The 66,007-nt window shown below is 38.6% G+C and overlaps 1 protein-coding gene and 1 pseudogene across 1 annotated transcript; one reads left to right on the forward strand and one right to left on the reverse strand.

Annotated features, from left to right (window-relative positions):
- Positions 1 to 4,596: 4,596 nt before the first annotated feature.
- LOC127429507 (cyclin-dependent kinase-like 1) lies at positions 4,597 to 34,062 on the forward strand. Its single transcript, XM_051678552.1, has 10 exons — positions 4,597 to 4,983; positions 8,549 to 8,743; positions 8,837 to 8,958; positions 13,116 to 13,188; positions 16,557 to 16,647; positions 27,946 to 28,146; positions 29,011 to 29,093; positions 29,180 to 29,236; positions 32,971 to 33,123; positions 33,597 to 34,062. Exons 2-10 carry the CDS (start codon positions 8,576 to 8,578, stop codon positions 33,696 to 33,698), a joined length of 1,050 nt encoding a protein of 349 aa, XP_051534512.1. The 5' UTR covers positions 4,597 to 4,983; positions 8,549 to 8,575; the 3' UTR covers positions 33,699 to 34,062.
- Positions 34,063 to 35,707: 1,645 nt separating this feature from the next.
- Positions 35,708 to 46,340, reverse strand: LOC127429990 (cytochrome P450 2C5-like; annotated as a pseudogene).
- Between the last annotated feature and the right edge of the window lie 19,667 nt (positions 46,341 to 66,007).

Raw genomic sequence — 66,007 nt, forward strand, 5'->3', positions numbered from 1 at the left:
CATGCATCCATCAGGTTACTGTGGTACACAAGTTTAACCGTCCAACAATCCAACACCATTTGTGTTTGTGGGTACAATCAGCACTGATCTGTGATCTCTCTCACAAACTGAAGCCAAGGACACCAGGCTCCTAAACTACAGAGCACTGACAGCAGCACCACAAACTTGTTGACTGTCAGGAAAGCTGGGGTCTGTAGATGTCACAGCATGCATTCTCAGAAGAGTGCATGAAAAACAAACTGAAAATCAAATGTGCCACTTGTGTGTGTATGGACTTCGACCACAGATACTCTGAGAAAATAACAAACATACTGACAGTTTGTGAACTACATGGTGAATGGTTTCATATACTACTGACAACATTTTTGTTTAGGTATTAAAACATTTGAAAGGGGAATTTTACATTTAGCTTGTTCTCATGAGAGAACCAATCTTTAATGCATTATTTTGCACTTTCCATGCACAAGTAGGCTACAAACTGATGCAAAAAGTTGAGCAATAAAGGCACAAATACCATGTTTTTTTTTTGTTTTTTTTTGAGAGAGAGATCAATTAGTTATCCTACTAGATATTTGCACATCCCTGTTACCTCATGATATTTAAAGTTAAACATTTCATAACATTTTAAGACCATTTCTACAGCGTGGAGGGAAAACAAGCAAAGAATCTCACTCCATTTCAATTTCACACAAACTGTAGTGTTGACTGCATTCATCAAGCTCAACAATTCATTTTGAGGATTATAACACACACACACACACACACACACACACACACACACACACACACATATATATATATATATATATATATATATATATATATACAGGTGCATCTCAATAAATTAAAGTTCATTTATTTCAGTAATTCAACTCAAATTGTGAAACTCGTGTATTAAATAAATTCAATGCACACAGACTGAAGTAGTTTAAGTCTTTGGTTCTTTTAATTGTGATGATTTTGGCTCACATTTAACAAAAACCCACCAATTCACTATCTCAAAAAATTAGAGTACATCATAAGACCAATAAAAAAAAAAACATTTTTAGTGAATTGTTGGCCTTCTGGAAAGTATGTTCATTTACTGTATATGTACTCAATACTTGGTAGGGGCTCCTTTTGCTTTAATTACTGCCTCAATTCGGCGTGGCATGGAAGTGATCAGTTTGTGGCACTGCTGAGGTGGTATGGAAGCCCAGGTTTCTTTGACAGTGGCCTTCAGCTCATCTGCATTTTTTGGTCTCTTGTTTCTCATTTTCCTCTTGACAATAGGTCAGGTCTGGTGAGTTTGCTGGCCAGTCAAGCACACCAACACCATGGTCATTTAACCAACTTTTGGTGCTTTTGGCAGTGTGGGCAGGTGCCAAATCCTGCTGGAAAATGAAATCAGCATCTTTAAAAAGCTGGTCAGCAGAAGGAAGCATGAAGTGCTCCAAAATTTCTTGTTAAACGGGTGCAGTGACTTTGGTTTTCAAAAAACACAATGGACCAACACCAGCAGATGACATTGCACCCCAAATCATCACAGACTGTGGAAACTTAACACTGGACTTCAAGCAACTTGGGCTATGAGCTTCTCCACCCTTCCTCCAGACTCTAGGACCTTGGTTTCCAAATGAAATGCAAAACTTGCTCTCATCTGAAAAGAGGACTTTGGACCACTGGGCAACAGTCCAGTTCTTCTTCTCCTTAGCCCAGGTAAGACGCCTCTGACATTGTCTGTGGTTCAGGAGTGGCTTAACAAGAGGAATACGACAACTGTAGCCAAATTCCTGTGTGTGGTGGCTCTTGATGCCTTGACCCCAGCCTCAGTCCATTCCTTGTGAAGTTCACCCAAATTCTTGAATCGATTTTGCTTGACAATCCTCATAAGGCTGCGGTTCTCTTGGTTGGTTGTGCATCTTTTTCTTCCACACTTTTTCCTTCCACTCAACTTTCTGTTAACATGCTTGGATACAGCACTCTGTGAACAGCCAGCTTCTTTGGCAATGAATGTTTGTGGCTTACCCTCCTTGTGAAGGGTGTCAATGATTGTCTTCTGGACAACTGTCAGATCAGCAGTCTTCCCCATGATTGTGTAGCCTAGTGAACCAAACTGAGAGACCATTTTGAAGGCTCAGGAAACCTTTGCAGGTGTTTTGAGTTGATTAGCTGATTGGCATGTCACCATATTCTAATTTTTTGAGATTGGTGGGTTTTTGTTAAATGTGAGCCAAAATCATCACAATTAAAAGAACCAAAGACTTAAACTACTTCAGTCTGTGTGCATTGAATTTATTTAATACACAAGTTTCACAATTTGAGTTGAATTACTGAAATAAATGAACTTTTCCACGACATTCTAATTTATTGAGATGCACCTGTATATATATATATATATATATGGCCCATTCGGACTCAATGTCCCCAGCCTCCCATGGCCTGCAAGAGAAGTTCTTCCGGAGGTGCGAGTTGAAGATCTCCCGGACAGGGGCTTCTGCCAAACATTCCCAGCAAACCCTAACGATACATTTGGGCTTCCCAGCTCTGCTTGGCATCTTCCCCCGCCATCTAATCAAACTCACCACCAGGTGGTGATCAGTTGACAGCTCAGCTCCTCTCTTCACCCGAGTGTCCAAGACATACGGTTGCAGGTCCAATGATATGATTACAAAGTCAATCATCGACCTGCGGCCTAGGGTGTCCTGGCGACAAATGCACATATGGGCACCCTTATGCTCAAACATGGTGTTCATTATGGACAAACTTTGATTAGCACAGAAGTCCAAAAACAAAACACCACTCTGGTTCAGATCGGACGGGCCGTTCCACCCAATCACACCCTTCCAGGTTTCACTGTCATTGCCTACATGGGCATTGAAGTCCCCCAGAAGAACAAGCGGTATGCTTGCTTAAGCAAAAACTCAACTGGGGATATAGTTGGGTGGTGGAATGAACACTTCGAGGACCTCCTAAACCCCACTGACACACCTTCTGGGGAGGAAGCAGAGTCAGAGGACTCTGAGGAGGACTCGCCCATCATGGTTGCTGAGGTCTCTGAGGTAGTCAATAAACTCCTCAGTGGCAGGGCTCCGGGGGTGGATGAGATTCACCCAGAATATCTGAAGGCTCTGGATTTTGTTGGGCTGTCTTGGTTGACATGCCATTTCAACATAGCGTAGAAGGGGGGTACGGTACCCTTGGATTGGCAGATGTTCTCGGTGGGGCGCATGGTGAGTTGAGCGTGGTTGCCGCGGTGGATGGCGTGAAGCCTCCATATGCACTATGTCTCTGTGGTAACGCGCTCAACAAGCCACGTGATAAGATGCACGGGTTGATGGTCTCAGACGCAACTGGGATTCGTCCTCCACCACCCGGACTGAGGCAAATCACTACACAACCACGAGGACTTAAAAAAAAAGCACTATGCGCCCAACCGTGAACAAACCACATTATAGTGACCACAAGGAGTTTACCTCATGTGACTCTATCCTCCCTAGCAACCGGGCCAATTTGGTTGCTTAGGAGACCTGGATGGAGTCACTCAGCACACCCTGGGATTCAAACTAGCATGCTAGCGAACTCCAGGGGTGGTAGCCAGTGTATTTTACCACTGAGCTACCCAGGCCCCTGAAAGTTTTTTTATAAATATTTCTTTAAAAAAAAAAAAAAATGTATCACTCAAATCAGGATTTTAAAGTGTATTCAGAGTTTTTAAGTAACAGGGTTGCAGAAACTGTGTCCTATAAAATAAATGTAAAATAAAACACCACATAATATTTAATTTGACCTTCCGAGATGTACAAACAACATTTTCATAAGGTTTTATTGGGATAAGTACCCCCTGCGAAAAAACACTTTCTTACCGTTTATCAAGCGCTGAAACTTTACTTTGCCGAAAAATGTTGGGCAAAAGTTTGCAGCTCTTCAATAGTGGTGAACCTGCAGCAAACCTTTGGCAACAGTGAAGCAAAACTCATTTGCATGTGAAAATAATGAGTGGTGAATTTGCAGCAAGTATGCAGTAACTCAAGATTTTTTGTAAGGGAGTGTACTGTATATTGTAAGTGTATAGTGTATTGTGCATCATTTGGGACACAGCTTATAACTGATAGAGTAATGGAGAATAAATAGCATGTGGTAGATTTGTCAAGCCAACATAATAAAAACACTATTTAGTGAAATTACATTTTAGCTGAAATTTGAAACCTACACTATTATTTATTATTTCTCTTGTTCTCCTGATAGAGCAAGTTTCTAACACACATGCAAATCTATCTGCCTTTGTATGTCATGTGAAATCATAACATTATGTTTGAATTAGACTTTATTTCCCTTTCATATCTACCTTGCAGTTGGACTGTTACACTCAGCCTCTTATACTTGGACCAGCACTAGAGTGTAGGATTCTCAGCTCTGTTTTATATAGTTGTCAATAGCTATTGCAATTTTTCCCATTTCCACACCACACAATCAGAGTAGAAAATGCAAAATAAATGAATGAATAAACAAAACGTGTAGGTTCTGTATGGGCCTCAAAGACGATATGTGGGTCGTGTTGAATTGCTTTTAGAGGTAACTTACACGTCCACCAGCTCCATTGCGCTTCGTGTTGTGGATACATTGAAGTACACTAAAGAAAGTGCTGCGCTGGTCACCATCTCACCACCTTTGCGTACAAGAAGACTTCTGAAAGGAGCCGCTGGAGCGAACAAATCGATGAATATCCTGTAACATTTCCAGATATTGTGATTGATCGAGTGGAATTACGGCTTGTGGTTACTATGGCAAAGCTCTCTGGAAGACAATGAACGAGGAAAGAGCAAACATTACAGCAGACAGACTGCGGGATTGCCGCTCATGAGGAATATTTACATTTGCTACTGTCATAAAAACTGGAATGATATTCGGATTAAATCCAGCAATGAAGGACTGTTATTCTTTAACATAGAGCAGAAGAGAAACGCTTTGGAAATGTAATTTACACGAGAAGACTTTCTCCAGGTAAGGTGACCATGCATGTTTATGCTATAACTGTATATCTGTAATAACTGTACATCTACATTTTATCTCATTTGAATGCAAATTATTCAGATTATTGTTTGTGTCACGGCCAGTCATTTAAATGAAAATACACGTTTCCATAAATGTTTTAATAAAAAAAAAAAAAATAATGTTTAAACAGTGATCACGTTGTTATGCATCTACATAGCAGTATAAAGTGGAAAGTTGATTTTAAGCAGTTTTTATTTAATTTGTTTGCAGTCAAACACGATGTAATCTAAAACTAATCTATATATAATTCTCTTATAATTAGTATATGCCTGCATAGCGTTTATGATCATATTAATAAATATAGTACGTGGAATATTCATTTATCACACAACAGAACCATTTAAAATGAATTAGAGAATATATATATATATATATATATATATATATATATATATATATATATATATATATATATATATAAGACATTGTTATACAACAGCATCTTTTGTACTGTAATACAGTAAAAAAATGACTCTGTTACAGTAATGAGAATTATCATTGACAACATTGGAAATAGTAATAGTAAAACTTCTGGACGCATTATAGTAATGATAATTGTTTTGAAAATGTGTTTTAGTGTGCTGAAAATAATGTCTCAATGCAAAACAAATAAAATAAATCATAATGGTCCTTAATGTACTTCATATATATATATATATATATATATATATATATATATATATATATATATATGGTGTGTGTGTGTGTGTGTGTGTGTGTGTGTGTGTGTGTGTATACACAGTGCATTCAGAAAGTATCCAGCATTTTTTAAATGCTTTAAAAATAAATTTCACATCAATCTACACTCTATACCCCATAATGACAAAGCAAAATAAACCCAGATATTTTATAACTTTTTAAAGTTTATTAAAGTTTATTAAAAAGAAAAACTGATATATCACATTGACATAAGTATTCAGAACCTTAACTCAGTACTTAGTTGAAGCACCTTTGGCAGCGATTACAGCCTCAAGTCTTTTTGCGTATGAAGCGAAAATCTTGCACACCTGGATTTGGGGATTTTCTGACATTCTTCTCTGCAGATCCTCTCAAGGTCTGTCAGGTTGGATGTGGACCGTCAGTGGACAGCCATTTTCAGGTCTCTCCAGAGATGTTCGATTGGGATCAACTCTGGGCTCTGGCTGAGCCACTCAAGGACATTCACAGAGTTATCCCCAAGCCACTCTTGCGTAGAGGTCTGCAACCTGACCCTATTATGGTATTGCACAGGTGATGAGCAGTGCCTGGTTTGCTCCAGACATGATGCTTTGAATTGAGGCCAATCGGTTCAACCTTCGTTTCATCAGACCAGAGAATCTTGTTTCTCACAGTCTGAGAGTTCTTTAGGTGCTTTTTTGTGTCATGTACTGAGGAGAGGCTTCCGTCTGGCCACTCTGCCATAAAGCACAGATTGGTGGAGTGTTGCAGTGGTGGTTGTCCTTCTGCACGTTTTTCCCATCTCCACACATGATCTCTGGAGCTCAACCAGAGTGACCATGGGGTTCTTGGTCACCTCTCTTACCAAGACCCTTCTCCCCCAATTGCTCAGTCTGGCCAGGCAGCCAGCTCTAGGAAGAGTCCTGGTTGTTCCAAACTTCTTCCATTTAAGAACTATGGAGGCCAATGTTCTCTTGGGAACATTCAATGCAGACAAATGTTTTCTTTTTCTTTTTCTTTTTTTTTTCCATGCCTCAACAGAATCCTGTCTCTGAGCTCTGCAGGCAGTTCCTTTGACCTCATGGCTTGGTTTTTCGTCTGATATTCATTTTCAGCTGTGAGACCTTATATAGACAGGTGTGTGCCTTCCCAAATCATGTTCAATCAATTTAATTTTCCACAGGTGAACACCAGTGTAGAAACATCTCAAAGATGAAACAGAGAAATCTGGTTTTTGCTTTGTCATTATGGGGTATGGAGTTTAGATTGATGTGAAAAAAGTAAAAATAATAATTTAAAGCATTTTAGAATAAGGCTGCAATGTAACAAAATGTGAAAAAAATGAAGGGGTCTGAATACTTTCTGAGTGAACTGTATATATATATATATATGTGTGTGCGTGTGTGTGTGTGTGTGTGTGTGTGTGTGCTTATATATATATATATATATATATATACACACACATACACAGTATAAATATAGATATAAATGTGGGGTTATTTACTGTATACACTGGTGGCCAAAAGTTTGGAATAATGTACAGATTTTGCTGTTTCGGAAGGAAATTGGTACTTTAATTCACCAAAGTGGTCAAAGTATAGTCAGGACATTACTGATGTAAAAAAAAAAAAAAACAGCACCATCACTATTTGAAAAAAGTCATTTTTGATCAAATCTAGACAGCAGCCATCACTCCAACACCTTATCCTTGAGTAATCATGATAAATTGCTAATTTTGTACTAGAAAATCACATGTCATTATATCAAACACTGCTGAAAGCTATTTGGTTAGTTAAATTAATCTTAACATTGTCTTTGTGTTTGTTTTTGAGTTGCCACAGTATGCAATAGACTGGCATGTCTTAAGGTCAATATTAGGTCAAAAATGGCAAAAAAGAAACTTTTTTGCCAAAAGAAGCTTTCTCTAGAAACTCATCAGTCAATCATTGTTTTGAGGAATGAAGTCTATACAATGCTTGAAACTGCCAAAAAACTGAAGATTTCATTCAAAGGTGTACACTACAGTCTTCAAAGACAAAGAACAACTGGCTCTAACAAGGACAGAAAGAGATGTGGAAGGCCAGATGTACAACTAAACAAGAGGATAAGTACATCAGAGTCTCTAGTTTGAGAAATAGACGCCTCACATGTCTTCAGCTGACAGCTTCATTGAATTCTACCCGCTCAACACCAGTTTCATGTACAACAGTAAAGAGAAGACTCAGGGGTGCAGGCCTTATGGGAAGAATTGCAAAGAAAAAGCCACTTTTGAAACAGAAAAACAAAAAGAAAAGGTTAGAGTGGGCAAAGAAACACAGACATTGGACAACAGATAATTGGAAAAGAGTGTTATGGATCTTAACCCCATTGAGCTTTTGTGGGATCAGCTAGACTGTAAGGTGCGTGAGAAGTGCCCGACAAGACAGCCACATCTATGGCAAGTGCTACAGGAAGTGTGGGGTGAAATGTCACCTGAGTATCTGGACAAACTGACAGCTAGAATGTCAAGGATCTGCAAAGCTGTCATTGCTGCACGTGGAGGATTTTTTGTTTAGAACTCTTTGAAGTAGTTTTTATTTTTTATTTATTTATTTATTTTTTTTAAATTGTAATTATAATTTTTCACGTTATTAATGTCCTGACTATACATTGTGATCAATTGAATGCCACTTTGGTGAATAAAAGTACCAATTTCTGTCCAGAAGAGCAAAATCTGTACATTATTCCAGACTTTTGGCCACCAATGTGTGTGTGTTATATATATATATATGGGGTTATATGTCATTTAAGGAGATTTTTTTTACAGGTTTTGTAAATGTGTTTTATTATTTTTTTCCCCCCACTTGCTTGTTTGCAGTATGTAATCCTTCATGTTCTCTCTGAGATGGATAAGTATGAGAAGGTGGCGAAGATTGGTGAGGGCTCATATGGGGTGGTGTTCAAATGCAGACACAGAGACACGGGTCAGATTGTGGCCATTAAAAAGTTTGTGGAGTCTGAAGATGACCCGGTCATCAAGAAAATAGCACTGAGAGAAATCCGCATGCTGAAGGTACATAGACATTCTCTTTCTGTATTTTAACAAAGACATGCAAAAACATACTGCAAATCCTACTCATACACTTTTCATTTTGTATCCGTGTAGCAGCTGAAGCATGTGAATTTGGTGAACTTGCTGGAGGTGTTTAGGAGAAAGAGACGTCTTCACCTGGTGTTTGAGTTCTGTGAGCAAACTGTTTTGAACGAACTGGACAGACACCCTAGAGGGTCAGTCACACGGTCCCCTTGTCTTTTCCCCCAATCTTCCATTACCTTCTGCCTGTTTACAATCTATAGGTGAGAGCAGGGCTAGCTGTCACACGGGGAAGTTGCCCAATATAGTATGTCAACATGCCCCACTATTGGGTAAAAAGGTCAACACAGGTTCAATTAACTGTCTATTTTCCTGGAAAATAATGTTCTATAGTATTCTTGTAGCCAAGACTTTAAGGTCTGCGTTTATGCAGAAATTGACCTACCCTGAGAAATAGTAACTATAGTAAAATTGTGACAACTAGCCCCAGTCTCCCCTGTATATTTCACATAATTCACCATATGTTTGCTCTTAAAATTGTTAAATGCCACAGACATCACTTCTGCAACCCTTCCACTCTTATCTTTTATTTCCTGTTTTCTTTCCTCTATTTTCAACATTACCTTAACTCTCTCTTCTCTAAATCCATATAATAATAATAATAAGTTAATATTCTCAGCTGTACAGTTATATGGTGTTTTTACAGTCATAAACTGTTATGTTATTCTGTATTAATAACCGAAAGACACTGAAAACATTTTAATAACAAGAGACAATAATTACGTACAAGTTGCGTACTTGTGTGCAAACATTTTTTTTTACTTCAATTCTGATGTGGAAAAATCCTTAGTATTCTAAATGAGGGAGAGCAAGCCCACAGTTAAATATATTTGAATACACATACAAATCATCTCCATTTAAGGGCTTTCCACGCAACCTCCCCTGTACAATCATTCGTTATTCTCCGCAAACAGATCCTTATGCTCTCTAAAGACGGTCAGCAAGAACTCTTAAGGGTCAGTCTCAAAACCAGTTGAAACACAGTAAACATCTTTTATATAGGCCTGTGCTACATGACATTGGTTGTATTTTTATGCAGAACCAATCCCAGATTGAGCTACAATGTGCATAATGTTTGAGACTCTGAAAAAAAGATTTAATGTAGGGGCAGTTTGTTACAACATTCCTGATACATACTGTATTTCTGGGTGCTCTGCGGGAAATAAACAACAAACAAGTATTTATTGTGAAAATGATTTGTATACATTTTTCAAAAATGATGACTGACCCCACAGTTCTGACGTCATTTCCACCACTCCCAACCATTTTGCCCCTAATAAAAATTTATTGTTTTCAAAAGTAGTTGTACTTGTTAACCAAGTCGACAAAAGTGTCAGAGAAGACACAATTTTGCCTAGAGTATGCAAATATGTATGTTTGTGTGTATTTAGGATTCATAAAATGCAAGAAGACATTAAATGAAAGAGATTAGCCGTTTTCTTTTAAAAATGATAAAAATGTCATTTCCATCAGCGTCATGGAAATGACACTGTGGTGGGAATATTTGGTTACATTTAACACATAGTTAGGCAACTTAAATGTGAAGTCTGCTATTTTTTTTTTTTTTTTTTTTTTTTTTTGCAGGAAAAAGATCCATTTTTATTTGATTTCTCCTAAATTAAGTCAGTAGCATTAACATTGTCTGCCATTTTGCTCCCAAAAGCAGCTATGTTGCCAACTCACACAACTCACAAACTCACTTATGAAAATAAAATACCAAAAATACAGAACCTTATATTTACAATTTTATTTACAGCATATACATGTGCCAATGGTAAACATGAAGATTTTATAATCACTATTTAATTGTGTTAAATAAACCGCAACCAATTTCTTCGGCACCGCCAATAACTTTTGCACCTACTGAATGACAGCGATTGTGTTTTCATTCGAAACGCTGTCACTCACGTACATCACCGTTTCAATGATTGGCCGTTTTTGTTACATGGTTCAGCCCGTTTGAGAGCTCGACCAATCATCAGCTAGAGAAGCCGGGCTTCCGGTGGGATAGAAATCCACTGATTGAAAGCCCACTGTCCAATCAGCAATCAGATAATTTCCCTCATGTAAATAGTGCTCATGAAGCTCCCATAGACCCCCAAAGACACACGGTGTCCGTGATTGACCCAAAAGGACGTGTTTAGAGCCTCTTTTCCAGTGAACATTGATCTACATACAACATCAATGGAAAAAACATCGCAAAAATGTTGTGTACTATTGCACACTTTTGTTAACTTAAATATTGATTTGGGACAGTAATTATCTGAATTATAGAGAGGTTATATGCAGTTTGATAAACAATTCATTGTGCAATTTTAATGACATTTTAAGGGAAACCGTGCTTCCCATGTTGCCTTAAAGCAATCGCCACTGACACATACAGTATATATAGTCCATGTTTCTAAGGCCTCTGGGAGTCTGTGATTTATCCTAAAATTAGAATAAATGAGTCAACTTATTGATGAATTATGATTTCTGCATGAAAATGTTTGCACGCAGGTACGGACAAATAGTGAGACTGTGATGGAGAGCCTGAGAGTCAGTCTCCATCATGGGATTTTAATGTATATAAAGGACTTATTTATTGATTTACTCACCATTTTGCAGTATTTATTGGGGTTTTATTGTGCAAATGTTTTATCTGTCCTATTTATTTATTTTTTAACTCTCATGCATCTCTTGTTCTAATGTATTTATTCAATGATATTTTATTTAAGAATGGGGAAGTGAGGGTTAATGGTACGGTCCAAATAGAAAAGGCAGGAAATGTCTCTATTTAACCTAGCCACCACTAGGGGGAAGAACAAGATGGACGACCAGTGTTTGGAGCACATGGACAAGGTTGTTAGTGCTGCTTGAGCACAACCAAAGTCTTTCTAGGAAGTCAATCCACTGTCAGCCATCTTTGAAATGCTCTCAGGAGGCTATTTCTAGTCATGCCACTGCAGCTCCCATCTACTTGAATGGGGGAACACTGAAATCTCAAAAACAGTTGGTCAAGATTATAATCAAAAACATACAGTATTTCAAATCATCAATAAAATGTGATAATATTATAATCATTAATTGTGCTTCTTTACATCAGATTACATTAAAACATAGTTAATGCTAATGCGCATGTACGAGTTGATTGACAGGCAATATCTGTATCTAAAAGGTGATTGACTCTTTTACCTGTAAGGCGAGACTTCCTTTCTACATCCATTGACCGTTGGGCGCTAGAGCTTCTTGGTTGGGCATTCCAATATCTCCCATTCATTTAAATAGTAGTGGCCAGTCTCTGCTAAAGAGTCTCTTGCGCAACATACTCCAGCCTCCATTGTTGAGGGAGGGGAGTTAATAATGCTTTAGTACCTAAAACTGTTTTTTTTTTTTAAGGTAACCATGGTTATATGCTCTCTTTTAAACACAATTTATTTGCACATTTTTGCACCTCCAGCAAAATAAACATCTTTTTGGAATGCCATTCCTTCTCTTCTGTGTGATTCTCCTTGTGACCGCTTGGGCCCTATCACAGAGACCCAATGTTTCTAAAGGCGAAAGTATACTTTGGTTGTCCGAGTTACTGAACGCTCCTCTCACAGTATGCGTCACGCAAATTTCGTCATCAGCACAGTCCATGCGTGGCCTAGATTTTCTCAACATGTGCACTGTCCTCGTCTGTGTGCATAATCAGTGCATGTGCCTGCAGTTAACTGTACCAAGAGTATCACAAAGCAATAGTAGTGCGTATGAGTCGAACGCATTCGTATTCACTCATGGTCAGAAGAGTATACTTTCAAAGGCAACGTGATTGATCGGACGCGATCCGATTCGGAATGCACAAAACGAAGTATACCCATGCCTTAAGACATACAGAAATTTGATAGTGCTGTTGGCTAAGCAGGTGTAACACAAAGATTTGACTTAAGGAACAAAACCAAGAGAGCAAAAGGCTTTGGTCCAAGTCAGCAATCTGCTAATGTATCTGACTCAGGACAGTAGACAGAGTTGTATCCAGCTCGTTCTTCAGAGCTGCTGAGCTGGTCAGGCCACAAAAACTGGTGGCCGCCCAACACTCTCTCTCTTTCCCAGAAGGTCTTTCAGTTGTAACCGTAGCTGCTCCTGAAAACAAAGGCGCTGGTTGCCAGGCACTGCAGGCCCATGGTTACAGCAGATACAAGGGAGCTTTCAAATAGGTGGTTTGCTCTTTAGCGAACAAGAGAATTGAACTGCAAACCTGTATTGTAGCTGTCAGTATCTCAGCCAGCAGTCTTGGTCTTCATGTTAACATTTTTCCTTTTTTCCTCAGGGTTCCTGAAGCTCAACTTAAGAGCATTGTGTGGCAAACTCTACAGGCTGTGAACTTCTGCCACAAACACAACGTCAGTGTGCACAACCTCTCTTTTTCTAGCTATCAATGTCTGTCTCATGACTGCTACATTGAAAGGCAAAATGTGTTCCATTGTGTTGTGTGTTACTCCCATTGTTTGTGCAACACCAGTAGGGTTATCAATAGATTATAATATATTACTCAATAGATTATAATATATAATATTATATTACTATATTATTAATGATTTTCTGTAGTCATTAACACAGTACATTTTTAATTGGCCTAAATTTGCCTCTTAATATATATATATATACACACACACACACACACACATTTTAAAATACAGTATATTACTTTCAGTTTTAAAGGATTCATGGGCAAATTCACTAAACTTTTGCACACGGTATTTAAGCGCAAAACCCTGCATCTTATTTACTAACCACCCACAATAGAGCGCAACAGAAACATCTTGATTCCAAAAGTATTTTTCTTATTTTTTTTTAAATGGGGATTTCATAAAATCCTTCATTAATGAGTTGTAAACCATGAACCAAACCAACCAGCCCCGAGGTGAATCACAACATTGCAAACTTTTATTTGGATGAAAAAAGTATTTGAAAATTTGACAAAGACAAAAGGTACAAGACTGTGTACTTAACGTTTTTAATGAGGGAATTAAATACAATCCCATAAAGTGTTGCAAATGATAATCAAATGAAAAACAATGGAAAAATATAAAACTATTGATTTAAAGTTATTTATTTTAAATATAGAAACAATATATTTTGATTTTATAGCTAAATATTCAGATATACACACACAAATAAATGCAACCCCTATTCCAAAAAATTTAGGACAGTATAAAAAATGCTAATAAAAACAATAAGGAGTGATTTGTAAATTATATTCACCCTTTGCGATATTGAAAGCACTACAACTACACATAATGATGTTTTACTTTGTGAATTTTTTTATTTTATTTTTATGTACAGTAATTGTACATTTCAAATCAGATGATTGCAACATGCTCCAAAAAGGTTGAGACAAGGGCAATTTAAGACAACAATTTGATGAGTTTAAATAACAAGGCGATGTGAAACAGGTGAGGCAATTGTGTCATAGTATATAAGGAGTGTCCGAAAACAGCCTAGTCCTACAAGAGCAAGGATCATTCAAGACTTGTCAATTTTCCAACAGATGCTTCAGCAAATAATCCAGAACTTTGAGAACAATGTTCCCCAATGACAAATTGGAAGGATTTTGGGCATTTCACCATCTTCAGTGCACAATATAGTTAAGATTCAAGGAATCTGGTCAAAACTTGGTGGGTAAAGGGCAAGACGAAAACCACTTCTGAATGCGTGTGATCTCCGATCCCTCAGATGTCACGGTCTTAAAAAACCTCATTCATCTGTAATAGATATCATGAACATGGGCTTGGGATTACTTTAGTAAACCTTTGTTAGTCAACACCACTCGCCACTGCATCCACAGATGCAAGTTAAGACTTTACTATGCAAAGCAGAAGCTATACATCAACACTGTCCAGAAGCACTGCCAACTTCTCTGGGCTCGGTCTCATCTTAGATGGAAAGTAGAACAGTGGAAATGTGTGTTTTGGTCCGAATCACATTTCAAAACATTTTTGAAAAACACAGCCGTCGTGTTCTCTGGGCCGAAGAGGAAAAAGACCATCCAAGTTGTCATTAGCGTCAGGTCCAAAAGTCAGTGTCTGTATGGGCCCAGGGGTGTGTCAGTGCCCATGGCATGGGTAACTCGCACATCTGTAAGGGCACCATGAATGCAGACAGATATGTACAAATTTTGGAGCAACTTATACTGCCATCCAGCACCGTCTTTTCCAGGAACGTCCCTGCATTTTCAAACAGGACAACTTCAAACCACATACTTCCCGGATTATAAGTGCATGGCTGTGTGAGCAGAGAGTGTGGGTGCTAGACTGGCCTGCCTGCAGTCCTGACCTGTCTCCAATTGAGAATGTGTGGTGCATTATGAAGCGCACCATCCGGCAACGAAGACCCCGTACAATTGTGCAGCTAAAGACCTGCATAATGGATGAATGGGGGAAAATTCCACTTTTTAAACTTAAACTTGTGTCTTCAGTTCCTAAACTCTTAATAACTGTTATTAGAAGAATGGTGATGTTTCACAGTGGTAAACACTCGACTGTCCCAACTTTTTTGGAGCGTGTTGCAATCATCTGATTTGAAATGACTGTACATTTATAAAAAAAAATAAGGAAATTCACAAGGACAAACATCATATAATGTTTAGTTGTAGTGCTTTCAATATAGCAAAGTGTGAATATAATTTACAAATAACTCATTTCTGAACTGCAGTCCAAATATTGGAGAGTTGTCTTCCCCGTCCCAGACTCATGCGGGTTGCCAGAATGAGGACACGCAACAGGAACGAGCGAAACTGAAAATGTCTCCAATATTTATCTTTGTTTTACTACGCCTCTGGTCATGGTGGTTTTTAGACGGATGGCAAGGCTTTTTAGGTTGGGTGGAATCTGTTATCTCTGATCCAGTTCGATTGCTGGTTTCCATGGCTGCAGCACGCAGTGTTGTTTGCCTGCAAACTTGTTCAAATCTGGCAACCCGGCGGTGTTGAAATACTATTGGTGAGTGGGCAGCGGGCAGGATCACACAGGCCAAAACATAAACAGAAATACTCATGCGCACTTTCTGCATTTTAAAGAGCCGATTCAGGTGCCAGGATCATAGTGTCGGAGCAATGCTGCACAGTCCCAGTAAAGTGTGCCAGATCGAGGTGGTCAACTGCATACTCTACAACTCGCAAGATCTGTAGTTGTGCCATGCAAATTAGCAATCGCACAGATTTTGTATGCAAGTGTGCGCTTTTGCCTCATTTGCATAATTTCATTAGTGAATCAAGTGCTAAAAGAGCGCAGACAGTGTGTGCAAATAGACAATGCATTCAGAGGACCAAATCCATGGTGATGCTAGTGGCAAAGAAATTGACGCACATCCTGCACCCACATGGATACATGTGGGTGCAGGATCCAAAAATAAAATAAAAGGAAATGAAAAGAACCGCACACCATGAAAGTTCCCACAGAGAGGACTTTAATAAAAAAAAGATTAGAATATCTGAAATAGAGAAAATGCAACATTAATTTCAAACTCTAAATAATCTTTTCTTTTTTTTTTTTTTACATTTGGATGAGAGGGTAAGCAGAATAAAACCGTCATAATGTCAAATTGAATAAATGTGTTCACTCTTTTGAAAAAATAAAAAAAATAAAACAATCATTTAATTGTATGCACTATCACATTAATTTTGACAGCCCTATTTTTTGGCACAGGCAGAATAAAATTTGCCTGTCTATGTGTATCTCTAACAGAGTCAGTATATGTGTGTGTTCATCAGTGTATCCATCGGGATGTCAAACCAGAAAACATTCTACTGACCAAGACGGGTGTGATCAAGCTGTGCGATTTTGGCTTCGCTCGCATCCTCAGTAGGTTTCTCTCTCTCTGTCTCTCTCTTGCCCACTCACTCTCTAGTCATTTGTGTATTTAGCATCTTCACTTGGTAAATTACTTATTTATATTTCCTCCCTACATCATCTGTCATGCATCCTGAGCTCACTTTCAGGGCAGCGTAAAGCTGCACAGACGCATTCAGGTGCTCAGGCTCTGCTTACATGCATCACTCTTGGGTTTCAGCATATTGTTTCTATAGGTTAACACCAGGTCGATCCATCAGCATGTTGTAATCCTTCTGTGTGATGTATGTGTAACTATGTCTATATGGGTCAGTGACAAATAAGAATGTCAGAGATGATGAGAAGCAGAAATCTAGCTCAAAACACGAGTGTCATGTTTGGAGAAATGTAATCTTTGGGCCTCATTCATGAAACATGAGCAGAACTCATTTTTGTGCAAGTTGTTCTGCCGTAAAGTTTCGGATTCATGAAAGTTTTCGTATTTTCAAAATGTTAGTTGGTACGAACAACATTTACACCTGTTTGTGGGAAGACTCAGGTTGTGTTTGATGTTCTCGAAAAAATTGTGTGCCCTCTAACGTGACTGGTTGGACAGTTTTTTTCATTTGATATGAGCTCTATAATTTAGGTTTCATAATTCAATAAGTCAATGCTGATGCTGTTAAACTCATAAACGCATCACGGGCAGGAAAAAAAATCTATTAGAAAAAGCCTGCACACTGTCGTAGCCTGCAAACCTTTATTAGTTTACAGTGTTTCAGTCAAAGAGCAGAACCAGAGAAGGATAAAAGGGGTGAACATCCTCCTGCTGGCATGACCTGAACATTTTTTGCTCTAAAGCTTCATGTCAAACATTTATTGACCTCTTAAACCAGGGGTTAAAATAAACATTTGAACATACACACAAGCATGCTCACTCTCAACTGTAGAATTAAAGAAAAATGTAATGTTGAAACTGATAAAATCAACTGCATCCAGTGTGAACTGGAAAGCATCATATTTTGTAACCCCTAAACATGTACCATGATAACCTTAGATCTGCCAAAAATACCATAGTTACTACATGTGGGTCATTTTAAAAAATGTTGACATTCCGAATTACAAAATATTGTTGTTTTTGCCCATAAAAGCGGAGGGTATACATTTCTTAACATTTTGACATTATTTTTAGTCATAAAGGACAACTTGACTGTTGTGTTTAATTTTGTTTAACGAATTAAGCAAGGGTTGTAACACCAATGACAATAAAAACAATGATAAATTCTCTTAAAGGTGCTGTAAGCAAATTTAGCGTTCTGAAGCTTTCACGTTGAATTAGCCACGCTCCATTTCAAAACCCTGCCCTCAAAAGATGCTTAAGAGACCAAAAAATGAGCAAGAGAGCAGCATTGTTAGTTCCTGTGGCTGTCAAATTCAACAGTGGCACAATAGTGCCCTCAACTGACAAACATTATGAATCATAGCCTCAATGATCTGCTTCAAATAAACTCAGCAAAAAAAGAAACGTCCTCTCACTTTCAACTGCTTTTATTTTCAGCAAACTTAACATGTAAATATTTGTATGAACATAATAAGATTCAACAATTAAGACATAAACTGAACAGAAATGGAATACTGTGTCCCTGAACGGGGGGTTGGTCAAAATCAAAAGTAACAGTCAGTATCTGGTGTGGCCTCCAGCTTCATTCAGTACTGCAGTGCATCTCCTCCTCATGGACTGCACCAGATTTGCCAGTTCTTGCTGTGAGATGTTACCCCACTCTCCCACCAAGGCACTTGCAAGTTCCCGAACATTTCTGGGGGGTATGGCTCTAGCCCTCACCCTACGATCCAACAGGTCCCAGGCGTGCTCAATGGGATTGAGATCCGGGCCCTTCGCTGGCCATGGCAGAACACTGACATTCCTGTCTTGCAGGAAATCACGTACAGAACGAGCAGTATGGCTGGTGACATTGTCATGCTGGAGGGTCATGTCAAGATGAGCCTGCAGGAAGGGTATCACATGAGGGAAGAGGATGTCTTCCCTGTAACGCACAGTGTTGAGATTGCCTGCAATGACAACAAGCTCAGTCTGATGATGCTGTGACACACCGTTCCAGACCATGACAGACCCTCCACCTCCAAATCGATCCCACTCCAGAGTACAGGCCTCGGTGTAATGCTCATTCCTTCGACGATAAACGAGAGTCCGATCATCACCCCTGGTGAGACAAAACCGTGACTCGTCAGTGAAGAGCACTTTTTGCCAGTCCTGTCTAGTCCAGGAAGGTGGGTTTGTGCCTATAGGCGACGTTGTTGCTGGTGATGTCTGGTAAGGACCTGCCTTACAACAGGCCTACAAGCCCTCAGTCCAGCCTCTCTCAGCAAATTGTGGACAGTCTGAGCACTGATAGAGGGATTATGCGTACCTAATGTAACTCGGGCAGTTGTTGTTGCCATCCTGTACCTGTCCTGCAGGTGTGATATTCGGATGTACTGATCCTGTGCAGGTGTTGTTTCACATGGTCTGCCACTGCGAGGATGATCAGCTATCCTTCCTGTCTCCCTGTAGCACTATCTTAGGCGTCTCACAGACCTGTGCCCTGTTGTTTTTACAAAATTATCTTTAAAATACAGTGTCCTGAAAAAGGAACATTTCTTTTTTTGCTGAGTTTACAACCCTATGAGAACGAGCAAAATGATTGACAGGTAAAAAGTGTCAATGTCTGTGGTTCGCAGAAATTTTTTAGTTTGCTGTTTACAAAGTCTACAGCTGTCACAGAGACCAGTGAGATATCTCAGGACACTTATTTCATTAATATCTTTGAGTAGAAAAAAAATAAATAAATCAGCGCTTAAAGCACCTTTAAAAGTTTAATTTTCTAAGATGGTGTCAACACCGAACAGATCAGACTAAAATGAATAAATCATCCCATTGATTAAAGCATTGTTTTTCAGTACAAATCTTTCGCATGAACATTAACCAATGTAACACCAATTTAAATATTTAAATGAACCATGTGGGGAAAAAAATAGTTAAAATGTAAATTCATATTTTTTTTTTTCTTTTTCAAAATAGTAGGAAAATCACTATTTACACATTTGAGCAGTCTCTTCTTCCTCTAAATTTTGACCTTGGTAGTTCTATTCTAGAACATTTTATTTTCAAATTTTTTATTTGCAAGTTTTTAACATTGATAACACTGTAACACTTCAAATTGGTCACATATATAATCATATCATCCAAGAGTGAAGACCAAGTGTTTTTACGAAATTGTGATTCACTCTTGGATGAATGGATTCCCCTCATTTATATATGTGACCAATTTGAAGTGTTACATAAAATTGGCACCCACTGTGGGGCCCGAACCCATGACCCTGAGATTAAGAGTCTCATGCTCTACTGATTTAAACAGTCGATAAGTTTCAGCATGAATGATAATCTGAAGCATAACAGTGCAATAGTCCAAGTGGGTGACATCAATAGATGAATACAGTCAAAGTCCAAAGTGTAATCCAGTTGAAATATCCTCAGCATTGGAAGAACAAAGCACAAAAAACCCTCTAAACAAATAAAAAAAACATCAAATCAAACCAATGAAATATACAAATGACAGCAAACATTGAATCAAGTAACAAAACAAGAAACAAGCAACAAACAACTTACATTGAGCTGTAGAACACAAGATGTTCCTCTTGTGGTGTAAAGAAGCTATAGTTGAGCAAACACTCATAGCCACTGCCAGCACACCTCTCTAACCCGTCTTGCTCTCTGCTTTAAGAAGTGAACTCCTTCCTGCCAGAGTGATTCCGTAGCGCCCCCTCAAGGTCGAGAATAACATAGCAGCTTTAGCCAATAAATGGAACAGTTTACTAGAACTGTTACACAACCCCCCCCCCCCCCCTTCAGAAGAAGGCTTGACATGGCCATAAAACCTTTTTAAATTATCTACATGGTACATCTCAGCCTGCTTGGGGTTGGTTGACATTTCAACATTGTAATTTACTTGGTTCTACTTTTTTACAACTTTCGCAGGTCCTTGCCACTTAGGAGCTAATTTGTCCGTGAACGCATCCCTAAACAAGACAATGGGTGAGTACGAACCCAGACAAGTTCCCCTTCTTGAAAAATCTCCTGCCATCTTCTCCGTTTATAATACTTCCCTTGTCAGTTCTGGGATCTCACGACATTTTCTTTCACTTTCTCCAGAAAGGATTGCTGCCGATCAATAACGTCACAAGCAGAATGATCAGGATCCGGGGGACGACATTCAAATCGTTCCAATGGTCCCTTTAGTCTGCATCCTATGGTAGTTTCTGCTGGGGTATATGCAGTACTTTCCTGCCATCTTTTCTGCTTCATGGTCCATTGGTCCCGATGTCGGTGGTTATCTTTGAGATAGGAGACGATCATGATCTTAAGGGTTCAGTTCACTCTCTCTGTCAAGTTTGTCTGCGGGTGATACGCAGTGGTGAGTTTCTGGATTACCCCCCACTGCTTGCAAGTGGTGTTCAGAAGTTGTGAGATGAACTGGGGTCCACGGTTCGACACCAGGTAAGTCGGAGTTCCCCAACAAGTAAAGATCTCCTTGATTAGGATGTCAGCTATCACAGGAATCTTTGCTGAACGTAAAGGAAATACCTTCACCCATTTTCTGCAGTAGTCCACGACGACCAGCAGATACTCATTCAATTTTGTCAGAAATTCAAGGTGTCCAGAGAGTTTGGATATAAATACATGGTTTTTACTGCTGGCAGATCTGGCACTGTTTGCAGTGATTCCAAACATCCCAATGAATTTCTGGCCAATACACCACATTGAGTAGCCAACGTAACATCTTCATACGCCCCAAGTGTCCACTCAATGGGTTGTCATGTGCAAACTCGAGAAACTGTTGTCAGAGATTTGTTGGGATAACCAGTTGCAAAAGATTACCTTTCTGATGGTCAGGAATGCATCTGAACAAGAAGTGGTTTTGTACAACGTAGTGAATGTGATCAGGATTTTGTGGGGTAAGTTTTGCATCTTCCAATAAATCTTGCAGAGCTTGGCCACTTTTCTGACTTTTACCAATCTCTTCTCAGTCGATAGGCAAATCCTTACCTGCATCCTGCGCTTGGCATATTGCAACTTGTCCCAGGAGTTCCTCTTCAGGCAGGGCACGGGACAATGAATCAGGGACGATGTTGCACTGCCCTTTCCAATACCTCACAATTCAGGTAAGTCCTTGGAGTCTGATGGCCCATCTTGTGATCATGAAGTAGGACGTGGGTGGTTGAATACCCAGGTGAGAGTGGCATGATCTGTAAGAATTTCAAACTGTCTTCCCTCCAGATATTTTCGGCATTTCTCAACAGACCACACCAAGGCAAGGCATTCTTTCTCCGAGATAAAATATGACTTCTCTGCTCCATGAAGCAGTTGGGAGGCATAGGCAACGAGATGTTCCCCTTGTTTTGATTTTTGTGTCAACACAGCTCCTAGTCCAATGTCACTAGCATCTGTCTGCACTTTAAAGTGTTTGTTGGCATCAGGTGGCATGAGAACTGGGGCCCTTTGTAAAGCATCCTTCAGGTTTTCTAAGGCATGTTGGCATTCCTTACTCCAATTCCATGGCACATCCTTCCTCTTAAGTGCATGAAGTGGAACAGCATATTCTGAAAAGTGAGGGATGAAACAATGATACCATCCGGTGAGACCTAGAAACTGTTGAACTTCCTTGAGGTTTTTCTGTGTGGGAAAGTTTTTTTACAGCCTCTACCTTGGACTCCTCCGTCCTAAAAAAGACAGTGAACTTTTAACGAGGTTGCATTTCTTGAGGTTTAGTGTAAAGCCGGCAGATTCCAGTTCACAAAACACACACTTAAAGTCTGTGTTGTTGGACGTCTTTGGAATACACCATGATATCATCAGTGTATATGAAGCAGCATTTACCGATCAGATCCTTCAAGACTCTGTTCATCTGTCTTTGGAAAGTTGCTCCCGCATTCTTCAACCCGAATGGAAGATGAACAAACTCATATTGGTTGTGCTTGGTAATGAAAGCAGTTTTCTGGATGCTGCAGTCATCCATCATTACCTGCCAGTATCTGCTTCGTAGATCTATGGTACTGAACACTGATGCCCCATATAATGATTCCAAGATGTCTTGTATTTGTGCCATAGGAAATCGGTCCAATGGGGCTTTGGCATTCAAGTCTCGGTAATCGACACAGAAGCGAACACCCCCATCTTTCTTGGGTACTAAGACTATTGGAGCTGCCCATGGCAAAGTGGATGGCCTTAATATGCCATTGTTCAACATAGTCTCAATCATCTCATCTATGAACCTTTGCTTGTTAATCTTTTGCGTATCAGGATAGAATCACTGGTCATGATCTGATGTTTAATGACAGAGGTTTGACCTAGCACATAGGTACAGATGGTTGGCCAAATTAATAAGAAACCTTTGAGTTGTCTTTTCTCGCTACGGGAAATGTCTGCTCGACTCACCAAATCCTTGATGACAGTTATGGGATCACTGGATACTTGTACAGTTGGTAAAGTGCAATGAATATTAATGCAGGCTGGTTGGTGGTAACAAGAAAAGGCTGTGGTGACTCTTCCTCCAGAAAGTGAATAAGTGGAACTGTCAAAATCTAGCTTGACTCCAGCTGACACAAGGAATTCAAGGCCTAGTAAGGGGAAATGAAAGGTCTTGATCCCTCATGACGAACAGTCGCACTGGGTGTGTGTTTCCATGCAACGTACACTCCCAATTAATCTCACCTAATGCCCACTGTATTTGGCCGTTGGCAAGAACGGATTTCAGTCCTCAGCTGGATCTCCAAGTCTCTGTATCAGCTTTCCACTTTCTCCACAATGACTCCTGGATCAGCTAATACAAGCTGCCTGTGTCTATAACCGCATCACATGGATGTTTCTGTAACAGACAAGGTTAAAAGTTTGATGTTACCTTCTGACAGTTGGGCGATGTTATGGCTTCCGTCTTTACTTCTGCTTGATTTATCTGCCATCTGCATCAGTACTGATGGTAGCGTTGCCATTAACTCATCGTCACTCATAGGCTGCACAGCAAAGTATTCTGCACACCTTTCTAGGTAATTTATCGGATCTTCACCCTCTGTGCTTCCAAATTTGGGGAATTCTATTTAGATCGCCAACTTATAAGCAATCGGGTGAGATGCGGAAGTTCCCTGACTGACTGGGAATGATGTTGTGAGATGAGAGAATTGACAGTAATTGTAAATAGTCACTTTATATTCAATAACATTAACAGTTGCAAACAAAAATGAACAGAAATGCATTGATCCACTCTTCTTGTTTAAGGAAGGTCCCTGTTTGGGCACCAATTTTGTGTAACACTTCAAATTGGTCACATATATGTAAATGAGGGGAATCCATTCATCCAAGAGTGAAGATCAAGTGTATTTACGAAATTGTGATTCATTAATAATCAAGTCAGAAATATATACAAATATACAAAAGCATTGATCACTTCAACTTCGAAAGAAAACATCCATAAAGAAAAGGACAATTCCTGATGTTACTTTTTAAGGTGTATGTTGCATTTCAGTCCAAGCGTTCAAGAGTTTTGAGTCCAGATGTAAATAATCAGAGGTCAAGTTCAGTTGTAGCAAAGATATAATTCAGCCTGAATGATAATCCAAAGCATAACAAGGCAATAGTCCAAGTGGGTACAAAGTACAAAAAACCCTTTAAACAAATAATAAAAAAAAAATCAAACAAATGAAATAAACAAATGAGAGCGAACATTGAATCAAGTAACAAAATAAGAAACAAGCAACAGGCAACTAACATTGAGCTGTAGAACACAAGATGTTCCTCAACATAGGGTTTTGGTGTATATAAGCTATATGTCTCATTTCGAAGGCTGCGTGCTAGGTAGGATGCGTCCTTTGATGGCAGTGGTGTCCTCCTTAAATGAGACAGCCTTCGTAGGACAAACGGAAACAGAACTTACCATGGTTGCTATGACAGCACGCCACTTTTTAACAAGCGCGAGCGCTCTGGAAGGTAATGTATGAGTAAATTTTAGGAGAGTTATAATGATGTAGAGAGAAAAGAAAATAGATTTTACAGGTGTACTTTTAGTCTATAATACTTTATTTTAATTATATATTACTATAATTGTACATATTATATACTCCGCATTCGTCTACTGAGGTACATCAACTTGGGAATTAACAATACTTGCGTTTGAACGTAATATTTTTGGGAAAATTGGCATAATTTTTTTAGACATTTCCATATATATATATATATATATATATATATATATATATATATATATATATATTATAGAAAGATGTATTTTAAATGTTTTTTTTTTTTGTTTTGTTTTTTTATGACTGAAAAGTTGTAACGAGCTGGCAGAGCAGGACAAGACGAAGAGATGCAGTGAACCCAAGTGAAGTATTTATTGTAATCCAAAGTGAAAACCAAACAGACATACAGAAATAAACCAAAGACTCGACAAGACTAGACTAGACTGGACTAGACTTGACTTGACTTGACTATTTAAGAAATGAACAATGTTACACATAAACAATACTAGACAACTGACAAAGGCACACACTTCCATTAATTGGCTGTATCACTCTACTCTCTCCTTTCTACCAATAGCTGGTGTGTGATTCTGCAAGCTTTTTACACAGTTTTAAAGTGATAAATATGAATTTACCATATGAAAAAAAGTTTAATAATAGGCCTGGTAACAATAATTGCAGTTACTATGGAAATATGGCAGAAAATATTGGTTTCCATAGTAAATGGTTCATACATTTGTAAATAATAGTTTCAACAAACAGATAAGATCAATAAATTAGTGTCAGGCTGACCATTATTTGTCATACTTGAAAAATTATGAAAAACTATAACTGCATGACACACAACAGTACACAGCGATTGTTTGTAAGCAACTCACTTGTCCCACTTTGATAGACAGTACTTGTGTATTTCTGCTTATCTTCACTGCTACATCAATTCTTAGGCTATCAAGAATTTTTCCTGACTTGAACTTTTCATCTTGTTCTGACAGAATTTTACGCACATTTCTCTCGACCTACGGGTGCCGTGTGAGAAGATGAGATTAAGAGTAGCTCAATACTTTGAATTTACTGATACTTGTCATCTTTCTGTCTTGCGAGTATGCACGGTAACAGCGATGTGTCATAATAATGTCATGTGGAGTGACCCGTTGGCCGCATCACCTTACCTGACCGCATCTCCGCCTCTCTCGATATCGCAGTGAGAGAACGAGTCTATCAAATGAAATTGTGGAAAACAGCTGAAAAACAGTCACGGCCAGCGTAACAGTGTTGAAGAGTGCACTGGACAGAGCGCTTAGCAATTTCAGTTACCATTAGTAAGGAAATAGTTGCACATATATTAAAATGTGTAGCGACCCAGCATGTATGGCAATGCGACCCAGTTTGGGAAAGTGAGGAACTTACTGTCATCACATGTTTTTGCTAAATCTAAAATTTATAATGTGAATGCACTTCATTAATAAAAACGACTTTATTACAGTTCAGCACAGATGTTAAAATTATTTACTAGCGAGTCTGGTGCCTTCCTTGTATGGCGCTTTCATGGGTGTGGATTGTGATAATTGTGAATGAACGTGCACACGCCCATATTTACGAATGTTTTAAATTCACTAACATACATTTAACGAACAAATCTAGGGTGTACGCAGTGTTTGTGAATCCGGAGGAAAGTTTTGGGGAAGGTCCATTTCATGCATAAATTACTCCCAGTTTACTTATATATTTACAAAAGTTTCCTGGATAACTAGGCATCATACACTTATCGACTTTAAAAATCGCTACAGAAAAAAAAAATGGCTTCATAGAATTCAATGTGAGGTGAGTGGCATTCAATTTTAAAGTTCAGTTTTACTTAAGTGCTTAATCACATCTCAATTTCTTGAGCTTCATGGCCCCATGCACTCAATTTCCAATGGCTGCTCACCAAATGACATGAGTCGTGGAGAATCATACACTACACAAGATTTCTTCTGTATTTGTGTATTGTTGGCTCAACAATATCGAACATGAGTTGTCACCGATCGTACACTGTGAATTTCTCAGACTCCGACTTTCTCAAAATCTGTAGACTGGAGCAGACTAGTACCAACTTGGGCCAACTTAAAATCGGGGCTAAAATTGGCACTAAAATCATGTAGTGTAATCCAGCCTTTGGTTTCATATATTTTTATATAAATTTCAACAAAAGTTTTGCTTTAATGACTCTACAAAAGTGGTTAAACCATCAAGTAAAAAGTAAGGTAATCCCCAGCATGTTATGAATGGATTATTGGTCATATCAGGAGCAGCGCTAGGGGTGGGCTTACCAGGTTTAAAGGTACTGTAAGAGATTATTTCATGGAAAAGTATGCAAAATATTTTCCTACACCCTTAAAGATATTAATGAAATAGTGTCCTAAGATACAGTAGCTTACTTCTCTCTGTAAAAGCTGTAGACTTTGTAAGCAGCAAACGAATGTAAGTCCGCGGACCATGGACATTGCCACTTTTCACCTGTCAATCATTTTGCTTGTTCTCATTTGAAGTGGATCATTGAGGCTATGATTCATAATGTTTGTCAGCTGAGGGCACTATTGTGCCACCGTTGAATTTGACAGCCAGAGGAGCAAACAATGCTGCTCTTTTGCTCGGTTTTAGTCTCAAAATTGTCTTTGGAGGTCGGGTTTTGGAATGAGGGGGCGTGGTTATTCAACGGCTCAGTCACGTGAACGCTTCAGTTCTGGCAAACTAGCTGCAAACTTGCCACTCGTTATTTTCACATGCAAATGAGCTTGTACTACCGGTAGAGGTGAACCTGCAGCAACCCTTTGGCAACAATTGACAATTTGCCACAAAAGCTCATTTACATGTGAAAATGATCAGTGGTGAATTTGCAGCAAGTTTGAGGCAAATTCGCAATGATCTCCTGATTTTTGCTAGGATGCCCCTATGTCATATTGTTAATTATTTGTCTATTTTAATATCTTGCAGTATTATTTTTCCTTGTCATATTTACATCAACAGCATGTTTTAATTAAAACTGTTGCATTTTCACCATGATGCACTTCTTCATCATGTTCTTGTTATTGTTGACAAAATTAAAAAAACCTTTGTCAGTGAACATTTTTATCAGTAATTTCATTGACAAGATTAACACTGGTCAATGCCTGTATGAAATGCATTTTTAAAGTATTTTTGAATAACTTAATAGATCCAGACCAAAAGATTTGTGTCATGTCATTGTGTGTGTGTGTGTGTGTGTGTGTTTGTGTGTGTTAGCTGGTCCAGGTGATGATTACACTGACTATGTGGCGACTCGGTGGTACCGGGCCCCGGAGCTCTTGGTGGGAGACACTCAGTACGGCCCCCCTGTGGATGTGTGGGCTCTGGGTTGTGTGTTTGCTGAGCTGCTGTCTGGAAATCCTCTTTGGCCAGGACGTTCTGACGTGGATCAGCTGTACCTCATTCGACAAACGCTGGGTACAGACAAAGACAGCACTATGTGTTTTTTTTTTTTTTTTTGTAGAAGCATTACAATAATGTAGAATATAAAGCGGGGGAAATCAGGAGGCAAACGAGGAGGGCAGGTGGGGCAAATTAACAGATAATCCTGCAGGGGCAGGTTCAGGTGGCCAGGGAGGCAGCTCTAGGAAGGGGGCAGGGTCAGGTGTTTCAGGCAGCCTCGGAGCAAGAAGAAGGCCAGGCAGCTCCAGAGCAGCGACAAGGTTGGGCGGCTCCACGGCAGGGATGAGGACAGGGTAGGCGGCAGCCGCTGGGGAGAGGACAGGGTCGGTGGTGGCTGTTGGGGAGAGGACAGGGTCAAGGGTTGCAGTGGAGAGGGCGGGCACCTCCAGAGGGACTGCAGCTACAAAGGCGGGCACCTCCAGGGGAGCTTCAGCGGAGAGGGGCTGCTGCAGTGGGGATGGACACCTCCCGGGGAGCTGCAGCGGAGAGGGTGGGCACCTCCAGAGGGACTGCAGTGACGAGGGCTGGTTCCTCCAGGGGTCAAAAAATGCCTAGACACATTAAAATAATGAGAATTTTGTGGGAAAATGTGTGTAATTGTCATGAAAATAATGTCAGAATGCAAAAACAACTTTTGGTAAAAATAGACCATGTTCTTTGTGCAATTTTCTTTCTTTTGATTTTGGAGTGAAATGTTATTTTGAGATGTTTTCATGTAATACATCTATAGATTCATTGTGTGATTTTACCATTGGCTCAGTAATTGTATAGCTAAAGCTTAGTCTAACTTTTAATGCTTGAACCCACTCTATTCATAGAAGGTTCTTAAAAAGAAAGGTAAACACTGACTCCTAACCCCTGAACTTTGACCTCTGATAGGTGACCTGATCCCACGGCATCAGCAGGTTTTCCGGTCCAATGTCTTCTTTAGTGGAGTCAGCATCCCCGAGCCTGATACCATGGTAACACAAATACACAAATGCACAAATACATGCATAAATCCTTGTGAAAGTGTCTCAAGACTGAATTGTTTTGTGTTCTGATGCAGGAGCCACTAGAGAAGAGATTTCAAGGTGTTTCTCCTCATGCTGTTATTGTCATGAAGGTGAGATATTAATAGTGACATATAGGCATCACAATGCAACATTTTTGCTAAATTAAGCTAAATTAGTACCAGATTAATGCATATTGTGTTAAAGGAATGTTCTGGGTTCAACACAAGTTAAGCACCAACAACAACATTTGTGAAATAATGTTGATTAATAATCATTTGGATTCACCCCTTATTTTTATTTATTTATTTATTTTAAGTATAAATCACAGTTACAGTAGCACATTTACAGTACAATGAGTTCAACAGTTTTTAGGCAACATGCCATTTTACAAAGGAGGAGTGTCTAATTATGTACTAGTGCAGTGTTTCCTAACCTTTTTTGCCGTAAGCAGAGCCAGAGTGGGATTCATATTCAGCCTGGGAATTTCATGTCCAAGTCCATTTGTTTCATTCTGCCTCATTCATGAAACTTTCGTAAATATCTGAGTAAATTCTGAGTAATTTGTGCGTAAAATGGACCTTCCCGAAAACGTTCTGCTGGATTCACAAACGTTTCGTACTCACCAGATTTTTTAGTAAAACGTGCGCGTTTGTGTATTCCAAACATTCGTAAATAGGGAGTGTATGCATGTTCATTCACAATTATCATAATCCACGGCCATGGAAACGCTATATAAGACTCACCATTAAATGCTGTTATCATACATCTATGGCAAACTGTTATGAAATCGTTTTTATGAATGAAGTGCATTCACATTGTAAAATTTTGATTTAGCAAGCACAATAGCGTCTCAAAGAAAGTGAGGACTTACTGACATCAGAGGATCTACTGTGAATAGAACAGTTCAAGAAGTCAATAAAAATGGTTTGACATGAGTGTAAAAAATGTTCAGTTCACGCCAGGAGGAGGATGTCCACCACCATTAACCTTCACTGGTTCAGTTTGCAGCGCATGGCCAGTATAATTCCTGAAACTTCTCGAGTAAATCATCATGGTTGCAACTGGAAGAATCTTCCGAGAAATTAATAGAATGCATGAAAAAAGATATTTGACCAAAACACTGTAAGATATTACAGATTTGCAAGCTATACGACAGTGTGCATGAGCATTAGCATTAACTGAACGCGATTTACCGATGCCTATACTAAATTATGAAACCGTTCTTGCTGGATCTTCCGTGATCCTTCCCCTGCTGTCAAATGAACTGTCTGTGTGATCCTGCTACAGCCAATGTTTCATCTCTCACAGCACCACTTATTTGTTTGGGTGAGAGACGATAAAATACGGTAGAGGCTGTGACCGCTTTATATACCGGATGATACGGACAGTTGGCAACTGTTGCGACACATGACTGAAAGTTTATTAATCAACATGCGGACCTGCCGGGCCAATTTTAGAGCGGCCCACAGGGAATTCCTCCCAATTAGCCCCTCCACCCCTGGCCATAAGTACCCCTGCAGCACCATCAGTAAGGCTTAAATACCCCTTCATAACACAAAACTAAAGATGTTTACCAAAGAATAAATATAATTTACAGTTATCATTTATATTGTTTTTTATTGATCAGTCAGTTTTGGCTAGATCTATTGACATCCCTGAATTGATCAAATATATAAATATAGTATATATAAATTAATATATCAATAAAATATATGTATATAACATTGATTTAAATATATTAGGTATTGATACAAAATTTCCTGATTCTAATCCAGTTTGCAATCTCTCAGCTGGATTTGATTCTGATTTGGATTAAATTCCGATTAATTTGGGTATTTTTCAGTTATACGTCCATTTCGCTGTTAATTACAGCATATGCTGAGACTTTGCATAGAGTAAAAGATAAATCTTGGCATTTTAAGAAACTAACATTCAAATAAAGATTGTGATTAATCGGAAAATCTATATTTTTATCCTCCCTTATCCCTACAATTTTTATTTTAAGCAATACCTTTTGTTTTATAGGTTCAACAAAGCAAAATCCAATTATTTTTGTGTACCCCCTGGAATCTGCTTATGTACTCTCTGGGGTACGCTTAAGCTGGCTCCACACTAGCAGACTAAGAACAACTCGATTTGGGTATGGGGTGTCACACTTAGTGAATGTTTTCACTGATCTTGCCCTCCTAGTCAGTGAGCCTGTCCCACTTACCGATAAAAAATGGAGGGAAGGTGTCACACTTAACGACTGCCTTTGACTTTTTTCAGCACTTCACTGTCACACCCAATTTTCACAGCCAATCAACCTGAAGCTTTTGAATACACATGTATTTTTCAATATTACTCCAAGAGTCTGCAGCATCTTCTATGATTGGTTGTTTGTAAAGACATGTCCTATTGAGAACGCATAGCAAAATTAAATTGCATCCTTTTCTTTCACACATTTATTGTCACATTGTGCAATGAGATGGGCAACAAATGTGTCATTTGTAGAAAGTGAACTATTCAAAGGTATATTAAAGCACCATGAACTAAAATAACACAAAAGTTCACACTTGTAAGGTATGCATATATATACATAATGTTTTATAAATGTAGACAACAGTATATTTATATAATCTAAAGCTTTATACATATATAAAGCTTATGTTTACGTTGTATAAAATAATATAAGACCCAAGTATTAAATGTAAAAGGTTTTACACATTTATAGTCACATTGTGCAAAGATCTGGGCAGCAGAAATGTTTTTCTTTTAATAGTCTGTCATGATATGACATTAGATATGTCATACAAACATACTTGTTGACTCCAAAGAGCAATAAGCTTCTCATCCAAATGCAGGTTCCGTCGGCTTTTGCAAGGTTATATTTTAAAACAGTTAAAACATTGTGGTTATTTTCATCCATCATTCGTTGCTTTTGCATTGAAAAGTACCTGTTCTCACAGCTTTGTAGCTGTCGTAGAACACATGTCCACATGCAGCTTTCAGTGAGTAAAGAAATGCATCCAATAAAAACAGACTGTTGTGGCTCATTTTAGTGCAAGAAAAAAGCTTGGTGACAGAAACTGAGTGCAATGAAAACATTCACTTTAGATTGACATCTTGTCCGTTCTTCAGTAGAAGAAGAAGCTCATTGGTCACTTGATGAGAACACAAGACCCCGAGTCAGTGACAGAATGATTTTTTTAAACAAAATGGATGTGTTTTTTCAGTCTTTGAAGCCATTAACTCAGCAGGGAGTCCCGACAGTCAAGTGATTAACACCTCCTGCTGAGAGTTGCTAATTCGTGCTCTGTCTCCCTCTGCCTGGCCGGTGATTATGTTAATGATGCTAACAACTGAAAATCATTGGAAAAATCAGCTAGTGAGACCCCCAGTTGGGAATGACTGGACTGGTGGATGCAGGTTGATTTGAAACATTGACACTCATAATTTTAATACTTTTAATAACATCAAAACTAATTATTACTAAAGCAAAAGTGCATTAAGATTCTTTAGACTGGATGTGGAGTCTTTTTTCATATATCAGGCTCTGGCTCAGATGCTCTTCTAAAATGTAAGAGCATAATCAGTAAATTATGCACAAGTTATTGCTATTAGCTGATTGGTTAAGTAATCAATAATGTAAACATTTAATCCATAAAAAAGTAATTTATTTGAATAAGCACATTTTAAAATGTAAAATAATCAAATTACAAGTACTAGAGTTTTTCTAATCTGATTATGTAATCCAGATTATATAATCCGTTACTACCCTACTCTGTTGGTGCATTCCGAATTTCTCATGTTGCTTGCTACTTGCTTTGTGTGTGTGTGTGTGTGTGTGTGTGTGTGTGTGTAGTCGTGTCTGGTCATGGATCCCTCTGGCAGACTGTCATGTGAAGAGCTGCTAGAGCTCCCATACTTCCAGGAGGAAGGTGGGACTGGTTGGGGCAGAGAAACAGATCGCCCTGGACGACGCTACGAGAAAGGCTCTAGACGCAGAGCTCCCGGGGTACAAATCAACATAAAACAAAAGATTATGCTAATGAGTGAATTTCATGAAAACCGTCCAGAACCCCAAAATCTAAATAAATAAATAAATTATATTTTGCATAAAGAAAATGAAGCCTATTTTATGACTATTATGATTTTTTGCATTGTAACATTTTCATATATATATATATATATATATATATAAACAATGCAAGAAAACTGCAATTCTCTTAAACATAGGCCTAATTTTTTTAATAAATATATAACTTATTTAATTTACCATGGCATACCATGATTTTGTGACATTTGCCCAAAAGCTTAAAAATAAAAATAAAAAAAATAATAATAATTTTATAAGTATTAAAATATGAAGTAAAGTAGCTACCCTAATTCATGAAGAAATCAAAGGTTGCAGAACTTCATAAGACATTTTGAGTTGCTGCCTCACTTAGTTGACTATTCATTGACACAGAGCCAAATTTTGTTTTCCAGCCTCAATACTTTCCACAGCTGACCAACAGCAACATCTCACCAGCACCTGAACTGAAGAATAAACACAGGCACAAACATGACCACCATCTACCAAACATCTGACCCCTGCACCAGTGCAACTGTGTTTCTTAGGGCACATATGCTTGCAGTGAATAGCGTGTCACTGGTGCATTTACTGCAAGCAAACCACACAAGAGCAGAAACTCCATGCTGTTTGCTGAAGGACTGACATTTAGACTGTATTCATTAACTGTATTACTGAAGTAGCTTTTGCAACACTTACTGTATTCAAACTTAACCTGTATTGATGAGTTGATAAATAGACATGGGACCTTGTATTCTGTTTATGTGCAGGTATATGAAAGCAAAAAGAAAAGCTTTCAAAAGCAATAATTGTCTGCATGTTTGATATCAGATATTATACAGTTTTGTGTGCCATCCAGATAGTAACATACTGCTTTTGTGTTGTGGATAAATAAAATAGATTTTTCTAGTTTATTTGTTTTCTTGTCAATTTCTTTTTGTATTTTCCTTCTACAATAACCTAGATTACCTTGATCTCAATTCTCAGCAGAAACAAATACAATACTTAATGCATATAATAACAACTAACAATATTATCATGCATAGTTAGCATAGCAAAATAATTAGGCTTACTGTAGTAAAGCCATTTTGATTACAATGGTTTTTACTATCAATACCATAGTTCATACAAGGTATAATGGTTAACTTTTTAAGGGATAGACCATGGTATTATGAGAGAATCCAAAATAATTGTGAGGGAACGCAAAACTATTTCAGAAAATATATTTCCTCCCTGTCCTCCAAATGGGCTCTGTAAAATTGTAGTCACAACTTTGTTTTACCAAAAAATTGACTTAAATATTTACACATTGAAATAATTTCAAGGAATAGCTTTTTCCTTTCTTTCTTGAAACACAAAATGAGATGTTAGGCAGAATGTCTGAGCTTTATACTGTCAAGCTCCAAAGCTGACACAAAAAGCAACATTTATGCATCATCACAATCATTCACTTGACATGTGAACAACTACTCCTTTAATGATTTGAAACAGAACAGAGACAGTTAAAACAAGGTTGGTTGTTTGAGCTTTTCTCAGTGGGTCAGATACAGTATGCTCCAGCTCTCCAGTCATTGATATTCCGGATGAGACAGCGATCAGTAACCGTCCTGACACTCGGCTTGACTGATTGTCTGCAGCTCTCATCAGATTACCGGCTGCTTGAGTGACGTACAGTCCACAGTGTGCTGGCACTGACCTAACCTCATCACAGACAGGCCTTATACAGCTCCATTAGCATGGAGGCAACACCTATGACTTCAGACTTTCAAGCGCTCTTATTTTGTTTTGTTTTTTTACTGTATGGTTATGATTATTATTACCATAGTTTTGATTTTCCTTTATAATTACTGTGGTTTCACTACTAATAGCATTGTTATAATGGTTACTGTCATAAAACCATTCTACTTTATTGCAAAGGAATACAAAACATACAGTTAAGCGAGAGAACGCTAAACTTTTTGTGAAGCAAACTACATGGGGTAAAATACAAAGAAATTCCAAAGACACAGAATATATCTTAAAGTCCCTCGTTCAAAAGATAAGAAAAATGTGTAAATCAGCAAACTTGCTGGCCTCCAAATCTGAAGCTTTTATCCAAACCCCAGTGAGCTGCATTTTTAGGCATCACTCCCAATGTGAAGGCTGTTCTTACACTAAACAAGCTGAACTCTGATAACAAGCCTTGTATTTATTTGGGAAACCTTGCTGCAGACATTGAAAACCCATTATTTTACAGCAATCACAGAACAGTTAACAGTATATAAAAACAATACATAAACAATTTACAACATGACTGCACTACACCGGATTAAAAATAGGCTCTCAGTGAGGTTTGTGAATTTTTATGAGCTCTAATAGATTTTCAATAAAGACATACAAGGTAACTCCAAGGAAACAGTATTAAGGCCCCTGCAAACCTCCTATAGATTTGAAGATTGAACAGGTGTGATGTAATTTTGAACAAAATCTGGTCAAAACGAAGATGTTTTTTAGTTCGTTTCAGTGGTTCGTAACAGCTTGTTAGGGCAAACTTTCAGGAAAACTTCTTACCGGCTGCCATTGGTCCACGTCATCATTAGGTGTGACCTGGAGCTCCACCTGTATTCTACCCATTTACACTCTTTTTTACAGCCATTTTTGCAGTAGTTTCAGTGTCATCATAAAACCCAATAACAGAGTGTAATTGCCGCCTATTAAAGCCACGTATAATGTGTTAGCACATTAGCACTATGAATACAAAATGTAAACAAGACAAATTACACATTATCTATGGCATATATATTACTTTAAATCATCATCAAGTAGATAAAACAGCTTCTTTTACTGATCTCAAGTGAATTTGACTCATAGAATGAGGCATGAAGTCATTGATAACTCATTTTAATGTCATATTAGTGGATGTTTTACATGTAGTCTTGAGCGTCCTCATATCTGAATGCTCATCTAAATGCCTCCCCCAGCGGTGTAGTCGGGGTTTGAATGTTCGCAAACAGTAGGTCATTGCTCAGCTGTTTCTATTTTCTTTTTGGCTCTGAGCGAAGAACAAAGAAGAACTTCTCTGTAAGTGTGCCGGGGCTTTTAGATGTGGTCATGTGCCCCATGTTTGTTGACAAAAGGCAGGCATGTAATATCCATGTTGTTCAGCAATGAGCTGATAGAATCGAGGCATGTTGGCGAAGCTGCTGAGTTCAGGACTGGGATCTATGTCATCTGGACCCTTTGGACTACTGAAGTTGAACTTCGGAAGCAGAGACACAATGAACAGGAAGAGCTCCATACGAGCCAGAGACTCACCCACACAAGAGCATTTACCTGCAGAGATACAACACAGAGGAGATGACAGTGACCATTTATGCTAAAGACATTATGAAACTATACCTCTAATAACAGCTCCTTTATGCTTAAACGCAGCCCTCTTTTGTGTTAAGAAATTATGCATTTGATGAACTTTGAATTAAAACCTGACATGTGTACCTGACATACCGGAATAATACAGCATTTAGCTTATAATTGTGGATGTACAGTACTGTATCTTGACCTACATTATGAAATTCAAAGTTTTGTAAGGACAGCAGTAATATGTGAAGAGACCCTTAAACGAAAAGTTCACCCAAAAATAAAAATTATTTAATCATTTACTCCATAATTTACAGTGAATAGTGTTTTCATGTGATGACAGACTTGCTATAATTTACCAGCAGAGAAGGGGATAAAGGCTGGACTCTTTTTAAAGTTGCCTTTGGTGTCCAGAAAGTGTTCAGGGTTGAATGTCCAAGGGGTTTCCCACTGTCCCTCATCCTTTAGGACAGAGTGCAACGGGAATAATCACTGTGTCCTGGAAGAATGAAAATCCATAACAATTCTAATAATATTTAGAACAGTTGGCATTGCAGGACAAAATTATCTAGCAAAGATACAGTAACAGAAGCTGACTAGTATGTGTTGAATGTTACCTTTGGTATTACATAACCTCTGAATGAGATATCTTGTATGGCGTAATGAGGAATGCTGAGTGGGACAATGTCCAGATATCGCTGCACTTCATGAATCACAGCATCAGTGAATGGGAGGGACTTCCTGTCATCCATTGTAGAGATTCTGTTCGGTCCTATAACTCTATCAATCTCCTTCTGAATTTGCTCTAACAAGAAAAGAAAATATGTACAGATCATATATGATAATTTTTCAAGTTAAATTTGAAGATCCATGAGATGAGTCACACAATTATATATAATCCCCAATGTTATAAACTGTCACTGCAAGAACAGGTAAAACTTGCAAATTCAAAATAAGAGAAACGGAAACAATCATTTGGCAAAATATGCTAGGTTAATGGCATCAACCTTTTGAAACATACCAAGTGTTGCGCTTGAAGCACTTAGTATCCAGTAAACTGCATATTTATATGTAGAACATTGCACTCTGTTTTAAGTTGTCAATGAAATAATCTGTACTTTTGGACAAACAGAAATTCTTGTCACAAAGTCTACTCATATATCCACTATTTTCATCTGTGTATTCTTACATCCGGCTATGAACCAACTCTTTTTCCACATCTGTCTGTTCATGTGATATCAACTAATTCACCCTACCCCTAAATGGCATATAAAACACATTGGTCAGACAGACTCTTCCTGCCTAAATGGGCAGAATAAGATGTATTATTTGGCCACTGATGACCATTGTCATTGCTGTTTGTCATATTTAAATAGGACATACATTATTTTACTGGATAAGCATGCATTGCCATCAAAAATGTATTTAAATATTTAAATATATTTTTAAAGTATGTTATCAGTGACAAAACTATTTTAAAATATGCATAATTAATTTAAAATATATAAAATCAGTGACAGTATGCAAGCATATGTATAAGGGCTCCAGACTACGAAAAAATGACTATGGAGTCATTGGCTCCTAAAACGAAACATTTAGGAGCCAAATTACTGTTTTTAGTTGCCAAAGTACAGAATTACTCAATTTAGATGGTTGGGCAGAAGCAAAATAGAAAGCCAAAAAGAGAGAGAGAGAGAGGTGATAAGTGATTAATTGGCCGATAGTTTTAAAAATCAATATTATATTTTCACATACTGTATATAATATCATATTTAGTAACCGGGACTAAAAACAGTTCAAAGGACGAAAACCGAAAATGGGATAGAAGTGTGTGACGCACGCCCGGCCCCCAGTCGGGCTAATCAGCCGAGGAGAGGAATAAATGCAGCCGGATGCGACAGTTCAGGAGAGAGAGAGCCACACGCAGCTGCTGTGTGTGTGTTTATGTTTGTGTCTTTTTGTTTAAGTTTTCATTAAAATATTACTTTGATGCATCGTCCAGTTCCTGCCTCCTCCTTGCCCATTTTGACCTAGTTACAAAGTGATTTTCAATTGTTCCGGAGTGAAACCATTATATTTAAATGCTGGTAATCGGTTATAACCGGTTAATTATGTTCCGATAATTTTTTCATGAAACCAAAGGGTTTATCACAGTAAATTTTTGGAACTACACTACTTCATGTTGCCCCCCAAAAATTTAAAATGTGCTTTGATCCTGAAGGAAACTGCTGCATCACTCATTTCCCCCATTCACCCATTGTGGGTTTAATTCTGTGAATGAAGACCTTTTTATCAACTATGTATAATTACTACATATACTGTACGTGCACGGCTAATCCAGATACAAGGAAAACATTATTAGAGGTAAAAAGTAAATTTCTCAGTTGTTTCACTGAATTATTGTTAGATATGATGCGTTAATACAGATTTTATGTTGCCGAGTTTTGACTCAGAAGCAGATCTTTAATTAAAATGATACTTAACTGTTATCAAAATGCTTGTTATGATTTCTGTGCAGAAAAATCCACCACACCAGAAAAAAAAAAAAAAAAAAAAAAGTGCTGATTTTCGCTTATTTGGTACGGCATGTGGCTTTATTAACTGTAAGCCTTTCTACTCACCGCGGGAGTTTTCCTCGTTTATTCTGGTGAGTGTGTATATCTCGCCAAAAGCGTGTTTGAACACAGCGCTGCAACAGCTGGCTGATCAAATCACAGACATGGAACAACAATACCCGGACTCTGTTATTATTATTCTTGGGGATTTTAACAAAGAAAACCTCACACGTGAATTGCCCAAATACAAACAGCACATCACATGCCCCACCAGAGACAGGAACATACTGGATCATTGCTACACAACAATAAAGGATGCATATCGCTCTGTCCCTAGAGCAGCTTTGGGACTCTCTGATCACTGTCTAGTTCATCTTCTTCCAACCTACAGGCAGAAATTAAAATCAACCAAGCCAGTAGTAAGGACTGTAAAGAGATGGACCAGTGAAGCAGAGCGGGAACTACAAACCTGCTTCGATTGCATGGATTGGAGTGTTTTTGAGGCTGCAGCCACAGACCTGGATGAGCTCACAGATACTGTTACATCATATATCAGTTTCTGTGAGGATATGTGCATTCCTATTAGGACTTATTTAAAGATCAACAACGACAAACCGTGGTTTGCAGCAGAGCTCAGGCAGCTTTGTCAGGCCAAAGAGAATGCTTACAGGGGTGGGGATAAAGTCTTGTACAATCAGGCCAGGAACACACTGAACAGGGAAATCAGAGTGGCTAAAAAAAGATACTCTGAGAACGACCCTGCATCAGTGTGGAGTGGCATGAAACAACTCACAAATTACAGGACTCCTACCCCCAACCCTGTAGGGAACCAACAACTGGCTGACAACCTGAATGTGTTCTACCGCAGATTTGAGAGGCCCTATCTCACACCCCACACCCACTCTGACATTTACTTCACACAAACACCAACACCTCCTGCAACCCCACTCCTCCCCCCTCCTGCTACTCAACCTGAACTTAAGATCTGTGAAGATGATGTGAGCGGCGTCTTTTGGAAACAAAAGACGAGGAAGTCTTCAGGCCCAGATTGCGTCTCACCTGCATGTCTTAGATCCTGTGCTAACCAGCTGGCCCCCATCTTCACACAGATCTTCAATAGATCACTGGAGCAGTGTGAAGTCCCATGCTGCTTCAAACGCTCAATCATTATTCCTGTCCCAAAGAAACCAAAAATCACAGGACTTAATGACTACAGACCTGTCACCCTGACGTCTGTGGTCATGAAATCCTTTGAGAGACTGGTGTTGGCCCACCTGAAGAACATCACTGGACCCTTTCAAGATCCCCTTCAATTTGCTTATCGAGCAAACAGGTCTGTGGATGATGCAGTCAACATAGGATTGCATCATATCCTGCAACATCTGGACAGACTAGGGACATATGCAAGGATCCTTTTTGTGGACTTCAGTTCAGCTTTCAACACCATCATCCCAGCTATACTCCAGAATAAATTACACCAACTCTCTGTTCCCATGTCTATCTGTCGGTGGATTACCAGCTTTCTGACGGACAGGCAGCAGCTTGTGAGACAGGGGAAACTCACTTCTAGCACCTGTACAATCAGCACTGATGCCCCCCAGGGATGTGTGCTCTCCCCACTACTCTTCTCCCTCTACACCAATGACTGCATCGCCAAGGACCCCTCTGTCAAGCTCCTGAAGTTTGCAGACGACACCACTGTCATCGGCCTCATCTGAGATGACGATGAGTCTGCATACAGAAGGGAGGTTGAACAGCTGGCTGTCTGGTGCAGTCAAAACAACCTTGAGCTGAACACGCTCAAAATGGTGGAGATCATTGTGGACTTCAGGAGAAACACCCCAACACTGACCCCCCTCACCATTCTAAACAGCACTGTGGCAGCAGTGGAGTCATTCAGGTTTCTGGGCACTACCATCTCACAGGACCTGAAGTGGGAGACCCACATTGACTCCATTGTGAAAAAGGCCAAGCAGAGGTTGTACTTCCTTCAACCTGCCACAGGAGCTGCTGACACAGTTTTACTCAGCAGTCATTGAGTATGTCCTCTGCACTTCAATAACTGTCTGGTTTGGTTCAGCTACGAAATCAGACATCAGAAGACTACAAAGGACAGTTCGGACTGCTGAGAGGATTATTGGTTGCCCCCTGCCCCCCCTTCAAGAACTATACACTTCCAGAGTGAGGAAAAAGGCTGGAAAAATCACTCTGGACCCCACTCACCCTGCCCACTACCTTTTCGAACAGTTGCCTTCTGGCCGACGCTTCAGAGCTCTGAGCACCAGAACCATCAGGCACAGGAACAGTTTTTTCCCTCAGGCTATCCATCTCATGAACAGTTAAATTGCCCCATTGAGCAATAACTATGTGCAATACGCAGTTTAGTCTTTCTTATATTTATCCAACACATCCAACCTCTTCTGCCATTTCATTCCTCTGAAAAAAAAGAAAAAAAAAAGAAAAGAAAATTGCACTGTACATAACAGATTGTATTAGATTTGCACTACTCATGTGTATGTGTGTATTTATGTGTGTGTCTGTATGTATGTGTATAATTAGTTTTATTTTTTTATTTTTTATTATTATCTATGTCTTGCTGCTGTTTTTGTATTGTTTTTGTATTGTTGTACACTGGAAGCTCCTGTCACGAAGACAAATTCCTTGTATGTGTAAGCATACTTGGCAATAAAGCTGATTCTGATTCTGATTCTTATTTTGGGCTTGTTTTTCCAGACCATGTTGCTTGTTTCTCTTGCGAAATCTGGCAATACTGCAACTGGTATTTCATCCACCCATTAGCACAGAGTACTGTCATTTTAAAAAGAACGTTATTAACCGTTTTTTTTATTTTGTTCTAACCGGTAACCTTTTGGAAGGGAGGCTGCGGTACTTCTGAACCGGAATGAAAAATACTGTTTTTGCTCAGAACGAACTGAAATGAAAAGCATTTCATTTTTAGTCCCTGTTTAGTCATATAAAAAGATGTAATTTAATACCTCACAAGATGATATCTGATGAAACCACATGTGAACGCACAACATTTTTTCCAGACTGTCGCCATTAGTAGTGACTAGATTTTCAATTATTTTCACAATTATTTATTTTTTGTTGCATTTGTGATCATTTTAGTGGCAGTCTGGAGCCCTGTGTATCCAACTTAATTCTGTATTTACAGCTAAGCAGAATTATGAATATCTATATTCTGGTTTCATCATTTCCCTGTGCATGGGGATCCAGGACCACAATTGAACAAGCCTATTGAAAAAAAAAAATGATGATGAAAAAAAATAAAAGTCCCAGTCCATCCCTGAATTTTCACACAAAGATTGTGTAAATAAGGTATTTTGGTTGATGTAATTTGGATAATGCAAATGCTGAACAGTACCTAAAAGATAGAAGTACAGAGAAACAATAACCTAATTAGCAGAAAGTAATCCACAGAATGCAAAACTAATCAACTTTGCTTACCTGTTTGAGTCTGATAAGAAAGCAGCCAATAAAATCCTTTTGGTCATTAAAGTCCAAATTCTGCTCGTGCTCCTTGATCTTACCCATGATGAAGGCTCTGATGTCATCTATCTCTCTAAAGATTGTGTGCTGACTCCCAGGCAATAGTTCCATTAGCCGAGGAAAGAAGTTGAACAGCTGTTGAAGTAGTGAAAATCATGAAAAGTTCAATCCGTAACTACTGCATCTGTCAAGCTACTGCATAGGACATTAAGTGACTTTCATGCATTTCAGGTTATGCTCATGTAGCTCACCTTAGGGCTGGGAGATATATCAATATATATTATTTGCTGGTGATATAAAATTAAGCAATATCAACCAATCAATCAAATTTATTTCTATAGCACATTTAAAACAACACATGTTTGACAAAGTGCTTTACACAAATAAATACAAGTAAAACCACATACAGACACATGCACAATAAAACATGAATAAAATATACAGTACAGTATATCTATGTACACTCATAGGCAATCGAGAGAAAAACAAATCACAAATATTGCAAGGTTTTAAGTGTTTTTTATATCCACGTTTTCTAAAAAGCGCAACATTAGACTAATTTCAGGATTCTTCCTTGTAGGGCTGCGCAAAGAATCAAAATATAACATCAAAATTCATGATATGGTCTTATATAATTAAGTTGCAAAAGGCAGCGAATTAATTAAATGAATACATGGTCTGCGAATGCTTCAGAGTGAACAAGTGACTTGCTGTACTGTTTTCACCCATGATGGCTCATGATACGCAATGTTCAGTGCTCTCAGAGCGGTTCATGCGCATAGTAAAAGCAAAGTGACGAAGATTCACGTATTAGCACAATTCCAAACATTTGTAACTGCTGAGTACAAACCTAAAAAGAGGACAAAGTATCACAAAAAAGGAGGAGGAGGCAGTGTTTCAACAGATTCGTAATGAGGAACATTGTAAAAAAAAATAAAAAAAATACTGTGCACTTTAGGTGGCTTCAGGTGAAGATGATATACAAATTAGATTTGTATGCACAAATCTAATCCTCAAAATAATAAGAATTCAGTATTCTATTATGATAATAAATGGGGACCCACAATATTATATTATTAATAATATAATGTTAATAACAGAATAGAAAAATATTCAAATGGGTTACAAAAAATAAGTGAGTTAAGTTTTCTGTTCACTAAAAAAAAACAAAAAATGTTTTTGATTTTTCTGTAACACACACACACACTTACATGTAAGTAATTATTTTTATTAGGCCTAATGTTTTGATTATCAGTGAAAAACTGATATAATGAATGCCTTCATTATTTTTAACTAGATTTTAATTTCATTAACCACTTGACAACAGTGGCTGTTTTGTTGAAATTATGGTTCCTCTAATTAAAACAAAAACAAATCACTTTTATGCCATTTCAAAGCAAATACATAATTATCAAGATAATTTTGAGATGTATTGAAGATACATTGAATATCGTCAATAGGCTGAAAATGTTTTGCTGCCATATTGCCCAGCCCTAGCCTAGCTCATATGGTCTTCCACACAACAAAAAGGTTTGAGGCTGGGATAACACACTTCACTGAGCACAAATAAAATGTTAGTAGAATCATTATGAAGGCCAAATGTCTTGTCTAGTTTTGCATCTCTGTTATCATCTCTCTTTCTTATGTAAAAGTCTAATTGGCACCAGAACAACCATAATAAGGGATTTCTTGAACATACAGTTTTTGTTCAAAGTTTTTGCTTCAGCATCGGTTTCAAAATGAATCTGAAAAAAGATTGTTCTTTTCCCTGTTCAGCACACTCTATCCTGCCTGCTCACCTGATCCCAAGGGCTGCTGGCAAAGCGCAAGAGTCTGGAGATGATCTGGAGTAAGTGCAGGAAGTTTTTGTCTTCATAATCAAAGCGCTGCCCAAAAACAAGGAGCAGATCACACTGGATCAACTGACATAGCTGAGGGTGAGAGAAACCATAATGTTATCATAATTTTGACTGAGAAGACCAGCATATGTTTTGGATGCTGATGCACTGCTGTCTCCACCAAGCCTCTTAACTAGCTTGACCGGCAAAACATTTTTGTTCAACCAGCTTCATCATGAAGACCATCTTGGTTCACCAGCTAGTCCAGCACCAAACCTTTAAACATTCATTCATGCTGGTCAAATCTGGTCTTTTCAACATGGGTGTGAATGTCAAATGCTCTCTTTTCTCACAGTTGGTTTCTTCAAAACTCTTCAGCAAGTCTCTGCTCTCTTCTTGAATCCACTGTTCCATTCGTTTGCGTCCCATCCCAAAATCTCTCAGTGTAGTGAGAGTGAACCGCCTCAGTTGACGCCAACTTTCGCCATTACTGATGGCGAGACCTACAAACGTGCATGAAGGACAAAGGCCTATTTTAAAATACATTATTCCGACAACATCTGCATTTAAAATAGCAGCAAACAAGAGTCTCACCGTAGCCTTTCACAGCTCTTTGTAAAAAGGGAATAGGGGCTCTGCCGGCAAAGTCTTCTCCCTGGTCCAGTAGGGCCTCCTTAACTGTATTATAACTGACCAGAACCACTGCTCTCCGGGGCCCGAGGTACACCGTCATCACAGGTCCATATGTTTTACTCCACTGCAACACACCACTGCAAGCTTAGAAAGGTTGGATCGCTGTGACAGTTTCATTTATTGTTAATTATAAGTTTTGAAAGGACATTCTTTTTTCTTTTTCTAAATCTTGCCCAGACATATCTAAGCATTTCAGCTCGACATTTGAACTTTTGCTTATTATTAGCCTAGGGGTGCCTACACACTAGAGAAAGCTCAGATGGAGCATTTGACACATGGGAATGCAAAAGTTCAGTTTGAAAGGCATGTACCACACAGGGAAGAGGCAGTTCAGTTTGAAAACAAGCAGCAATCCAGTGGTGTTAATGGATCGAGATCAACAATGCACCAGTAAACACTGAAACACTTCTCCAGACTCTCTCTCTACAATTTCTATTTTTTTAGCCTGGCCGAGCATGTATGAGTTTTTCCACCATGTTTTGTTTATTTTCAGCGCAACTAGTCCCGCCTTTCCGAGATTCTCAATGGTCAACGCATGCCTACGTCAGAATGTGTCCAATTAAATCAATGCATTTGCAGCATTATCTGTCGCAGCGTAAACTCTACAAAACCTGCTGAATGTCAAAAACCCAGATACAGTAAGAATCCCTTATTACTCATTTTATCATAAAATCATTAGAAAAACTTTTTGAGGCACTCCCACTCCATTAAGCTCAGGCAAATTAATCACAGGCAAATGGGAAATTATTATGGTTTTCAAGTACTTTCCTATTAGGGTTGCCAACTTTTCACTACACCAATATTACAAATACATTACATGTTAATTTTACTTAATAATCTGGGAGGGACTATGAAACATTTAATAGATTTTTAGCTTTAATTGAAGCTAACAGAATATTGTATTTTTGTTTAAAGCAAATTGTCATTTTATCCACAAAAATGACTGGATCAGTCAATAGTTGAAGACCCCTGCTTAAATGCATTTTGTTTCTCATATGCTTGTTATAAACATAAAATTCACAGAGACAGACACACATAGTCCTGCTTTCTCTCTTACCTGCATAAAGCTTTTAAAGGGTGCACAATTGTCCATCATTGGTAAGTTACCAATCAGTGGCAGTGCCAGTGGTCCCGGGGGCAAAGAAAGTCCACTCGCCTTCCTCCACCATCTGACCAACATCAACATGGCCAATATTAAGACCAACACCAGTAAGCTGGAGATTTCCATCTCTCTTCTCCAAAGTGTTACGTGCAGCCAGTGTTTTCTGTTTTCCTTCTCTCTGCTGGATAACTCTCTTCTCTATAGGGGTTTTAGAGGTTTTATAAGCTCAAAGGGACCAGAGTAAAGGGGGGGGGGGGGCTCATAAGATGTGGGACAGAGGTAAGGCATGTGACCAGCAAACCAAGCACTAATACTCAAAGAACTAAGCAGGGTCTCATAAAAAATGTGTTTCATTAAATTGCAGAGTACGTTGCGTACATTGGTGTCCAAAGATTCATTTTTGCATTTGTCTCATTTAGTAGATTATTTTTTCTAATTTGTTTCATTACAAATTATATTGTCAACATAAGAATTTGAGTGAAAACATATAATAAATATGTACATGATTTTCAGAATTGCTTAGTAATGGAGACTGAGGCTAGTTTGTTTAATAAATAAATTTCACATACTTTAATAGTGCATCTGGTATTATTAATATTAACTATGAATATCTTAATAACGGCAGATCCCTTTTTACACATGTCATGAAGGTTCAAGCAGAACTTCAGGCTGGAACAACAGAACTTCAAGCTCAACAACAAAGCAGACACACACCCCCAGATATTTTTTTAAATCTGTAAAATATGCTAAATGTTTCATGCATTTATTGGACATTTACAAATGGGAGAAACATCCAGGTAAACATTATCGTGCCATTACGGAGGTGTTACTGGTGCTCACTCTGCTGCCTGTGTGGGTCCTAATGCCCCAGTACAGTGACAAAAAACAGTATACTGAACAGAGGCACCGTCTTATGGATGAGACTTTAAACTGAGGTCCTGACTCTCTGGGGTCATTAAAAAAATCCCAGTCCATTTCTTGTAAAGAGTAGGGGTGTAACCCTGGTGTCCTGGCCAAATTCCCTCCATTAGCCCTTGTAAATCACAGCCTCCTAATAATCCCCATCCATTAATTGGCTCTATCACTTCACTCTCTCCTCTCCACCTATAGCTGGTGTATGGTGAGCATACTGGCGCACAATGGCTGCTGTGGCATCATCCAAGTGGATGGTTGAGGAGAAACTCCTGTCCACTATGTGAAGTGCTTTGAGTGTAGTGTCAGAAAAGTACTATATAAGTGTAACATTCATTCATCATTCACATTCATTAGCCCTTGCAGAAAGGAGGAGGCATACCGATAGTGGGCAGGCTTTGTGTGACGTCGAACTGCGAATGCAGATATGATGGCTAGATTGCGTTTAGATTACACATGTGTAAATATAGAGAGTAGAAGTAGTATGCACACATCGAAACACTGAGGCAGGTGCACGATCAAAAATGGCCAAAATTCAAAAAAACAAGGAGAGAACGGCACACTGCTATAAATGCTCCCATATAATTTAATAGAAAAGAAAAGAAAAAAAATGTTTCAGTAAGTTGGGTCTTCGCCAGGCAGTAAAACATCAGATATTGAAGGCCTATATAAATACTCACACCTGGCAGTGGTAGCGGGTAGCAAACAAGCAAACAATTATCTAATGAGGACATACAATGTCAATTATCCTATTTAAAACAATCAACAGTGACCTACAATAGAGATCATACAACACCACCAATAACACCAATCCTAAAAGAATAATATCACAGCACCAACAATGTATTACAAAAGCAACTGAAACTTGACAATCAACATCGTAAGTAGTTCAGTTCTCTTTATTTCACAAATAAGTAGCAAATAGGTTCATAATTCATAATATTCGAGCAAGTAAAACATAAAAAAAAAAAAGGTTTTATATCAAAATCTAAATTAAGCCCTTTTGGACAGGGTATTGAGTGTATATACATATATAAAACGCCTCCCTCTGTAAGGAGCTTGTTGATATCTTCAAGCTATCTTAACCTGTTCAATCCCTGTGTATTGAAGAGTACACAAATTACGCTTTGATTAAGGTAAACGGCAATTGGTTTATTTTTTATAATTTAGTTGAATGTTGCTTCTATGTTCAGCAATATGTGTTTTTAAACTCTGTTGTGTTTTTCCAACGTAAGCCAAACCACACGGACACTTTATCATATAAATGACATTTTTGGTATTACATGAAATGACTCCTAAAAAAATGACATTTTGTTGTGACATTACATTGGGCACATTGTCCACATCTATAGTTGCCGTCAGGGACAGAGAGAAACGAGTGTACGAGCTTTCAGGTGATTGATCACCCTAACAAAAATCTGTCGTATATTGGGCGCACGCTTGTATACTATTCATGGAGGATCCTTAAAGAAACGTTTAATTACAGGATCAGAGCTGAGAATATGCCAGTGTTTACATACAATTTGTTCAAATTCTTCACCTAAAGGAGAATATTGAATTATACAGGACAAGCAATTGTTTTTAGACTCAAGTTGTTCTCTGTTGAGGCATTCATTTTGATCTGTATTTCTGAACACAGCAGAAGCTTTTTTTTTAACCAAGCTGTGTGCATATCCTCTTTCCTGAAACCCATGGGTCAAATCAGTTCATTGTTTTTTATATGTTTCTTCACAACTACAAATGTGACATATCCTATTGAACACATTTTTGTTCAAAGAGACCTACATAAATTTGCATAATTAGGGACATAGTGCTCCCCATTGCTGTTCTCTTAATCTGTAGTTAGAAGTCATTTTTATACATAAAGTACCAGTTTAGCAAATTCCTTTATGCAGTCAGTACCAGGAGTTTTATTAGACAAACAATCATGTAGAGAAAAAATCAATAGCATCAATGCCATCATCATGGGGAATATTGGTATATAGTGACTCAACATCTAAAGTGGCAAGTAAGATGTCATTGCTGGGGAGTTTTACAGATTGTAATATCTTAATCATTTCCATAGAGTCCTGCACAAATGAGGGAAGGCATTTTGTCATAGTCATTTTATTTAGTCATCCTCATTTGGGTAAACACCTAAAAATAAAAGGAGTCATGCAAATGTGACACTGTATATTGTTTTAGATAGCATAATTGACTTTGTATGTCCTCATTGGATAATTGTTTGCTTGTTTGCTACCCACACCCACTGCCAGGTGTGAGTATTTATATAGGCCTTCAATACCTGATGTTTTTTACTGCCTGACGATGACCCAACTGGTCAAAATGTTGTTTTTGTCTTTTCTATTAAACTATACAGGAGCATGTATAGCAGTGTGCCATTCTCTTCTTGTTTTTTGACATATGTAAATACCCCACAAACTATATAATACCATCAGAATAAACACTTCCTAATGCTTCACACTGCAAAATAATAATAATAATAAAATCATGGACAACTGACAAGCGCGAGTCTGGTGAAACACTTTCACTTTGAAACATCTATATCAGTGCGCTGGCCACACATGAGTGGGTGCAATTTTTTAACTGCAAAATTGTCATTTGATTGGATGCTATTTATCTGACCTTTATGACATGACCATTGTGGTATTTCTACACTAGAAGGCACACAAAACTACTTTTGTCTGCGAGAAGTACATGAGCTCGCTTTGAGTGTTAATAGACTGGAATTGAATGAACAGTAAATTTCAATGAACGGCTCAATTTTCTTCACATACCCCCATCACCACCTTGAGTTTGGAAAACACTGTCATAGAGTGTCTGCCTCCCTCATGTCAGCACTGCTCTTTCCCTTCAACCACAGCCCTGTAGTCAGTCTCTCAACTGGAATGGGCATGAGAGAGGAAAAGTGCAGTAGCAAACAGGGCTGGCACTGTGTGACTGCATTAAAGTGTCATAACAAATTAAAAAAAAAATTAAAACAAAATCAGCGTGGGCCAGTTTACACAACAATTCTGACAAATGCCAAAAAAAGTAGACATGGAAAGCTGCAGTGATGAGGGGGGAAAACACATTTCTGTGGCTTTTTTCTCCAACATTGAGGTAACTGTCAAAACCTCTTACAAATATGTGCAGCAATTCAGAATTGCTCACAACTAAATACACACATATACAGTGTTTTATTTAGTGTCTATTCATTATTCTAAAAACTCTCAAGAAGAAAAAAAAAAAATGCAACACTATACCACTAAGCTAATACATGCTAATATCTGTCATATTTAAAAAGTGTTCCATTCTGCTCTTGCAGGTGTGGATCGTCTGCTCTTTAGCACTGGTGGACACTCAGTTTTTCATACCTGGCAGTGATGGACTAGTAACAGAATAGGCTATAGGCTATATATAGGTAGATTTGTGTCTTTAAGTAAAAGAAAAGCTATAAAAGAAAAGAAAATCTCAGTCCAAAACACAAATTGAGCCCAAACCAGAACCACCCCCAACCAAAACATACAGTTGAAGTCAGAAGTTTACACACACCTTAGTCAAATACATTTAAACTCAGTTTTTCACAATTCCTGACATTTAACCAGAGAAAGCCTTCCCTGTCTTAGGTCAGTTAGGAACACTACTTTATTTTAAGAATGTGAAATATCAGAATAATAGTAAAGAGAATGATTTATTTCAGCTTTTATTTCTTTCATCACATTCCCAGTGGGTCAGAATTTTACATACACTTTGTTAGTATTTGGTAGCATTGCCTTTAAATTGTTTAAATTGGGTTGAACAATTTGGGTAGCCTTCCACAAGCTTCTCACAATAAGTTGCTGGAATTTTGGCCCATTTCTCCAGACAGAACTGGTGTAACTGTGTCAGGTTTGTAGGCCTCCTTGCTTGCACATGCTTTTTCAGTTCTGCCCACAAATTTTCAATCAGATTGAGGTCAGGGCTTTGTGATGGCCACTCCAATACCTTGACTTTGTTGTCCTTAAGCCATTTTGCCACAAATTTGGAGGTATGCTTGGGGTCATTGTCCATTTGGAAGACCCATTTGTGACCGAGCTTTAACTTCCTGGCTGATGTCTTGAGATGTTGCTTTAACATATCCACATCATTTTCCTTCCTCATGATGCCATCTATTTTGTAAAGTGCACCAGTCTCTCCTGCAGCAAAGCACCCCAACAACATGATGCTGCCACCCCCATGCTTCACGGTTGGGATGGTGTTCTTCAGCTTGCAAGCCTCACCCTTTTTCTTCCAAACATAACGATGGTCATTATGGCCAAACATTTAAATTTTTGTTTTATCAGACCAGAGGACATTTCTCCAACAAGTAAGATCTTTGTCCCCATGTGCACTTGCGAACTGTAGTCTGGCATTTTTATGGCAGTTTTGGAAAGTGGATTTTTCCTTGCTGAGCAGCCTTTCAGGTAAAGTCGATATTGGACCCGTTTTACTGTGGATATAGATACTTGTCTACCTGTTTCCTCCAGCATCTTCACAAGCTCCTTTGTTGTTGTTCTGGGATTGATTTGCACTTTCATCTCAAGGAGACAGAATGTGTCTCCTTCCTGAGCGGTATGATGGCTGCGTGGTCCCATAGTGTTTATACTTGTGTACTGTTGTTTTTACAGACGAACGTGATATCTTCAGGTGTTTGGAAATTGCACCCAAGGATGAACCAGACTTGTGGTGGTCCACAGTATTTTTTCTGAGGTCTTGGCTGATTTCTTTTGAATTTCATGATGTGAAGCAAAGAGGCACTGAGTTCGAAAGTAGGCCTTAAAATACATCCACAGGTACACCTCCAATTCAGTACCCCTCCTATCAGAATCTAATTGGCTAATTGTTTAAAGGTTTGACATAATTTTCTGGAATTTTCCAAGCTGCTTAAAGGCACAGTTAACTAAGTGTATGTGAACTTCTGACCCACTGGAATTGTGATATAGTCAATTAAAAGTGAAACAATATGTCTGTAAACAATTGTTAGAAAAATTACTCATGTCATGCACAAAGTAGATGTCCTAAATGACTTGCCAAAACTATAGTTTGCTAATATTAAATCTGTGGAGTGGTTAAAAAATGAGTTTTAATGACTTCAACCTAAGTGTATGTAAACTTCTGACTTCAACATCATCAGGCAGTGTGCTGTTGCAATTCTCAACGTTTTATTTGAGCTAGCTTGCTTATGCCTGACATGATGTCACGTTTAATGTGTTTTTGTTCATGTCTTTTATTTTGGAAGTCTAGTTCCCGTTCTATAGTCTGGTGTTTCCTGGTCATGTGATATCCTGTTTCCCTCCATGTTCATGTGTCTTGTTTTCATTATTTTATTGTCTTGTTAACTCGTTATCAGTTCTAGTTTGTCATTGGTTTAAGGTTATTAGTCTTGTTATCTTGTTTATTGTTCTGTCTGTTCATTGGTTATCTTGTTACCCTTGTCCATGTATTTTAACCCTTGTGTTTGCCATGGTCCTTGTCAGGTATTGTTAATGTAACGTTGTTTGGTTGTCTAGTCTAGTCTAGTCAAGTCAAGTCAAGTGAAGTCTAGTCAAGTCCATGTTTATGTTTTTGTTTACGGTTTTTGGATTTCACGTTTATAAATAAACTGCACTTGGGTTCTTCACATCATCATCGTCTTCGTCTGCCTGTCATTGCTAGCACACGTTACAGAATACCTTACCCCACTATGGACCCAGCAGTTCAGCTCATGCACATACGTCAGGGGAATCGTCCGCTGGAGGAATACATAGAAGACTTCTGCACTTTGGCCAACCAGGTTGGGTTTAATGGGTTCACCCTCAAACACTTCTTGGCTTGAATGAGCCAGTGTTCTCTCTGATACCTGGCAGTCGGAGTACCTTCAGCCTGGTGCAATACATTAACTTCGCCCTGCGAATGAGTGGTTCTTCTTTCACTGTAGGAGTGGCTGATGAGAAACTATGCACTCCTACAGTGGTTGTCGAGCCAGAGTTCCCCCGTCATGGCTGCCGAGCCAGGGTCCCACATCATGGTCACCGAGCTCGCGCCATCTTCTGCCCCGGATCCTGAGTCTACTCCATGCCATGTCACAGCCACGCCTGAGTCTGCTCAATGCCATGTCACAGCCACGCCTCGGTCTGCTCCATGCCATGTCACAGCCACGCCTCGGCCTGCTCCATGCCATGTCACAGCCACACTGTGGCCTGCTCCATGCCATGTAACAGCCATGCCTCAGTCTGCTCCATGCCATGTCACAGGCAAGCTTCAGTGTGCTTCTTGCCCTGTTACAGCCAAGCTTCAATCTGCTCCATGCCATGTTACAGGGCAGCATCAGTCTGCTACATGCCCTGTCGCAGCAAAGCTTCAGTCTGCCCCATGCCTGCCACGGCCAACGAGCCAGCGCCCGCACCTGCCACGGCCAACGAGCCAGCGTTGCACGCCTCGTCCATCCCAGAAACAGCATTGCAAGCCTCAGTGGCCACGTTATGCCATGTTGCCATTCCTACCTCGTCATGCCATGTTACCACGTCTGCCACGTCAAATGGCCTGGCCTTGGTCCTCCGAGCCTCCGGCTCCACCCTGGCCTTTCAAGACTTCGGCTACTCTCCGGGTTCCCAGTTCTCAAGTTTCACCCATCGAGCTTCTCACGGCTCCACCTTCCATGACTCCGCCCCTCAAGCCTCTCATGGCTCCAACTTCCACTGGCTCTGCCCTGGTCTCATGCCCCACACCCTGTCTCGCCAGGCCACGCCCTGCACCCTGTCTTGCCAGGCCACGCCCCACACCCTGTCTCGCCAGCTCCCTATTGAACTCCATGTGTTTTTGTTTGGGCGTCGGGAGCCACCCCTTGTGGGGGGATATGTCACATTTAATGTGTTTTTGCTCATGTCTTTTATTTTGGAAGTCTAGTTCCCGTTCTATAGTCATGTTTCATGTCATGTGATTTCCTGTTTTATAGTCACGTGTTTCATGTCATGTGATTTCCTGTTTTACAGTCATGTGTTTCCTGGTCATGTGATATCCTGTTTCCCTCCATGTTCATGTGTCTTGTTTTCATTGGTTTATCGTCTTAACTCGTTATCAGTTTTAGTTTGTCATTGGTTTAAGGTTATTAGTCTTATCTTGTTTATTGTTCCGTCTGTTCATTGGTTGTCTTGTTACATTTGTCCATGTATTTTAACCCTCATGTTGAAAATGACAGACATTTCAATTTAAGAAGTTATTTCACTTCTTATAAATGTGAGTTTTATGAAATACATTCTTACAAGAAATATTCATGCTATAATTTTTGGCTTAAAGCGGTGCCATGTGCTCCATTAAACCCTTTTTTTGTTTTGTTTTTTGAGTGCAGGAAAAAAAAGAAATCTCTATAAAAGGGTGCAATGGTTTTGGAAACCATTGTAATAGTCAAACTGACAATGACAGAAGAAGGATATCAGTACATCTGTGTCAACACAAAGTGGCCTCAGGCCTAACCCCCCGAGGAAGAAGTCAGCCTGTGTCTGTTAAACCTGCTCCAAGGTACCAGTGGCTGCCATCTCCTGGATACTGAAGGGTTACCATTTCCCATTCCTTTTGTTTGAAGTGTGTTGTTCAGGATGCCCTTGCAAAGCATTCATTCTATGTTTTGTTCCTTTCTGTTTTCTTTTAGTTTGTGCTACTTGTCTATTGTGTAGATTTGATTGCCTGTATGGTAGTTTACAGGTTGCATGAACTATGCCTGAACTTGACCATGAAATTAGCATTACATTTAAATTAGTTTAAACCTATACAAATAGATTCTGAACCAGTTGGCCACTTGTATAGCACACCAAATGTATAACAAAAGTTTTTACATCAGTTTGAGCCACCAAAATGAATTCTCACAGTAAGGACTGGGCAAGTACCCCCACTAGAGGTCTTCTCGGACCCTAAAATCTGCACCAAGGTTATTATAGTTTTGCATTTTCAAATCAGTTTTTATTTTATATAGTTTTCCGATTTGCTATAAATTTCAGTTTAGTTTTAGTTAGTTTCATTAATGATATTTTTAGTTTAGTTTTTATTTTGTAAACACATTTCTATTTCTTTTTTTATATATTTTAGTTTCAGTTTTAGTTTTAGTAATTACAGTTTTGAGAGTTAACAGAACACTTCCAGAGTGTAGACCAAAGCAAGACATTTGAATTTAAGCTTGGCAAACTTACATAATACACTTAAAGCAAAATGAAGTTGAATATTTGCAGTTTACTTAGACTCAGCATAATTGTGCATAATAACAATAACATAATGGTTTGAGATGCAAACAAAGAACCAAACAAAAGCAAATCAAAGGTATAAAAGTTAAATGTACGAAAAGTTCAAATGAACTCGTATTCATGTTAAACGTGAAATCGTGTTAAACTGTTGATGCTCACTGTACCAACGGTGGGTGCTCCGTCACTTTGTTTATATATGTTTACATTTACTGCATTCGATAATATGTGTCTCGTATAATCTTGAAGTCCCTGGTCGTCTGTTAAATATACAGTCCTTACACAAGATTTTGCAATCGCAAGAATTCTAGCAGGTTCAACCAATCTCCGCATTATTTGCGGTAGCTTGCAATTTTTTATCATTTCCACAAATTTTCTGCAAAAAAACGTGAATCTGAAGGAATCCCATCGCTTTCCATCATATTTGACATAAAACAAATGCTTGAAAGCTTGAAGCAGTCGCAACATATCCAAATGCACAGCTGCCTCGTCACCTTCACGTTTTGTGATCTCTATCAAAATGATTGTCTAAACCTTGGTGGGATCACAGACAGCACATATACATCACAGCTAGTGTTTACTCTTCACCCTGCGTGCTGCAAATGAGACACAAAAAACAGGTTTACAGGGCTCCAGACCAGGGCCGGTTCTAGACATTTGGAGGCCCTAGGCAAAATTTATGTTGGAGGCCCCCCGCACCCCTCCTCCCTCCACCTTTCGGAATAAATAAAAAGCACTTGAAACAAATATGATTCCTAAACGTTTTATTTATACAACATCTGTTATTAATACTTGTATATTTTTACTTGTATGTCCATATTAATTAAACTTTAACTAAGGTAAACACTAAAAAAGAATTAAAGAATGAAAGGTCATCTGGACCATCTCTTTTTCCTTTGTTAAGGATGCTATCATGGCCATGGCCACCTACAGAGGCACACTTCTGCATTTTTTTGAAGCAAAGTCATCAATACCTGCTTCATAAGAAATCTTCTGGGTGAATTCTCTGTTAATGCTGATTAAAGCAAGTCCAAAAAGCCATTCCTGATTCATTGTGGAGCGCAGGTAATTGTTTACAAGCTTCAATTGAGAAACTTCTCTCGGCAGCTGCTACGGTTACTGGCAGGGTAACTGCAATTCTGAGAGCAATCCAGAGATTTGGATATATCCCCTGCAGTTGCTTTTTGTGAAGAAATTTCAGAAGCTCCATGGCTGTGTTTTTTGACGGTAATGGTGGAAGGTTGAGGATCTCCTCTGCCATTTCCATTCCTTCCTTGCTGAGCGCCTTCTCAGTGTCTTCACAGCATTTCTTCACTGTAGCTCTTGACATGGTTGCAACACCATTAAAATTCAAAAGGATACCAAAAGTGTCCCTGACATTTTCCATGGTCTGAAATCTCTCCTCAAGAAAATGAAGTGCTACATCCACAACAGTTAAACAATTTCACTTGCAGGTTCAGCATTGTGTCAGTCAGAGGCTCATCAGCAGCCTCATAAGAGAATTGCTTCCTGGTGTTACGTAGTCTTTTCTGTATGAGAACTGTCTCTATGTTCATTTCCTCACAGAGATCCTTTGCAGTTGCTTAGGATCCAGAGGCCCTATACTGTGAGAGTGCTGCTTTGGTGGAAGAAATCAGGTTTGAAGCAACATCCAATTGCATAGAGGATGACTGGAAAAGCTTATTGACCTGGTTGACAAGTGTCAGAATGTCACACCACACAACAGAACAAATCAAAAAGCTATAAGACCCCAATTCTTCAGCAAGAGCTTGGGCCTCCACTTTAGAAACAGGGTCAGACAAACTCTTTCGTACTTCTACAAGTGCTTCCCTGATTTGGGCAAGCTGGAACCTGACAGCCTGAACACTTTGTAATCTGCCCTCCCACCTTGAGTCACTCCATGGTTTAAAAGTGAGGTCCACATATTTTTTCAAAATAGACCATCTCTGAGTGGATCTTGAAAAGAAGCTGAATAGTTTCTGCAGATGTCCAAAGAATCCAATGGCATCCCTTGAAGCTCTTGCAGCATCTGCCAGAACCAGGTTTAATGTGTGTGCCCCACATGGGACAAACAGGGCTCTTGGGTTCTTTTCAAGAAGCCTGGCTTGTACACCTTGCCTCTTGCCCTTCATATTGGAGACATTGTCATATGACTGACCTCGACAATCCATCAAGTCAATCTGAAGGTCCTTCAGCCTATTTAGGATTACCATTCACAATTTTTGCCAGTTGTCTCTTAAACAACCAAGAATCCCAGGAAATGCTTTTTTATTTTTGGCTCTGGCTGTAGTTCCGCAATGCATATAATGACAGACATCTGTTCCTGGTGGCTAATGTCTGGTGTACAATCAAGGATGATTGAAAGGTACTTTGCAGTGTGGATTTTTGCAACTATTTCTTTGGTCAGTTGACTGCTCATCAGATTCAGTAGCTCATTTTGTATGTCTTTCCCCAAGTACTGTGTACTGCCATCTTTGCCAAGTGCTCCTGCATGACTGGATCAAACTTTGCCAGGAGCTCCACTTCCTTTAGGAAATGACCATTATCAGAAACATTGAGTTTGTCTGTGGATCCCCTAAATCCAAGATTCCTCTCAGCAAGAGACTGTATAATTGCTAACAGTCTTATGAGAACATTTCGCCACCTCTGTCTTTCTTCCTCCAAGAGGGTCATCTATCTCTGGTCTATGGTTTGACCTGTTGTAGACTGCAACTCTAATTCCCTACACTTCTGCATGGTGCTTATATGCTCAGATCTGTTCTCATGGCTGCGCAGGATGGTGTGGATGTTCTTCCAGTCTTTTAATCCTCCTTTAATGAGCTTAAATACTTGGGTAGAGAAAAGTTTGCAGCTGTAGTAAAAGACTGCATCATTCACTTCTGAATATGACAACCATGATCTTTTGACTCTTTCACCATTAGGCATTCTTCTATAAAACAGACTGTGTGGAAAGCTCGTCCATCTGTGTTTTTTGGAAAAACATAACTTTCTTTGACTTTAAATGGTCCTCTTCCCACTGCCTCTGCTCTGAAACTTTGCGAAATTGTGTCAGGCCACAAGGCTGGATCAATAGGTAGCTTCGGGTACTGTGCTTCCTATTTCACTTTTTGTTGATGTTCCAGGTGTGGCATTGTCTCCTCCAGACTCAATGACTTCCAGTCTCTCACTGCTGTTGCCTTCGACCTCATGGCTACTCTCTGGCCCTTCACTCTCTTTGCTGAGTTGATGTTCTACCTCACAATCATTCTCTGGATCTTCACTCTTTTTCCCCTGTAGTTCTTCTGACTCACCACTGGTCTTTAAAATCCTCATCATTGATCCTACAACAGGTAGTGTTTAAAACAATTAGATAGGCTACATTGGTTTTTCTACACTGTAAATCATAATATGTACAGTAAGTTATGACATGTTTTTTCCCATTACTTTAAAATGTTAATTTAACTTGATTAAACTTTTAAGTCAGTTTGTATTTATTTAATTAGAAATTACTCATAAAGCCACACTGACTAAAAATCTTAAGGCAGCCATGATTTTTTTTTTTTTTTTTTTTGCAGTAATTTGTTCAGTAATTTATTTACAGTAACACACCCACCCACTATTTGGGATAACAAACAGTTTTGCCTACTCTATACAGTAAAAAATAAATAAATAAAATAAAATTAATACAAGACAACATTATATTGACAACAAATATATTTACAGATGAACACTTCCCGGACATCACTTCAGTAAATGAACATCGGTGCCTTTATCATTTTTCCCTAGCTGGGTATGTACAGGATTTCCCTCCAATTGAACCACTATAGACTATAGACATAGTCATATTATGTATTGCAGTGCAATACCTTAAATATGCACTATATACACAAATCAACTGCTAGTGGAAGTGAAAGAAACAAACTACTAAGCAGAAATTGTATGCTTATTTTTCAATAAATAACAACAGTATTTATGATTTGAAAACTAAAATGAAGTATTATGTTAGAGCAGTAATGTAAAATTCAGCGGAATTTAGACGATATACAGACAGTTGAGGTACTTTTTTTGAGACATTAAAAAATGCTCTAGTGTGTTTGCTCTTTGACTCTGAATACAGACTTCTTTTCTTTTACTTTAGTATTTAGCTAGTCAGCTTCCGACGCAATGTCATTGAATGCGTGAATTCAAAGTGTCTGACAGTCTCGACGCATCGACGGCGCTCGCGCTCTTTAGGACTCGACATGACGCTGATCAAAAATGGCCCAGTTTATTTTTAGAATACTTTACAATCACTCCAAAATAAATGATGACAACTCACATACCTGCATCACGAGCTGCACTTTCTTTGCGTGCCTGTTTAGCCTTTCGCTTAGCAGCCCCCGAATGATGTGTTCGTTTCGGTGCCATCATAAGTCACTGACTTAAAGTCAGTCAGCTGCAGAAAAGTTGCATTTTTGCATTTTGTTCATCCTTCTCTATCTCTTCAAACATTCAGAGGGTGTGACCCACATTGAAACGGTGACATTAATTGGTTTCACTATAGGTGAGTGACAATTCATCTATATCCAATGGACAAAGAGCGTAGACTTTTGCTGCCTGTCTTGATTGGTGGACTAGCGTATAGGGACGTTACGGTTATGGAGGCCCCGCCTACAAGCACGGGGCAATTTCCTACTCTGCCAATAGGTAGCGCTGGCCCTGCTCCAGACTGCGACTAAAATGGTTGATTGCGACAATAATTTAACATCTAGTCGCCATTGGCGACAGTCGGGTTGTGTGCGTTCATATGCGGTTTCGTCAGATATCATCTTGTGAGTTACTGAATACATCTTTAGAGTGCGCACCACCAGTGTGTCTCGCGCCGCTTTTTACCCGTTCTGTTTCTGACAAGTTCGCTGCACCGCACGCAACAACAACAAAACCAGCACGAGAGAGTCGTGAACAAATGACTCTTCTGAACCGGATCTTTTTCATGAATCACCCGAAAAGAAATGAGGGTTTGAACTCAGGAGCTCAGGTTATTAGTTTGAATCAGATTCACTTTCTCAGCGAATCAGCCGCCAGTGTCCTCACATCTGGGAGTGCAGACATTTCAAAATAAGAGTCCCAAGTGTATTTCGGGCTTCTTTATATTTTAAAGTCCCGTATTGTGTACCACTTTTTTTTTTCTTTTTCTGTTAATAATTAATTGAGACTGGAGTAGCACAATAAACTGCATTTGGAATTTCTTTCAAATTGCACTCTTGTAGTCTCTGTGTCTGGGCCATCCGTAAAGAAAGACTAAGGCAATATAAAAAAATAAATAAAATAATTATATATATTTATATTATATGATAATATAACCCCAATAGTTGTGTGATTAGAATTTGAATTGCTTAAATCAGTAGGCTATGAATCTAAAAATAGCAATTTATGCTGAACACTTTGCTGAAAATAAACGTTCATAAATGTTTTTTACTGATCACATACATGTATGCAACATATTTAAAAATATGACAAAAATTTTGAAACACTTGTGGTATTTAAATTTGTACATAAATTCTCAAATATATGAACTCTAATTGTATTTATTTGTATGGCCATAAATCAGACAATGTAATAATTGCAACAGGTGTAATTATTTAATCCTCATTTGTGTTTTTTTGTTAGCAGATAAACTGCAGGTCTATTTTAACCTTAAGTTTTCTTGCATTGTCTGAAGCAGAAAATTGTAATAAAAAATAATTAATGGTCTTCCAATATCCACAAGATTCACCTAAATGTGTGTATTGTGTGTGTGTGTGTGTGTGTGTGTGTGTGTGTGTGTGTAATTCTTTTTTCTTTCTTTTCTTTTTTTTTTTTTTTTTTTTGCCTGCTAACAGCATATTAAGTTATTGTGCACTAAAATATGTACACATAATTGCATTTACAATGTAACTAACACAATTACAGAGGTATATAATGATGATTTCTGAGTTTTCACTGCAAAACAACCCCAAAAATTGCCACAAATTGCATCACAAAATTGTAGAAAAGCTGCATCAAATTCTGTCATTTTGGGCTGCAAAAATCAGGAAATAGTGCCGTGAAATCCTGGTGGGACTGAATATAGTATGTTATCCATTCAACCAGGAAGCCAGAAGCCGCTTTAGTGCAGAAATGATCCAAATACCAACACGAAGAAAGAAGTGTGCATATACTGTATGGTGTAGCCTAGATATCCCTGCCGGCACGTGACCGACCTTAAGCGTTGAAATGTGGTTGAAATAATGTCAGTTATTGTTTCAACGTTGAAAAAAACCTTGAAACAATGTTTTATGCTAAATGGTTGTAAAAAGGATAAGAAAATACTTATAAATCAACGTTGACATTTTAACAAGATCTGTACGTTGAATCAACATGATGTCTTTAACAAAATACAAAAGAAATATCTGCCTTTTAAATTATTATTATGATCATTATTATTTTATTAGCATTTTTATTATATTTTGATCATAAGACCTAAGAATTTATGTTAAATATAATTATAATAATTTCATGTAAAAATATAATAATAATAATAATGTATATATAATAATTATATATTATACTTCACTCTAATTATCTTATATTTTTAGATAAAATATAGATATATCACATAAATGATATAATATTATCAACTCCATTTTTTTCTGTTCCATCCAGACCATACAAACAGTGGTCTAGATCATAGTCTATGATCCAGACCCATACAGACCCAAGTGGTTAGGTAATCTCACGAGACTGTAGACAGTGTAACAGCTCTGCATGCCACATACCATTGCCAGATGGATGACGAGAGAGCAGCAGAGAAATTACATTTTATGCCACAACTTTTAAAGGTGTTAAAGTCATTCGAAAGGCATATTGTTATTTCATATATATAAAACTGATATGACTAAAACGCATCATACCAGTGCCTGGTAAGTTAAATGCTAACGGCACAGATTGCTGAACTAGTTAACGTAGGGCCAGGTAACAAACAATGTGCGTCTCGACATTTATGTCGCTTACTTTTGGCACTTTAAAGTCAGCTCGCACTTTTGCAGTTGCTAGTGCGATTTCCAGGGAGCCAAATTGTATCATGTGTAACGTTAGGTCGCTAATTTAACTGCTAATTTGCTTGTTTTTTTTTTTCTGCATAGGGACCTAAAGTGTATAGATGGCTAATTTAGCCGCTAATGTTAATTGCTAGGACAAGTTTCCAAAGACAGCCAAAGTGTATGTGTAACTGTAGCTAACATTATTAGCGGCCAACTTCAACGCCCTATGGGAAATTCTGCTGCTTATTCTAAGCGTCATTTTTACGTGCTCAAAAAACAAAAACTGCCCCTAAGTACCCGTATTTATTGTATTGCTGCTTATTCAGTTAATTGTTACTGATTAAGCGTTGATGCATATTTAACATTTTATCTTTGATTATTTGATGCACATACAAAGCTTGTATTCATATGCCGTTTTTTCTGTTGCACAGTTACTGTTGTTGGCCTATATGGTTTTGTGTGGGTTTATTACATTCAACATTTCAAACTTTAATATGTTTGTGTTTTTCAGAACTCTCTCAAATGGCATGATGGCCCTGATGAGTTTGAATGGGAAATGTGGGAAGGTGCCATTTTCTCAGTCTCTGCTTTGCCAGACCATCTGTAGTAAGTTTAAAAAATATTAATTGAAAATAGGAGCAAGAGGACAACTCCTAAGGACATTTGTGTCCATTGAGTTTTTTGTTGTTGTTTGTAATAATTCAGGTTGTGCTTATCCAAATGACATGAAATTAGTCCCAAATTGTAATTTCTCATCAAGTTATGTTGAAGTTACATCACTATGTTATGACTGTCTTTTCATTCATTTTTGTGCCTCTTTTACTTCTAGTGGTCATAAGTGCATACATTTGGATGAAAAGCCAATTCTATCATTAATACATGCAGTCAAATAGGTTAGACGGGTTTCTTGGTTATCCTCATTTTTGGTGTGCTGTGAGAAGAATATGGTCCTAATTTGACATGCAGTATGGAAAAAGCACACTACATCAGCTGGTTGTCAGTCTATCATTACTTTTGAACTTCTCACACAAGTGTCCTCTGATCTATTATTGGCCCAAAATTTGAATAGGCAAAGTTTTCATGAAATTTGCTAAAATGCTGTTGAAGATGCTGGCCAAGGGACATACTTGAGTGGAGTGTGGTTACCTAGCAACAGCAAAGTGGTTTTCTGGCTTCACAGATCAAGAGAGTTTGCACACTTTGCGTTTCTTAACATACAAAGTGTGACCTAAATGTGATCCTAATTAAACAGCTTTGGAAAATGGTTGGCAACAACCCACAGGATTTTTTATCCATGGGCTGAAATGTACAGCATTTTTGAAGATGATCTAACCTGTGGTTTGTTTTTCCTCTTTAGATGCTGTCATCAGCACATTCAAAACAACACAAACAAAAATAATGGAGACCTTGTCCAAATATTTAAAGTATGCACTGGAGAGGTTGGGTGATGGTGGCTGTAAGAAGACTCTCCCTTGACCAATGCCACTTGCACTGTAGAGCTTTACTGGTTGTTTAGATCAGTGTTACTATCAGAAATAATTAATAATTATTTCTTTAGTTATTAATTAATATGTAAATTAATTAATTGACTCTAACTCATTAAAACCTCATATGGGACTCCAGTAAATGTAGTGCGCTACGTTTAGGAGCGGGTTTGGTTATTAGCAATAATTAATAATTATCAAAGATAATTATCAATTATCAAAAATCAATAGAATATTAATAAGGATTAACATTGACGGGGCACTACCCTGGAATCAGGGACTAATAACCAGATAGTATAACAGTCTCAATATTAGATTGTTTTCTTAGGAAAATCGACATCCGAAGAATATCGATTTTCGGGAAAAAAACAATGAATGAAGGCTTGAATCCGAGCGCTGACATCCCGTCAGCATGACACAGGTATATGCAAAACAAACCAAAACACTTCTCTTTGTAATATAACAAAGTTTATTTATGCAGTAATATCAATTAATAATTAATACAATGCAGTCAATAAACTTCCGACTTATAACTACAAACTAAACAGTGATATGATTAGATATGGAAATCAAAATAATCCTATAACACACGAGGGAGTGTGTGTGTGTGTGTAAGGAGGGACGTGCACAAAATGGCAGACGTGACTCTCGTGGAGATTATGTCACGCAAGACTTCTGGCCAGAGAATATGGCCGCGAATGTGGACGAAGAGAAACCAGTCAATGGCAGTTACCGCATTTATCCGCTTGTACGATAGCTTAGGGACAAAGCTGAGCTTTATCACGAAGCTATCTACTAGCCAAAAATGTGTGCCAGAATGTTTGTGAGGGGTCGCGTGTGTGTGTGTGTGTGTGTGTAGTTAGTACGAGAGAGAGAGAGAATTAAGTGACGGCCCCAAAGCCGATTTCGCGATCGTGGGAGAGAAAGCAGTTGTTAGTTTATCACTCAGTTTGCTGATCTCACCCGCGATGGCGGAAATGCACAACAGCCCAATGTGGTTGGACTACAACACAACAAATCAAATTCGTGATAATTAATACCCTGACTATTAATAATGAGTGTCGCCGTTATGCTGATGACATTCAAATATGTACAGCTTGTAGATCTGCTCCCACTCTCCAGACCGGTCCACTATCAACATGTGTAAATGAAATAAAAACTCCAACTTCCTAAAATTGAACATGGATATCTGAGATCATTATTATTGGAACACCAACACTTACAAAAAAAATTCCTATGACTTTGGTTGTGAAATTGATGGCACTTTCATTAAACCATTCAATACTGTAAAAAATGTAGGTATCATCTTTGATCCCTCCCTCACTTTTGAAGCTCATATTAAATCTGTATCTAAAATTGCCTTCTTTCACCTTCGCCGCATTGCTCGCCTTCGTCCCTTTATCAGTCTCAAAGATGCCGAAACACTGGTTCATGCATTTATATCCTCACGTCTTGACTATTGCAATGCCCTCTTCATTGGCATTCTGTCTCCTAGAGATGAACGTAGTTTGGGGCGAAAAGTGCAAATCAATCCCAGAACAACAGCAAAGGACCTTGTGAAGATGCTGGAGGAAACAGGAAGACAAGAATCTATATCCACAGTAAAACGAGTCCTATATCAAATTAACCTGAAAGGCTACTCATCAAGGAAGAAGACACTGCTCCAAAACCGTCATAAAAAAGCCAGACTACAGTTTGCAAGTGCACATGGGGACAAAGATCTTACTTTTTGGAGAAACGTCCTCTGGTCTAATGAAACAAAAATTTAACTGTATGGCCATAATGACCATCGTTATGTTTGGAGGAAAAAGGGTGAGATTTGCAAGCCAAAGAACACCATCCCAACCGTTAAGTATGGGGGTGGCAGCATCATGTTGTGGGGGGGCTTTGTTGCAGGAGGGACTGGTGCATTTCACCAAATAAATTTAGATGGCATCATGAGGAAGGAAAATTATGTGGATATATTGAAGCAACATCTCAAGACATCAGCCAGAAAGTTTAAGCTCGGTCGCAAATGGGTCTTCCAAATGGACAATGACCCCAAGCATACCTCCAAAGTTGTGGCAAAATGGCTTAAGGACAACAAAGTCAAGGTATTGGAGTGGCCATCACAAAGCCCTGACCTCAATCCAATAGAAAATTTGTGGACAGAACTGAAAAAGCATGCG

Source organism: Myxocyprinus asiaticus, chromosome 39 (assembly GCF_019703515.2).
Source record: "Myxocyprinus asiaticus isolate MX2 ecotype Aquarium Trade chromosome 39, UBuf_Myxa_2, whole genome shotgun sequence".
Lineage (NCBI taxonomy): Eukaryota > Metazoa > Chordata > Actinopteri > Cypriniformes > Catostomidae > Myxocyprinus > Myxocyprinus asiaticus.

Excerpts from the sequence above, each read along its gene's own strand:
- LOC127429507 (XM_051678552.1), top strand. The coding sequence starts at position 8,576 with ATGGATAAGTATGAGAAGGTGGCGAAGATTGGTGAGGGCTCATATGGG. Across the intron at positions 13,189-16,556 it reads ACTTCTGCCACAAACACAAC|TGTATCCATCGGGATGTCAA; the intron begins GTCAGTGTGCAC and ends TGTGTTCATCAG. Across the intron at positions 29,237-32,970 it reads ATGCTGTTATTGTCATGAAG|TCGTGTCTGGTCATGGATCC; the intron begins GTGAGATATTAA and ends GTGTGTGTGTAG.